We start from the raw sequence: 69695 nt of genomic DNA on the forward strand, positions 1-69695 counted from the left end.
CTGGTGATATACAAGTGTTCCAGTTTCTTCACATCCTCACCAACTTTTATTTTCTTTCTTTTTTATTTTAGTCATCCTGGTGGCTATGAAGTGATATTTTATTTTAATTTGCATTTCTCTAATGAGTAATGATGTTGAGCATCTTTTCATAGTGACCATTCATATATCATTTTTGGAGAAATGTCTATTCAAAAAGTTGGGTTATTTGTCATTTTATTGTTTAGTTGCAAGAGTTCTTTACACATTCTGGATATAAGTCCCATATCAGATATATGAGCTGCAAATATTTTCTCCCATTTTGTGGGTAGTATTTTTTGTTTTTTAGAATTAAAATGAGTTCATACATATACTGTTCTATAACTTGCTCTTTTTCTTCAACAGTATATCATGGGTATCTTTCAATGACAAGAGAAAGCCACCTTATTTTTTTTCCTTCCTCATTTTTTTAATTAAGGTATCATTGATACACACTCTTACAAAGGTTTCACAAGAAAAACAATGTGGTTATTACATTCACCCTTATTATCGAGTCCCTCCCCATACCCCATTGCATCACTGTCCATCAGTGTAGTAAGATGACACACAGTCCCTATTTGTCTTCTCTGAGCTACCCTGTATTCCCCATGACCCCATGCACACCATGTTTACCAATCATTATACCCCACAATCCCCTTCTCCCTCCCTCCCCACCCACCCTTCCCCACCCCTCCCCTTTGGTAACCACTAGTCCCTTCTTGGAGTCTGTGAGTCTGCTGCTATTTTGTTCCTTCAGTTTGACTTTGTTGTTATACTCCACAAATGAGGGAAATCATTTGTTATTTGTCTTTCTCTGTCTGACTTATTTCACTGAGCTCCATCCATGTTGTTGCAAATGGTAGGATTTGTTTCTTTCTTATAGCTGAATAATATTCCATTGTGTATATGTACCACCTCTTCTTTATCCATTCAGCTACTGATGGGCAAACTTAGGTTGCTTCCATATCTTGGCTATTGTAAATAGTGCTGCGATAAACATAGGGGTGCATATGTCTTTTTCAAACTGGGCTCCTGCATTCTTAGGGTAAATTCCTAGGGGTGGAATTCCTGGGTCAAATGGTATTTCTATTTTAAGTTTTTTGAGGAACCTCCATATTGCTTTCCACAATGGTTGAACTGCTTTCTGCAATAGTTTACATTCCCACCAGCAGTGTAGGAGGGTTCGTTGCCCTTTCTCCACATCCTCACCAGCATTTGTTGTTCCTAGTCTTTTCTATGTTGGCCATCCTAACTGGTGTGAGGTGATATCTCATTGTGGTTTTAATTTGCATTTTTCTGATAATTAGCGACGTGGAGCATCTTTTCATGTGCCTGTGGGCTATCTGATTTTCTTCTCTGGAAAAGTGTCTGTTCATATCCACCGCCCATTTTTTAATAGGGTTATTTGATTTTTGGGTGTTGAGGCCTGTGAGTTCTTTATAAATTTTGAATGTTAACCCCTTGTCAAATATGTCATTTACAAATATATTCTCCCATACTGTAGGATGCCTTTTTGTTCTGCTGATGGTGTCCTTTGCTGCTTCCTCATTCTTTTTTGTGTCTTCCATTCCATTATGGGTGTACTGTAGTCTATCTGACCAGTCCTCTGCTGAGCTTTAAAGAATCAAGTTCATGTGTTGGTGAAAGACTATGATGCAGCAGCTCTTGGGCAGGAGAAGCAGTCATCTACTTACTGTGCTTTGTGCTCCTGGATGATGTGAAAATGCAAGCAGGCACAGGAAATGTCTAACCTGCTTATACTTCCTCTCAACCCATGCGGTTTCACAACCCCTATAGGCACAGCCCCCTTTTTACCCCACCCGGTGTCACCATCCTGACGCCTCTGTGAGAAAGTTCCACTGCAGGAGGCCCTGGGGCATTGTCATTTCCCTCTTTCACCCTGTCTAGGTTGTCAGCAAATCCCAAGGGCCCTCTGAGACTGAACCTGGGTCAGGCCCCTCCAGCTGTTTAAACATGAACACCTGCATCATCGTAATGAGGCTGCTGCTGTCTGGGCCTTTTCTCTTTGGTAGGCAAGGGAGAAGGGGAGGGGAGGGGACCTGTGTCTGTGCCCGGGGAAACTGCCTGGCTTTGTGGAACAGCAGTAAATTAGCAGCTGCTCTAGGGGTGGAATTGGCAATAGGTAATGTGGGGCCCAGGAGTCCTGGAGGAAGAAGAGGGAAAAGAAAGTCAGAGTCCAAAATTTAGGCAAGGCATGGAGGAAAAGACAAAGAAGGGAGACAAAGGTGGCAATAATGGGGGATAGGGGAGATGACCCTTAAAAAATGCAGATGGTTTATGGTTACCTAGAGCTGGACTGGGGTCTGGTTCTACACATGGTACTACCTCTCCAGATGTCTTAGGTAAGTCTTTTTCCTTTTCTGGGCCTAAGTCTCCTCATCTGAGAAAATGGCAGGGCTGCCATCTCTGACATCCTTGGATGCTGTGAAATAAGCCTGATGCCTGAAAGGAAAGCAGGGCCAGAAAGGACAGTTTGGGGCTTGCAGATGGTGACTAGGCTGCCTGAGGTGCAGGAGAGAATGGGGGAATCTGAGCTCCAATGGTTAAGGAAACAACTGGTTCATGGTGGGGTGGCGACTGTGGGAGCCAAGACAAGAGAGGAGGCAGCTGCAGAGGGGGGAATGGGGGATCTTGAAACCCTGAGTCTGTAGGAGGAAGCCTGAGGCTAATTATCTGACTTGTCAGGGCGCCTGGGCCCCAGGCCCAAGGGAGAAGAGAAGTGGGTGTGTGGGGAGATGCACCCTGCCTTGGGGCATCCGCATCGCTGAGGGGGCCTCTTTGGTCTGCTCCTCTCTCACGGACCTTCGCCTTCCAGGCCACCCTTTGCTGAAAGGCCAAATGGGAAGTTGTGCCCTTCAGGCCCTGGCGCTGCCAGAGTTCTGGGTAGCAGGGAGTAGCTGCTCCAGATTTCCTGGGAGCTGGGTCCTCAAGGGGGAAGTCCAAGCGGGCAGGCTCCAGCTCCGCCTTGGGTGGGGGCGGCCTGGGGAGGAAGGAACCTGGGCCTTGGGATGGGCCACCCGCGGGAGGCTTGCGGTTGGGAGGATGCCTCCAGGGCAGCAGTCGATCAGTTCTTGCGGCCCTGGGGGCACCTGCGGGGGTCCCTGGCCGGAAGTGGCTGAACCCCTTGTCTCCCTCAGCCCCGGCCTCAAGCTACAACCTGGAAGTACGGCATGTGCAAAACTTCTCCTTCCCACAAGCCGGGAGGCATTTCGGGTATCGTGTCCTGCAGGTGGGAGACAGGTGAGCTGCTGCCCCAAGCCCTCCCTGCCCTGCAGAGCCAGCCCACTCGTGGGCGGACGGACGCCAGTCCTGTGGTTGGCCGGACTGTGATATGGACAGGTCGTGAGGGCCTCCCCGTCTGGAGGAGTCTGTGGTGGGAGTTCTTGGAAACCGGAACGAGGTCACCTGATAGTAGGATGAGGACAAGCCATTGCCAAAGTGCCACAGAAGTGCCTAACAGAAGGGAGAATGTATCAGCCCCCCGAAAGGCTTTACAAACACCTCCTTGATTCTGACTCTCTCCCTGACTAGACAGCAAGCTCCTTAAAGGCAGGGATTTTGTTCTTCTCTTTTAGCCCCTCATCCCTATAACATATCCCAGCCTATTATATAGTAGGTATGCTGTAAAGGACGTCTGAATTGGTGACTGATTGAATGAACTCATAATGTGACATTCTGGAAGATCATTCTCTGGACTTTGGTTTTTCTATACTATAAAAGGAAAAGATCCTTAACTTTGTAGAATTCTGGCATATTGACTTATTTATCTGGGATTCAATAAGGAAGAGGTAGGGGTTCAGGAGCTTCCCTGAAAGGAAGTGGCTGCATTACTTTGAGATACCTTGTGGAGGGTCTGAGTCCCCTTAATGGGTGGGAGTGGGAGGGTAAAGACCTGGGCAACTCCATCTCACAGGCAAGATTTCTCATCAGGGTTGTTGTGGGAGCTCCAGGTGAGGGGAACAGCTCAGGAAACCTCTATCAGTGCCAGCCAGGCACTGGACACTGCTCACCAGTCAGCCTGAGTGGTGAGTAAACTGGTGAGGGAGCTGGGAGGAATGGTGTCTCAGGGAAACTGAGGCCAGCCCCACCACACCTGGATCACCTTAGTTCCTCCAGACCTATCTTCTGGTGCCTACAGGTTCTAACTATACCTCCAAGTACTTAGGAATGACCTTGGCGACGGACCCCACAAGTGGAAGACTTTTGGTAAGAATTTTGTACAGTGTGATATCAGAGCCTGTGAAGTTTGATGTTAGGAAAGAAAGACTGAAAAGAAGGAAGAAAAAATGGATTAAAGATTCTACAGAAGATTAAAGGCATTGTAGAGATTCAGATTCAATCAGTGTTGGTTGAGAACCAACTACGAGGCAGCTATTTTTTTTTTTTGAGGCAGCTATTTTTTAGGACTAACTTACCTCAGGTTTTTTCCAAATATGAAATATCTATGATGATTGATATTCAAGATGATTTTTGGTGGCATAAAATATTTTAATATTATTTAATAGCTTCTTAGAAAAAATATACAATAAGCACATCAAATTCAAAACTTCTTGGATTGCATTGCTTAGGATGGGGCTAAGTTGTTTTTTTTTTTAAGTAAATTTAAAGTAAATAAAATATTAAGTAATAAAAAATATATATATATTAAGTAGTAACACTATGGATGATATGCCCATATGGCAGGAATTATGAAATGGCCCACAAACACCTAAATTTGGGGAAACAATGCTTTGTGTCTTTTAACTGTCATGACATTCAGGTAAGACAGGGATTAGTACACCCATTTACACAGAGGAGCAGGACCAAAGGAGTTAAGAGACTTGGCCAAGGTCACATGGTTTTAAAGAGGTAGAGCCAGGATTTTAATCAAATTCTCATTTAAATTTAAATAAAATTCCAAGCAATTGCTCTTTACAATTCATCCCAACAGCATCCTTCTGATGTAGGTGTATGAGCGAGAGAAGGGCAACTGAGTGAAATATTACTGGAGCTTGTTTACTTAGCTGCTATTACATGCCAGGCATTGTGCTAGGTTCTGATGGGAGCAGAATGAGATATGTAGATGACCATGACATGAGACCTGACTTTCAAGAAATTACTTTCTGGCAGGAAAGATAGTCATAAATGAGAGAAATAGTGCTGCATATTTTAGGAATAGTGAGTAATTAGATTTGTGATTGGGAATGGGAAGGGTGGGTCTGTACACATAGGGTAGTGCCTGACTAGAAACAATATGAATGCCAAGCTAAGGAGTTTAGACTTTGTCCTATGAGCATTGAGCATCCATAGGCATATAGCATTGGTAGTAGGAGTGGAGAGATCTATATAAGAGACCCAGAGGCCAAATTACTTTGCCTTGATAACCAGCTGGATGCAGCGAGTGAAGTCTGGGACAATGACTGTAGAGGTTCTTGTTCTTGGCTGGTGATACCCAAAAGACGTGCAGCAAGAAGCAGCCCCAAACTTTTTTTTTAACCTTTGCTTCCTCCAGGCCTGTGACCCTGGGCTGTCTCGGACATGTGACCAGAATATCTATCTAAGTGGACTGTGTTACCTCTTCCACCAGAATTTGAAGGGTCCTGTGCATCAGGGGCACCCTGGTTATCAGGGTAAGGAACTGGGGAGCCAGTAAAAATACTTCCAAGTGGCTGCCCATACATGGGAACCAGCATGGGCAGGCCAACCACTGGAAACACTTCACCAAGTCCCTTTGTGTCTGGCCTCTGCAGAATGTATAAAGGGCAACGTAGACTTGGTATTTCTGTTTGATGGCTCAATGAGCTTGCAGAAAGATGAATTTCAGAAAATTGTGGACTTCATGAAGGATGTGATGAGAAAACTGAGCAACTCTTCCTACCAGGTAAATATATTAGGATTCCAGGTTGTAGACAACAGATACCCACTTGAGCTGGCTTAAGACATAAAAGGAAAATTTAGTATGAGGTGTCTCCAAAACCTAAGTGCAGGGCTGCAACTGGAAGAGACAAGAACCAGGAAGTAGAAAGTTTCTAGGATCCTCTCTGGTTCTTACTTCTGTTTCTTTTGGCTTTTGCTTCCCTCTTCTCTTTCTCTTTCTCTGTAGACTGGCTCCCTCAGCTCCTTGAATCACATGGGCCCGTGGAAAGCTCCTAAGTTCACGTGTTAAAGTTTCAGGAGGGTTTTTTTAGTCTTCCTCTCAACTAGCCCCTCCTTCTTCAAATTCCAAATTCTCAGAGAAGAGATTTTGACTGGCTTAGCATTAGTCAAATGGCCTTCTTTGGCCCAGCCAACTATATCCACTTTAGCAGGGTCACTCAGCAGAAATGTGGCTACTGGGAATGATTCTGATTGGTGAAGTAGGCAGACCCAGAGAACAGGAACTCAGCAGAAGCACTACATAAGGGAGCAGAGTTTTATTTAATTTTATTTCTGTATTTGTTTATATATTGCCTCACTTTTAGAAGAGTGATATGAGGCAGGTATATGGAGTTGGGTTGCCCAGCTCTTGATAGGAAGTAGAGATTGGAGTAGACAAGTGGGAAAGGACATGTAATGACATTTCATTTCTTTCTTGTTTTTTTAGTTTGCTGCTGTTCAGTTTTCCACAGCCTACAAAACAGAATTTAATTTCCTGGATTATGTTAAGATGAAGGACCCTGATATTCTGCTGGCCAATGTAAACCACATGCTCCTGTTGACCAATACCTTTGGTGCTATCAACTATGTGGCGTGAGTTCCCTGTTATAGGGGAGAACTCCCATCATTTGTTATGTATGCCCCAACTTCTTCAAGTTGCAAGGTGTAGGAACTCAACAGGTGGGTTCAGCAAGGGGTAATTAATGAAATAATTCAAGTGGAGTTGTTTGAGTCTAGGTCCTTTTGATTGTAAGTAACAGAAATCTAGTTTATGCTACTAAATCCCAAAGGGAAATTCTTGGGAGATGCAGGTTTATCTCATGAACCTTTGGAACAGGTTCATGAAGGACCAGAACCAGGACTTGGAAAGTGATTGTGAACCAGGCAGACACAGTAGAGTCATAGCTTAGAGGAGGATCAGCTTTTGAAGTCAGGGTATGAACAAAAATCTCAAATAGTCAAAATTATCCTTGATGAATTCCTTGAGTTGTTCATAAAATTCAATGTATTCAAGTCCCATATTGGAAATTAGCATATCCTGATTTCCTAAATCTGCTACAGAAATATTTTCCCCCAGAGTTGGATCAGACTCCTGCGTTTAAATTGAGGCCTAGATGAACATAGCTGGATTTTGTTGAAGGGCCATATTGTATATTTTTAAAATACCTGTCCTTAAACATTAGAGTGACCATGGAAACTGATACCCATTTGTGGAATAAGAGATTTACATCTCCCATCTCATGCTCCCCCTGGACATGCACTCAAATCGAGTGAAAAACCAGGAAGGACCTCCTGTACTATTTTCTCATTTTAATTTCTTTGCCAAGCCGATATAATTGAATTTGCATTAGTTAAACATGGATGTGATGCATCTTCTCAAGACTCTGACTGTTTTCAGCTCTTTTCTCCTGGGGTTCATTTGATCTGTCATGTCCACTTCATTCTTCTCTCTCTTTAGACATCTTTGATGGGTCAAGGCATGGCCACTGGAAACATGGCAGCCTCAGTTCCTCAGTTCAGATGAACAACCTGAATTCCAGCTTACAGTAGAGAAAATCTGATTGGCTAAGCCTGGGTTAGGTGTCCATGGGGCCACCCAGCTATGGCCTGAGTCTACTTTTATGGTGTAGAGTCACATGGCACAAGCATGGATTCTGGAGTCCCACCTCCGTGGGAAGGGGGCAGTTCTTTGAGAAAGGGGTCACCATAGGATGGGAAGATACCCCAAAAAGTGTCAACTGTGGGAGCAAAAAAGAGTGGTCAGAGACATGTTTTTCATAAATACTTCTTGCCCATCCAGCAATGGCCATCCAGGCAGTGTGCTAGGGCAGGTGTGGACAATTTTTTTCTGTGAATGGCCAGATAGTAAATATTTGAGGCTTTTCAGGCCTCATTTGTATCTGTTGGATATTCTTCTCCTGTTTTTGCAACTCTTTAAAAACAAAATATAAAAACATCTTTTAGCTCATGGACCATACAAACACAAGCTGCAGGCTTGTTTTGTTCTACAGGCTGTTGTTTGCCATGTTCTAGGTGCTGGGAACATAGCAGTAAGTGAAACAAAGAACCTCTCTGCCTTCCCGGAACTTAACATTCTAGCAAGGATGAGAAATGCAAAAAACATGACAAATAAGTAAACTAGATAATATACTAGAAAATGTAAGTTTTATAAAAAATAAAATAAGGCAATATTTGATACAAAGAACAGGGAAGGTTACATTTGAGCAAAGACTTGTCAGAGGTGAGGAAGCAAGCTGTTTGGGGAAGACCATTCCAGGCAGAGGGAAGAGCAAAGACCCTGAGATGAGAACATTCTTGGAATATTCAAAGAACCAGGACATTAGTGTGGCTGAAAAGAAGTGAGAGATGAAAGCAGTAGGGGATGAAGTCAGAGGGATCATGGGAGTCCGGATGAGTCAGGGACTCCAAGACCATAGCAAGGGCTTTGACTTTTCCTCTGAGGAAGATGAGAAGTCATTGGCAGTTTTGAGCAAAGGAGTGGTAATCTGATTTTTGTTTTTAAAAGGATCCCTAGCTGCAGAGTTGATATTAGACTGTGGAGGGGGCAAGGGTGGGAGCAGGAAGCCAGTTAGAAGGCTACCAGAAAATCCAGGTGAGAGATGATGATGGGTTAAACCTGCGTGGAAATCCACGAACAGAACCCATGAGAGGCCATGTCAGTGTGGGTGGAAGCTGAGGAAACATTTTGTCTCCAAGGGAGAACTAGAGGTCTTGACAGCAGGTGTTTTTGGCCCTGCCGAGCACAGCTTCTCTCTTTGGCAGTTTCCACGTAGCTTTCCCACCCTCCTCCACCTCCTGCTGTGGCGTTTCCCTGCAACTTTTGGCTTCTGCTTCCAAAGCAGGTCAAGTCATAAGTCAGGTGTTGTGAGTTGGCTGCTCTTACATTAACTGTCCATCTCTGGTTAGCTGTAGGGTGGGGAGGGAAGGATTGGATTGTTCAAATTGAGCTCCTTCCCAGCAAAAGCTCTGGGCAGCCCATCTTGCTTCAGAAGAAATCTGTTGACGGGACAGGAATTTGGAGCCTTGGCCTGTCCTGTTTTCAGTCCTCCTCCTTTCTTTTCTTTTTTTTTTTTTTGATTGAAGTATCACCGATATACAATCTTACGAAGGTTTCACATGAACAACATTGTGGTTTCAACATTCAACCATATTGTCAAGTCCTCATCCCCCCATTGTAGTCACTGTTCATCAGTGTAGTAAGATGCCACAGAGTCACTACTTGTCTTCTCCGTGCTGTACTGCCTTCCCCGTGACCTACCTGTATTGTGTGTGCTAATTATAGTGTCCCTTAATCCCCTTCACCCTCCCTTCCCACCCACCCTCCAAACGCTTCCCTTTGGTAACCACTAGTCCCTTCTTGGAGTCTGTGAGTCTGCTGCTGTTTTGTTCCTTCTGTTTTGCTTTGCTGTTATACTCCACAAATGAGGGAAGTCATTTGTCTGTCTCTGCCTGACTTATTTCACCAGCATAATACCCTCTAGCTCCATACATGCTGTTGCAAATGTATGTTTTGTTTTCTTTTTATGGCTGAATACTATTCCACTGTGTATATGTACCACATCTTCTTTATCCATTCATCTTATGAACACTTGAGTCCTCCTTTCTTTTATGTCACATGAAGTGAGCACCTACTCTCTGTCGGGAGCCAGAGATACAGCAGCAAATCAAACATGGTCCTTTCTTTGAGGATAAGACTCATGGTTTGGTGGAAGACTGACATGGAAACAAGTCATTTGAATTACCTAGGAGACTTGCTGTAGCCGAGATCTGGAGGCAGGCTGGAGCTGGCAGGGGAGGCCGAGGAGGTGCTGTATGAGCTGCTCTGGAAGAGTGACTTTCCAATTTTCTCCAGTTGTGGGACCCATTTTCCCCACTGAAATCATACCTAGATCACCAGCATATCTAACTGATGAAAGGGTAGCTGTCATATGGTTGGATAGTAAAAATTCCAAGTCTTCCATCCAAATCTTCTCCCTCACTGCGCATGGTCTCTAGGACAACCTCCTGGCTACCCAGACTCAGATGAAGATCACCAATCTGGAAGAGAGATGTGGCAATGAGGGCTAGGTAGGAGGTTCAGAAGGCTGGGGACTATGAGACGGGCCTTTGCATAATCAGCAGGGCACTGACTTAATAAGCAGGGTGAGGGAGTGGGGGAGACCTCAGAAGATCTGTGGGGGAGTCTCTTAATCTCCCCCTTCCTAAACACAGGACAGAGGTGTTCCGGCAAGACCGGGGGGCCCGGCCAGATGCCACCAAAGTGCTTATCATCATCACTGATGGGGAAGCCACTGACAGTGGCAACATTGAGGTGGCCAAGGATATCATCCGCTACATCATTGGGGTATGAGCCCCTGGCTCCTTCTTGTGTCCCATTTTCCCTCTGCTATTTCTGAGTCCTATGCCTGTTTCTTCTTGGGGCCAACGTCTTGTGAAAATAATAGGAAATTGATCTGTGATCCTGGGGATGTCAGCTCTTCACTCCCTTACAGATTGGAAAGCATTTTAAGACCAAGGAAAATCAGGAGACACTCCACAAATTTGCCTCAAAACCCACGAAGGAGTTTGTAAAGATTCTGGATACTTTTGAGAAGCTTAAAGATCTATTCACTGAGCTGCAAAAGAAGATCTATGCCATTGAGGGTGAGTGGCAGACACTGGGAAAGGGAGTTCGGGAGGTTGTATACAGATGCTCATCTGGGACATTAGATTAGAGACACACTGAATGATGGTAATGAGCACTTTCAGAGGATCTGACCCTGTGCTAAGAGCTCTCCTGAAAGAAGACCTCGGGTAGGAATTTAGGGGAGGGTGACCTAGGAGCAGCAGCCTCCATTTTGCTCTGAAATTCCATCCTCCTCTTGAAGCTCAGCTTGATCCAGGGTGGAGCCCAGAACTTGCTATAATACATATCTTGCTAATGTTAACTGAGCCCTGTGGAATGATTATAATTCCCTCCCTCCCATTACTCAGCTCCTTCATTTTTACTGATCCTCAAATTACTTAAGATGGGCAAGCAGGCAGGGGGCTGAGTGCAAGGAGCCCACAGGTCTTCTTCCTTGGTCCGGAATAAAAGAAGATTTTGTTTGTAGTTGCCAGATGGAAGACTGGCTGTGGGAGAGTATTTCCCCAGGAAGCCTGCTGAAATGTACATGAGTTCCTATGGGGAGGCCCCTTTGCTAGGAAAGCCTTGGTATTCAGTTGAAGAAGTGAAGTGGTTTATAATGGGACCAGGAAGACCTGCTTAAGAATCCACACTGCCTGTGCTATGTGGCCTCAGCCAGGTCACTTTTCTCTCTGACGCTGATTGTTCTCTGATAAATGGGGATAATAATAACAGTCTCACAGAGTTGTAAGATTTAACTATTGTGTTAGTTTTCTAGGACCACTATAACAAAATACCGAATGCTAGGTGTCTTAAAGCAACAGCAGGGTATTATCTTGCACTTCTGGACGCAGGAAGTCAGAAATTAAGGATTCAGCAGGGCCATATTCCCTCTGATGGTTTTAGGAGAGAATCCTTCCTTGTCTCTTCTATCTGCTGATGTTTGCCCACAATCCCTGGCATTCCTTGACTTGTAACCACATCACTCTAGTCATCTGGCATCGTCTCCCTATCTTCATGTCTTCGTCTGTGTCCAAATGAAGTCCTTTCTATAAGGACACCTGTCATATTGTAGGAGGGCCCACTCTAATGACCTCATTTTAACGTGATTTCCTCTGTAAAGACTCTATTGCAAATAAGGTCACATACTGAAGCACTAGGGGTTAGGATTTCAACCAGTCTTTTTTACAGACACAATTCAAGCCCTAACAGCTGCTTAGCAAAGTGCTTGGTACCTTGTAGGCTCTCTGTAATTGTAACTCTTATTATCTCTAGCCTTGGTCCTCTATCCTGCCCTGCCCTTACTCATCCTTCAGATCAACACTTCCTCTGATAAGTTCTTGCTGATCCCCAAGTATGGGTTAAGTGCTTTCTCCTGTGTGCTTTTGTAGCTGCTGTATGTTCCCTATCACAGCTCCAGACACTGTATTATCACCATCTATTTGCTGTGTCTTCCACACTAAACTCGGAGGTGTGTCATGGTAAGCATTGTGTCTACCTTTTCACCAATGTACCCTGGCACCAATTATTTAGTTACTCTAAATATTTATTCAGCAAATGAACAAATCTTAATGATTGTTCTGCTTCTTGAAGGCTTACAGGTAACAGGCACTTTATCTGTATTATTTAATTCATCCCTCTCAGCGTTCTTGCAAGGTTGGTGGTATTATCTTCATTTTATGAATTCATGTTTGCAACAGCCATATAGCAGGCACAATGAACAAGACACCCAGGGATATTGCAAATGTGGAGCTCATATTCAGACTGGATAAAGAAAGACAATAAACAAGTAACAAACAGAATAATGGCAGATTGTGATAAGTGCTATAAAGAAAATGAAAAAAGTGATGAGACAGATTTAATGGCAGGAAGTCACTTTAGCAGGCTTTTCAAGGAAGACCTTTCTGAGCTGCCTTTTTCAAAATGAGATAAAATTCACTCTGAAACGACTTCTGAGCTAAAACATGAAAGATGAGAATTAAACAGACATATGTGAAATGGTGGGCAGAGAGAAGAGCCATGCCAGTGCCCAGGGAAGGCTGGGCACACTGGAAGAAAGGCTAGTGTGACAGGGTGTGGTGAGTGAAGGAGAGAAGACTGGAACGGTGGGCAGGGACCTTCCAGCCCTTTGTAAGAACTTCAAATTTTAGTCTAAAAAGCAATAAGAAGCAATGAAGGGTTTTTAAAAAAGAGAAAGATGCAGTCTGACATACATTTTTAAGAAGCTTACTCTAGCGTGCTCTGTGGAAAAAGGCATAGAAAGAGGAACAGAGTCAGAGAGGCCAAATTAGTGAGTTACTACATTACTCGGGCAAGAGAGGAGATGGCTCAGAGTAGTGCAGTAGCAGTACAGACTATTCCAAGAAAGGGCAGATGCACCTCCATGGTAGCACCATCATGATTCAGTGATGTGGTAGAGGTAGAACAGGGAAAAGGGGAGAATCCAGATTGACTCCTGGGTTTTGAGCATGATTCACTCAGTGGGTGGGGGTGCCATTCACTGAAGTAGGGACGCCTGAGAAGGAACATAAATCCAGTACTGCATCTTAGACATGCTGAGCTGGAGCAACTGGATATCCACACCTGGAGCTTATAGGGTTTACATGAGACTCATGTAAGTCATTTCCCAGACATGACACTAGAGTTCATGCTCTCTCCACCTGGCCTAAGGTAAAGGATGGGCTTCTCTCTCAGTCCTTTCTTGAGTGTCACTGTTTCTACTGCTCCTTGGATCTCAGCCCATTCTCCTCTGCCATGTCCCTCAGGCACAAGCAAACAGGACCTGATGTCCTTCAACATGGAGCTGTCCTCCAGTGGGATCAGTGCTGACCTCAGCAGGGTGAGTAGCAGCCTGAAGCAATGGGCCGAGGGATGTAGTACGAATGACACTGATCCTGCCCTCTTCATCCCTGGGCAGGGCCACAGTGTCGTGGGGGCGGTTGGAGCCAAGGACTGGGCTGGGGGCTTTCTAGACCTGAAGGCAGACCTGCAGGATGATAGATTTGTTGGGAATGAGCCACTGACACCGGAAGCGAGAGCTGGATATTTGGGTGAGTACTCCTCTTTTTGCTGGGCTCCTGTGGTTTTAGGGGCCAGAGAGTCACTCAGACTGACTTTCAAAATAATAATGAAAATAATCAAACAACTCACATGAACAAACCCAGTTTAACTATGACTATCACATTCTTAATTTTCCCTTTAATAACCCCTCGCCTGTATATTAATCACATTGTTATTTTCCATATTTTATGATGCTCTGGCATCTTGAAGCCTTGCTAATCCTAGAGAGACTGCCACTCTCAGTGCCAGTTAAGTCCTACAGATGGTAAACAACATGCCTGTGAGCAGACCTCCCACATACCAACCAGCCAATGCAGAGCCCATCTCCCCAACCACTTCCTTTATCTAACTCACACACCAACCCAATATTCCCGCTGACCTAAATCACCCCAGGGCTGGGTACTAGACAACTGAAGACCGCCCCCGTAGCCCAGAGCCTGCCAACATCATTCAGAGTGCCCAATCCTCAACTTGCTCAAGCTAGCCTACCCTGCCTCACTCATTCCTTCCCACCAAAACCACATAAGGTCTCCGGGCCATTCTCTCCTCTCCTCCTGTTCCTTCCTCACTGACTCTGGTGCTTCCCCCTTGTGACCCTGCCTGGCCTCCACCTTAGCCGGGCTCCGAGTACTACACTTCTTTCAATGGTGGTGACCTGTCTGTGTTCACTCAGTCGTACCTATAAATTAAATTCTGGGTATTTTAGAACAACCTGCTTCATCAGTGGGGACAAGCAACTTTTCCTTGAGGCTTCCTCCTCTTGGATTATCCAGCAACTCCATGGTTGACTCAGTCTCAAAAGTTCTTCAGATGCCAAGCACGGAAGACATAAGTCTGGCGAATCCACAGTTGCTATTGCTTCTCTGCCTCATTGTATCATGGTTGCAGTCTTGTCCTGCACAGCTCTGTGGATGCAGGCACCCAAGGCCATGCCAGCCTCAGGCTGCAGAGGGCCCTTACCCTTGTTCTCAAAGGTTACAGCTCTTCCAGTTCACATTTCTGGTGGAGTCAGCCAAGGCACAAACTGATCCCAGGATCCTGGGATAAGACTACACCCAGGTTCTACTTCTCATAGATCTAGAACCACCACCCTGCACCCTGCCTCAGCCATGACCTACCTCCTAAAGGTGGCCTACTCCTTTATTAAACTCACAGAACACAAAGATCTTACTAAATACTTTCCTCCAGTAAATTAACACCATTCACCTTACCTCTACCCTTCTAAGGGAGACTGCCCTCAGTGATTTTTCTTTTTTCTTTTTTCTTTTCTAAAATCTTTTGATGTTCTTTACTGGGTATTATGTGTCATGCAGTGTTCTAAGTCTATGACATATATTAACATTTTATCTTATTTAATCTCATTTTATCTTCACAGCAACCCTGTGAGTAGGTATTTTTATTATTTCTATTTTACAGATGAAGAAACTGAGCCCAGGAGAGTTTAAATAACTGGCTCAGGGTCACAAAACTAGTAGGTGGAGCCCAGGTGGCCCAGGCCTGAAGTTTGCACTGTCAACCTCATTAATGCTGCTGGGGCTACAGTACTGCCTTTAAGGTGGTCATCTCTTCTCCAGTATGCTGCAAAAGAGCCAGCAACACTGCTCACTAAGGGAAGAAATAGTGGCCAAGTTTAATCTCATTTGGCATCCACCCCATGATACACACACATATATATACACACAGCATGTGACTGCTTTTTGCTGGGCATGTGTGTTGTCTACAGTTTGAGAAATGCAGCCTTAGACCAAGATGGCCAGATGTGTCCTGCTTGGAGCACATGGCCGCCCTTCTCAGGAGATTTTTCTAGCTGTTTCAGTGTGTCTTTGCTACTGTTACAGTTTCTCAGGGCCTCTGCCCCCTTTGTCCCTAGGTTTACGTTCTTCCAGCCACCACTGCATATCTAACTCTAACTCCACCACCCCAGGTTACACAGTGACCTGGCTGCCCTCCCAAGGGTCCATATTGCTGCTGGCAGCTGGAGCCCCCCGATATCAGCATGTGGGGCAGGTGCTGCTGTTCCAAGAGCCAAACCACAGAGGGCACTGGAGCCTGGTCCAGAAAATAAAGGGATCCCAGGTGAGCATGACCCCAGGGATGTGTGTGGCTCTGGGGCTGGTGTGACACTAGTTATGACCCCTGCTGGCATCTGAGCATTCTTCTGCTGTGTGGCAGACCCCATGTCAAGCACTGCCACATTTGTTCCTCACAAAGCCCTCTGACGTAGCTTTGTCATCTCCATGTGCCAGTTTAAGAAGCTGAACCTCAGAGAGCACAATTTGTCCCTAAACCCTCATTTGAGGGATTGGAGTGAGGTGGGTGTGGTGCAGCTGAGTGGTGCAGCCCTGATCACAGGCTCTGCCTCAAATGTCTTTGTCTTCCTGCAGATTGGCTCTTATTTTGGTGGTGAGCTGTGTAGCATTGACGTGGACCAAGATGGGAAGACAGTGCTGCTGCTGATTGGAGCCCCTCTGTTCTATGGGGAGCAGAGAGGAGGCCGGGTGTTTATCTACCAGAGAAAACAGGTGGGGACCAAGATGTTGAGCTTAGGGGAGGGGCTGAGAGAAACAGCTTCCTGGGCCTCCTTAGGTCCCAATTATTCTGAAAGCCTTTCCATGTCTGATCATATGTTAATCAGACCTTTAGAGTGACTGACAAACAATAGTTAATACTCAGTCGCAGATTGTGTGCAAGGCCCAGTGCCAACGCTTTTTTATAGATGAGACCTTATTTGAGTATTACAAGCATCTTCTCAGATACTGTGAGCTTTTTCTTTACAAATGGAGCTCTGTAAAAGCCTCACAGTCCCACTGAGAGCAAGAGGTGGAGCTGGGCCCTGAGCCCAGGTTAGTCAGATGGCACCATTCCAATGCTGTGAGGGACCACATCAGACCTTTCTTCAGCATTGTTCACATACACAGGGCCACACCCTGTGAAAACTCGCTGAGTGACTGAGGTGGGACCTTTACCTTGCTCCTTCCCAGCTGGGGTTTGAAGTGGTCTCAGAACTGCAGGGGGATCCTGGCTACCCGCTTGGGAGATTTGGAGCAGCTATCACTGCCCTGGCTGACATCAATGGGGATAGGCTGATGGATGTGGCTGTGGGAGCCCCTCTGGAGGAACAGGGGGCTGTGTACATCTTCAATGGGCAGCATGGTGGTCTGAGCTCCCGGCCAAGTCAGGTGAGGCTCCCTCCCTGTCAATCAAAACCCATTCCCAGGCACCCAGAAGCCTGTAAGTCCAGACCTCACTCCCCAGCCTAAATCTTCCTGCCCCCCAGCCTGTCTTCTCCTGAGCTTAGAATGAATTTCTCTTTGCCTCAGAGGATAGAAGGGACCCAGATGTTCTCAGGAATTCAATGGTTTGGATGCTCCATCCACGGGGTGAAGGACCTCGGAGGGGATGGCCTGGCAGATGTGGCTGTGGGGGCTCAGGGTCAGGTGATTGTACTGAGGTAAGACAGGACTCCTGAGTCCCACCTAATAATTTCCTTTCTCATCCTTTTAACAATTACTATGTATCAGTCATATTGTTAATGTTTATAGGCATTAGCTCCTTTGGTCTTTCCCCCAACCCTGTGAGATAGGTTATCTTTTTATACAGGTGTTGTGCCTGACTCCAGTTTAAATAGCTTCTGTTCAGTGGCAGATTGGGATTTAAACACAGTCCAATATGACATCAAAACCTCCTAGAGAAGCGACAGCATGGGTTTAGAACCTGGTGACTTGAATTCAAGTCAGAGCTCTCCCGTTTACTTCTTGGGTAAACTTACACTGGTCACATAGCTCCTGAGGACATCAGTGTCCTCATCTTTGAAATGGTAATGACGTTTCCTGCCTTACCCGTTTATTAAAGTTATTGGAAGCAACACCATAGGGTAAATAGGTATTTACAGAGCATCTACTCTGTCGTAAATACTGAACCAGGTGTTGGTACAGAGTGTATGCATGGGGAAACACATAATAAAAAATCAAACAAATAAATCGGTGATTTATTGTGATGAGAGCTATGAGGGAAACGAACAGGGCACCGTGAGAGGGAAGAGCAGGGGAGACCTACTCTGGATTGGATGGCCAAGAAAGACCTCTGAGGAGGTGATATTTGAGCTGGGACTTGAAAGACGGGAAAGAGGCAGGCTTGCAGAAATCTGGAGTAAGAGCTTCCTGTGTATCCTTCCTCCTTCCCTCCCTCCCTCCCTCCCTCCCTTCCTTCCTCCCTCCCTCCCTTCCTTCCTTCCTTCCTTCCTTCCTCCCTCCCTCCTTCCTCCCTCCCTCCTTCCTTCCTTCCTTTCTTTCTATTAAGGTATTTGATATACACTCTTATGAAGGTTTCACATGGAAAACAATGTGGTTACTACATTCACCCATACTATCGAGTACCCCCCATGCCCTATTGCAGTCACTGTCCATCAGTGTAGTAAGATGCCACAGAGTCACTACTTGCCTTCTCTGTGCTGCGCTGTCTTCCCCATGATCCACCCCACACCATGTGCACTTATCATGATGCCCCACAGTCCCCTTCTCCCTCCCTCCCCTTTGGTAACCACCGGTCCCTTCTTGGAGTCTGTGAGTCTGTTGCTGTTTTGTTCCTTCAGTTTTGCTTTGTTGTTATACTCCACAAATTAGGGAAATCATTTGGTATTCATCTTTCTCAGATAGAGATAATTTTAATGTTAACAAAATATATAATCTTGTCATAATATATTGTTCCTAATGATAATAAACCATGCATTTACTATTAAAAAAAAAAGAGCTTCCTGTGTAGAAATCCCAGGTTGTGCTGAGGCCAAAAAAGAGGCAAAAGTTTGACGTAGCTGGAACACAATCAGCAAGGGAGACAATGGTTAGAGATAAGACTGGAGAGGCAGACAGGCAGTGTGGTGTGGAGAGTAAAAGGTTTGGACTTTGTTGGTAAGCTTATGTGGCAAGAGTGGAAGGTTATAGGCATGGAGGTAGCGCAATATAATTTCTCTTTTTAAAAGCTTACTCTTCTGTATGGAAAATGGGTCAGAAGCCCACTAGAATGGATGGGGCTCCCTAATGAATTATCATCCCTACCACTGTAGTGAGGAGATAGTGACATTGAGGCCTGCTTTAGGGAAGGAGAGTCCTCTGGACTCTGGTAGATGGAGTCCTAGGTCTGACTGGTGATTGCCACTGAGACCAAGGGAGAGAGCTGGTGGTTTTCTGCCCTGCAGTTCCCGGCCTGTGGTAGATGTCATCACTCTGATGTCCTTCTCCCCGGCCGAGATCCCAGTGCATGAAGTGGAGTGCTCCTATTCAGCAAGTAACAAGAGGAAGGAAGGGGTTAACATCACAGTCTGCTTCCAGATCAAGCCTCTCACTCCCCAGTTCCAAGGTCGGTTCTGTCCTGCTCTCTAGAGCAGCTCTCACCCCAGATCCAGGCTTATGGCCCCAGGGTCTGCCACCGTTCAACTCCTTCCTTTTCACCTGCCCAGGGAGCCTGGCTGCCAACCTCACTTACACTCTGCAGCTGGATGGCCATCGGACCAGAAGCCGGGGGTTGTTCCCAGGAGGGAGACATGAACTCAGTGGGAACACAGCTGTCACCCTAGCCAAGTCCTGCCTTGAGTACTGGTTCCATTTCCCGGTAAGGGAGCCAGCAAAGCTGCTCTGGGAAGTGAAGGGAGATGAGCTGACCACAGGGAGAGGCGGATGCAGGCTCAGCTCTTTCGTAGTCCAGCTTGGTCATAAGTCACTGTGCTCTCCCTACACTACCCTTTCCTCTACTGTGTGTGGTGCTAAGAATACCTTTAGCATATGTTTTTCTAATCCTTCATCTATGTACATAGACATTTTTAACATGATTATGATTATAAAGGACTTACCATTCTTTTCCTATCCTTTACCATTATATGTTAATGTTGCTGCCCAGCTTACAAAATTATTTTTAATTGCTACAGAATATTCAGTCATGGTGGTGTGCCAGTATTTGTCAGGTACACATGGCCATTCATTATTAACATCTATCCCAGAAAAAGGTTTTCTTAATATTAAACCACTGCTAAAATACCCAAATCCAGTTTGCTTGTAAGAGTCTTGTATAAAATAGGGTTGAGATGAAATTATTCTGCCTCTTACATAGTTCATAAGAAATGAGCATATGATTGGTGTGTAAGATTTTGGAAGTTTGTTTTACACTTTCTGTTATGGGAAATTTCAAACATACAACAGTAGAAAAAGTAGCTTAATGAGGCCCGAAATACCCATCACCCAGTTTCAACAGTTATCAACTCATAATCTTGCTTCATTCACAATTCAACTCAGGGCCCCCTGCCTCCTTGACCACTCCCTCCCACACACCTCCTGCAACAACATTACAAGATTTGGAAATTTTAAACATATGTTTGCCAGAGAAGAGGCACCATGTCATGACAGAAAGACTTTAGACTTGGGAACTGGACAGATTTGGGGTTACTTCCTAGTTCTAAGTCCTTGGGAAACTTTTGTCACGTTTTTAGACCTCCTTCCTCATCTCTTATGTGGAGATAATAATGCCTACCTTTTTGGGATGGTAGGAACTTTAGCTGAATATGATTTGAATGCCTACAAAGTACCAGTGTCAGGTACTGGTTATAACATAAAAGATGAAGACCCACTCCTGGTCTCAAGAAACTAGGGTAGTCTAGTTACTCTAGAATATTCTTGTGTAAATTTTGATAATGGCTGCCTAGAGCAGTTTGGCAGAGATTCAGGGTCTTCCACTGGGACGCGATGGGAAAAGGTGTTGTGGTTGATTAGCGATGTCTGCCATAGAATTGGGGCTGAGAAGCAACCGTGGGCATTATACTCAGTCTCAGACAATTAGCTACTAGAATTTCATCATTTATGGTCAAGGTGTGTGTTTAACCTGGAGATTGAACTCATGACTTAGGTTGTATTCCTATAACCCTCAGATGTGCATCCAAGACCTCATCTCTCCCATCAGTGTTTCCCTAAATTTCTCTCTCTTGGAGGAAGGAGGGACACCGAGGGACCACAGGATGGTAAGAAGAGATCAGCTGGGAAAATTGATAGGAAATAGGGGAGAACAGAAATTCAGTTTAGCAAGACTGTATTATATAGAAGTCTGGTTTAAAGCAATAGAAACCAAATATGGCTTACTGAAGCAGGAAAGGAATTTATGAAAGTTTGTAATAAAAGAAATGTGGAAAAGCAAGATTGGAAAAAAGAGGAGCCAGGGTGGTGCCTCTGGGCATTCTTGAGGGGAAGGGATAGTAGATGGACTCCTCAGGGCACGGCCCCTTCAGTGATTCTTCTCTGAGTCCCTGTTGTGCTTCAGCTTTGGACCTCATTAGGCTCCTAACACTGCTCAAATGCAGATTCCTGGGAGAGGACATCAGAAGGCTAGAACCATCCCTTATTTGTGGAAGGACAGAGTCCATGCTTGGCCTTCTCACCCAGGTGTAGTCAGTTGAGGGCAGGTAGTTCCCTCAAAACCAAATTGGGTGTCATTACTATGTAAATGAAGGGGAAAACAAAATCTCTCTGGTCTACCTGACCACACACTCCCACCTGGTACCAAAAGCCTGATTTTCTCTTCTGAAATTCTTTATATTCAGTGGCTGGTTTAGCTTCGGTTGGAAGGCAGCAGGGGCTGGTGGAAAGAACCTGGGCCTGGAAACCTGAAGGTGTGGATTTTTTTTCCTGCACAGGCGAAGGTTCTGTCCCTCTCTGGGACTGTTTGCCATCTATAAAATGAGCCCCAACATTGTGCAGCCCTTGCAGAGCTGAAGCACAGTGACTGCTAAGCACACTCTCTTGTGGCTTTTGTCAGCATGCAATGAGTGAGCTCCCCACACACATGCGCACTCTCCTGGGCTTTGAAGACAATGATGGTGGGTGTGCTTACTGAAAATTAAAGCCCCACCCACCAGATGCTCACCATACATTTAAGGAAAGTTGACTGAGCACCTACCCCAGGCTCAGCCCTGTTCTGGGCACTGGCTCCACTGAGTTAATAACATGTGGTCCCTATCTCTGAGGGGTTCACGGTCTGCTCTGGAGGTCAAACAAGTCAATAGACCAGTCAGTATTACAACCTGTTGTGATAAGGCTGTGGGAGAGTTAGAATCAGTGTGGCAGTACAGTCTTAGGTCACATTTGGGTGATAAGGAAAGCCTTCCCACAGAGGTGACCTTTAAAGTGCCCAGGTAGAAAAGGTGAGGAGGGCATTCAGAAAGAACGCATAGTGTGAACAGAGGCATAAAGATGCCAGAGGTTGTGGAGTGATGGCAGCACAAAGCAGAAGAGAAGATGAAAGAGAGCACGCCTTTCCCTTTAAGGATATGTCCTGAAAATCTACATGATTCTTTCACTCATATCTCATTGGTCAGAACTTAGTCACATGGTCACACCTAACTACAAGAGAACTTGAGAAGCACAGTCTCCTGGCCAAGTAGCCATGTGGCCAGATAAAAAGTGGAAGCTCTATTTTTAAGACAGAAGGTGAGGAAGGATGTATGGGGCCAACCGGCAGTCTCTGCCATCGGCACTAATTTTTAAAAACCTAACTACAGAATAGGAACTCAGGGTGAAAAAGAGACCTGAGCTCACAGTTGTCAGCTTTCTGGGGGAAGTATCATCCGTGCTGGATCTTGCAGAAGGAGAAGACTTCGGGTAGGTGGAGAGACAAGGAGCAAAGGGAACAGCATGAGGAAAAGTATGGAAGTCAGCCTGAGGGGAGGGGGTTCAGCTTTTGATAGAAGGACAACTGAGCAAGACAGAGGCCCTGGATGCCCATCTGGATACTGGCTGTAGTCCAGCGTATGAATGTTGAGAGTAGGTGCAAGCAGTCAGGAGAGGCCACCAAAAACCCCACCCCTTAAGGAAGAGTCTAGAGGCTGTTTGGCAGGTGGCCTCGAAGCAGAGAAGGCTGGAGTCTTTCTAGGACATACAACTAATAACCCATAATATACCTCTATGACCCCATTAGGCTTAGGATAAAGCCTCAACTCCCTAACATGGCTTGCAAGGTCCAGGGAAATATGAACCCTGCTATTCTCTCCTGCCCCCTGCCCCATGGCAGTCCAGCTAGTCTAAGCACCTTCCTGCTGCTGGAACAGACACAGTCTGTCTTGCCTGGGCCTTTGTGTACACTGTTTGTTCTTCGTCCCTCTCCATTTTGTATATCTGGCTCCCTCCTGCTAATCCATTAGATTCCAGTTGAGATGCCATTCCTTCAGGAAACTTCCTTGGTCCCCAAGTGTGGGATTTCTATTCTTTCTACATACTCAATATCCCTGTATTTGTCCTGCCAAACACTAGAAGATGATGGGTCATTTCACCCACGAGACTGGGAGGGCAGAGGGTGTGTCTGTTTTGTTCTCTGGTGTATACCCTGTACCCAGCATGGGGCCTGGGCCACAGCAGAAGCTCTGGAAATGTTGAAAAACTGGCCTTGGTCCAATAATGGAGATAGAGAACTGTTCTGGGGGTAAATAGGTTTCACAGAGGAAAACCACAGTAAGAGCCAGTCACAGACAGGATAGTCCAGATGCTGTGTAGCAGGGCATTCCCGCCAGGGGAGGAGATGGGCCAGGAGGGACTATGGAGTTGTTTCATCAGGGTCCAAATCTCCTGTCCAAGAGAGGGAATGGGCTCCCAAAGCCCCGGCCTCCCTCAGGGAGCTGCCACCAGAGGAGAGCTGCACAGATGGCCCAGGACTGAGTTGGGAGGGTGGGGCCTGCCCTGGGAAGGCATTGGCTCCTGGGAGGGGTGGACCACAGCCGGCTCAGCTGAGCCCAGCCCAGAGCCCTTCAGCTCCCCTCCTTAAGTTCTGCTGTCTCAATTAACCTTCCCTGTCTCCCCCTCCTCCCCCTCCTCTTGCTCAACAGGGTAAGGACATGCAGCCCATTCTGAGACCCTCACTGCATTTGGAGACCAAGGAGGTAAGAAGGGAAGACAGGCAGATAGAGAGGCCAGGTCAGGCCTTCCTGAGGTCTGACCCTCCCAGTCTTTTCTTTTTGGTCTTTCAGATCCCCTTTGAGAAGAACTGTGGAGAGGACAAGAAATGTGAGGCCAGCCTGGAGCTCTCCTTCTCCCCTGTAAGGTCTGTAAGGCATCCAGCCCCCCACCCAGTCCTGCCTGTTTCACCTGGCGTTTCCCGAGGCAGCTCCTGTGTGCCAGGAAGAGCATGGACTTCAGCTCAGAAGCCCTCCATCTGCACTCATCAGGTGCACTCATCTGGGCCTTAGTTTTCTTCTCTGAGAAATGCAATCCCCTTCTGGCACCTGTCAGGATTAGAGAAGATCACAAAACGTAAAGCCTGTGTACAGGAGCTAACTACTGTGTATTTATTTTTTCTGGCCTGTCAGATCCCCTCATTCTGAAAGGGTCCCCCTCTAATCCTGCTTCCTCCAGTTTGGCCCCCATAACTTTTCCCTGATCCTTCCCCCAGATCCACAGCCCTGCATCTGACCCCTTCTGCCAGCCTCTCCGTGGAGCTGATACTGAGTAACTTGGGGGAAGATGCCTACGGGGTTCATCTCCAACTCAGCTTCCCATGGGGTCTCTCCTTCCGCAAAGTGGAGATGCTCAAGGTGAGCAAGATGAGGGCTTGCCCGTGTGCACACTTGTCCCTGCAGCTTCTGCTTCCCCGGGAGCCTCAGGCAGCCAGGACATGCAGCTGGCATGCAGAGGTCTTAGGGTTCTCAGCCTGATGGCTGCCCCTGAGCCATGTGACCTGAGATAGAAGGTTCACCCTCTGTGGGCCTCAGACTCCTCAACCAAAAAGTGAGGCTGGGGACCCACAGAGTTAGAGAGAAGGACACATGAACTGCAGAGTAAGAGATCAAGAAGATGTGTACAGTTGTAGGGAGACTGAGCCATCTCCCTCCCAAAGGTGATCAACATTTTTGAAGGATGACGTGGGGTGTTTTAAATGCAACGTTTATTTTTTTTAATTACTGTTGCAAAAGTAAGACAAAAACTCAGAAATTACAAAGATGTTTTCAGAAGAACACAGCCTTCTTCTACAGCCCAGCAGTTAGTACTTCTAATAGTTTGCTTCTTATCTCTCTGTGTATCTATACTTATTTGTACAAATTACATTGCATGTTTATTTATTCTATATTCATTTTAAATAATTGGTATTTCCTCTCCATATAATTATTTTTCTCCATGTTTAAAAAAATTTATTGTGGTAAAATATATGTAATATAAAATTTGCCATTTGAACCATTTTTAAGCATACAGTTCAGTGGCATTAAGTACAGTCACAATATTGTGCACCCATCACCACTATTTGCAGAACTTTTTCATCATCTCAAACAGAAGCTCTGTACCTATTAAGCAATAACTCCCTGTTCCTCACCCTCTGCCCCTGATAACCTCTAATCTACTTTCTGTCTCTATGAAGTTTGCTGTTCTAAAAATTTCATATAAGCAGAGTCATAAAATATTTGTCCTGTTTTTGTCTGTCTTCAGTTAGAATAATGTTTTTGAGGTTCATACATGTGAGACCATGTATGCATTTCATTCCCTTTTTAAGGCTGAGTAGTACTTCATTTGTCTCATATATCACATCTTGTTCATCTGTTGATGAATGCTTAATTATTCTTATACAGAAACATTAAATGCTTCCCTAAGGGGCATCTAGTAGACTGATTAAGAACTTGAGATCTGGAGTCAAACACACCCATATTCATGTTCCTACCAGATCCCTGCCAGATTACCCAGTTGTGAGATCTTGGGAAAGCCACTTCCCTGGCCCTCTTATTTCCTCATCTAATGCCCTCCCCACTCTGAGGCTGAAATCTGTCCCTCACAGATTGTGATGAAGATGAATGGTTTTATACTGCTTACTCCAAAATCCAGCTCAAAATGGTGCTGCCTGCATAGCTGTAACTGCATTTTAATGGTGTCATGATATCCTTGCCTGTGACTGTGTCACACTTTACTGAACCATTCCTATCTCTGCACTATTTGATCACTTCCAGTTTTTCACTATTATAAATAGTGTTGCAGTGAACATCTCTGTATGAAACCCTCTGGCTGTGCCTCTGATTCCTGGCTCCACCTCTCTTAGAATGTGCCCTGGGAGGAACAGAGATGGAGGAGGTAGGCCCTGAGGGTTGGTGGCCTCTGGGGAACTTTAGCCCTGCCCACCAAGAAGCTTGTTTTCTCTCTTGCCATGCCCAGCCCCACAGCCAGATACCTGTGAGCTGCGAGGAGCTTCCTGAGGTGTCTAGGCTGCTGACCAGGACCCTTTCTTGCAATGTGAGCTCCCCCATCTTCAAAGCAGGCAGCTTGGTGAGTGCTTCTAGCCCCTGGAACCAAGCAGCCAAGGGGCTCTGAGCTCAGGAGGGGCGGGACCCTGGTTCTGGGGAAGGTGCAGGTGATTGGTAAAGAAGGGCTTACCCTGAACGTGCACAGAGCTGTTTTGTGTCATGTTTGAGAGCCTGGACTTTGGAATCTGAAAAATCTGGGGTTGGGTTACTCATTTTATGACCTTACACATGTTATTTAACCACTTGGAAAATTGGTATCTTCATCTGTGTAATCAGTATAAAACACCCAGTCCAGTTCTTCAGAGTAGTGAGTTGTAAACACCATAAGTGGACACTTTCATCATGGCAGTTGGCCGTGGCAGCTGTGAGGTGCTAAGGATGCCCCTGGAGGCCTAGCTCTTTCCCCCTTCATGTCCTCTCCTACCTTGCCAGGTTGTTATTCAGGTGATGTTCCATACAGTGCTGAACAGCTCCTGGGGGGACTTCGTCCAGCTGCATGCCAAAGTGAGCTGGTAAGAAGACCCTGCCAGCATCCCTGCCCTGGTCTCAGCCTTCCATGCAGTCACGGCCAAGCCCTTTTCCTAACACTGCTCTCTACCTTGCCTCAATGCAGTGACAATGAGGACTCGGGCCTCCTGGAGGACAACTTGGCCATCACCAGCATCCCAGTCCTGTACCCCATCAACATCCTCACCAAAGAGTGAGTCCTGAACAGCATCCAGCCCTAGCCTTCTACCTCAGCCTCCAACTCAGGGCACCAGCCTTGCCTCCCAGGACTCTTCCTCAAACTCCCCTCCCTTTCCTACAGCCCCTCAGGGGTGATTAGAAGTGATTCCAGCCGTGTCCTCAACACTCAGAAGATTGAAGTCCCTTTAAGAGCTCTGAGTCAGATCAGTGTTTATTGGTGGAAGAAAAAGCATACCGAATGCTGACTTCATATCAGACTCCACGCCAGCTGCAGTGCACAGCTGATGTCTTTCCCCAGAGCACTCAACACCTGGTGAGGCAGCTGTGCCTCTCTCCATTTTACTGATGAGCAAACTGAGGCTAAGAGAAGGGAGCAAATTGCCCAGAGTCATACAGCTAGGGACACTGTCTCCAGGACCTGACCTTGAGTCAGTCTGACTCCAAGACCCCAGCCAAGCTCTTTACAGTTGTCAGCCACCCCCTCCATTCCTGGGGGCCAGCCATGCTGGAAGAGACGGAGCAAAGTTTCTCCCTTGTCCACAGAGAGCTTATTGTCAGGTAGCAGAGACCAGACTCATGCACATATAGAATTAGTGGGCCTCAGAATATTGTAGCAGGAAGATGCATGGGGATCACTAGCTGGGTTCTCTCATTTACAGAAAAGGGGATTAAGTAAGAAAAGTGGAGTGGCTTTTTTAAGTTGCCTTAGTGAGATAAGAACAGGGCCAGTGTCTGAGCTGGGGTTTCTGGTGCTTTTGAACACGAATGCTAAACAGAATGATACTGTTTGAAGTGTGATATGAAATTAGAACTAGGAAAGAGGATGTGGGTTAGAGGAGAGATGAAGGGTTCATGGAGAAATAGGGGTTTTGAACTGGGGTCTGGAGGACAAGGGAGTTTGGATAAGGGCTAGGAAGGAGGGAGGACATTCTCAGAGAGAATACCCAAAGTAAAGGCATGGAGGCAGCAAACAATTGGGCAGATCTGGGGAAAAGGGTGTAGGCAGGCTCAAGAGATGGCAGGTATGTGTGGGGAGCAGTGGCAGAATGACACTGCAGGGAATGGGCAGATCTGGACATGCGGGGCTTTGGACCTGACCCATGTGGACAGCCAGTGATGGATTCTGAGTAGCTGAGTGGTGGGACCAGAGAATGATGTTGAGAAGGTCATTGGAAGAACGGGATGTGACAGGGGCCAGAAGCTATGCAGTTACCTAGGAGGTGAGCAGTGGGGCCCAGAAAACCGTGGAGCCCCTGATGAGGTGGGGTGTAGTAGGGAGAACACAGCTCCAAAGGCACATCCACCTGGGTTCCAGCACGGGTCCTCCACTGCAGGACTTCGGGCAAAAGAAGACCCCTTGCATGAGCCTTAGCTCCCAGAGGGAAGTAGCAGAGCACTGTGCAGATGAGATCATGCCTGCAGGGCCCTGGCACAGCGGCTGGCAACTTAGAGGTTTCCCCTGGCCCAGGCCCCCTGCCCTCCTAGAGATGGGGTTGCTGTCTTCTCCACCTTCTTCCTCTGCTCTTCTCTCTCCACAGCCAGGAAAACTCCACACTCTATATCAGTTTCACCCCCAAGGGTCCCAAGGTCCAGCATGTCAAGCACATCTACCAGGTATGAACCTCCATGCAAAACAGTTCCCATAAGTCACACATTCCTTCAGCCCCTTCCTGAGGACTGAGGATGCAGAGACCCACTGGATGCAGTCTCAATCTGCAAGTCTCCAGCCCCCACCTGGACGGTTCTCTGGTCTTTTCTGTCCAGCTTCCCAGCCTCCAGTGAAATGCTTCCAGCAGCAGCTACTCCCCAATGACTTTCCTCCACTGGATAGACTATTCTTAGACTCACAGAACTTGAGAGCCAGAAGGGCTCTGAGAAAGAACCTAGTTTCTCATTCATACATTTAATGAACTGCTTTTCTAGTTTGGGTACTTCAAAGTGCTGGGGCAGCAATGAAACAGGGTCCCTGACCACTCACCAAACCCGGGGGGGCTTTATGTCCACAGCCCCCTATAATTTTCACACCAGCCTGTGAGAGCCCTAAAAGATAGGCATTATGAAGTCTGCGGCATAGACAGGTCGAGTAACTTGTGCAGATTACAGGTTACAGCCAGTAAGGGGGAAAGGTCAGGCTCAAGCACTTACCTGAGCACCAGAACCCATGTGTGTAACCTCCAAGTTAAGGAGCTGTCATTCCTCCTGCAGTATCCTCGGTGCCGGAATACAGTCTTTATCATGGGAACTCAGAAGTGGGAGGCCAGCTCCTGAGTCCAAAGCTTGAGGAGCCTACAGCTTTCTTAGAGGTGCCCTCTGAGAGAGGGTAGGCACTGACTGACCAAGTCGAGAGCATTTTCACTTTCTGTGGAGGGACCTGAGCCCAAAGAGGAGCAGTCTCACCCCTGGCTGCAGTGGACTTAGGGCAGACTGGGAAAGGCCCCTCAGAACGGAGGCAGGAGCCATCTCACCTTGCTACTGCAATGGGGAAGACTGGAAGATGACAAAGATGCCCATTTGCATTGAAATAGAATGTTCTGGATAGCTAGTTGAGTTGGCTTCTAGTGCTGTTCTCTGGGATGGCTCTGGATTCCCTAGCAGGTTGGTTGGCAGGGCCAGTCCATTTACCACCAGAGTAGTGGGGAAAAGCTGTACCCTGCCCAGATGCTGGGGCCAGGGACTTACCTATCCATGCCTCAGTTCCCACCATGACACATGGTGTTTGGGGTAAGAACTTCCCAGATGAACATGAGGTTTCCATGGGTTACTTACTCCCTGCACAGTGGAGGTTGTGGGGGAGGTGACTGTTATACTATAGCCCTGGGATTCCCAGCTGCTTGGAAGCCTCCTTACATTCTTGCCTCACTCAGCCTGGAACCAGCTCAAAGTCCTTGGGCTCCCCCACTTCTCTCTCAGGATAGTCAGCAAGGCTAGGTGCCTCCGTCCATCTCTCCACCTGTCAGCATGTTAAGCCATGTGCTTGGCTCCCCCTGGCCTAGCCCACCAGCAGCCACTCTTGCTAAAGGCTTAATGGTCTCTGTGGGCCATTAGATAACCCAAAACGTCATAGGGCATGGGTGATCCATTCCTTCTTTACTGAAGCTGTCCCATTAAGCCCTTTTAATGAGTCAGCCACAAGGAGGTCAGCACTAATAACTAAGGATTATGTCAAACTAGTCAGGCATGGACACCTGGTGAGAGCTGGACAGCTGGACCACAGAATCTCTTCCTTAGGGGTTCCTGCTTACCTGGCTGATCAAGAGCATAGTCTTCAGCCAGACCTGAACTTTTTTTGAAGCTCTGCTGTTTAAAGCTGTGTGACCTAAGGCAGTTTACATACTTTCTCTGAGCCTCAGTTTTTCCATCTGTAAAATGGGGATGATAAAAGCACCTCCCTTATGGGGTTGTTATGAGGAGCAAATGAGAAAATCCGTAGCATAGTACTTGACACACAAGAGACCAGTCAACACTGGCTGTTTTTAGCATGGCTGTTACCACGATCATCCAAGGAAGGTGATCAGGCCTAGTGGTTCCTGGTTCTGGAGTCACAGCCTAGGTTAAAATGCTGGCTCTACTATTGATAGTTCAGACAAATTAGCTCCCCGTGAGCCTCAGTTCTCTAATGTGTAAGACGGGAACGATAGTACTGCCCACCACATAGGACTGTTGGAAGAACTAAATGAGATCATGCATTTCCTGAGAATCAGGTGAAGCCTAGCATGTGAGGTGTTCCACAAATGGCGATGGTCCCTGCATGCGTGCTCCAACCTTCTGTCACCATTACTGTCTTGCCCAGCAGGCACGTGCCTCTGGGTGTGTGCCCCTGGCTACTCTGCGTTGGTTTCCACTGGGTATGTCTCACTTCCCGCAGTGTCGGCATCCCCCTTCCAGCTGACAGCTCTGGATTTTGTCCCTCCTGCTCCTCCAGTGCACCTGGCCCTGCAGCTTGTCACTGATGTCTGTGGGAATGGCTTCCTAGCACCATGTTTTGTCTTTTAACAGCTTAATTGAGACAAAATTCACATACCATACAATTTACCCACTTAAAAGGTACAATTCAATGGCTTTTAGTATATTCAAAAAGTTGTACAAACATCACCATAATCTAATTTTACAACATTTTCCTCCCTGTACCTATTTGCAGTCACTCTTCCCACCCCCAGCCCCTGGCAAACACTACTTTTCTGTATCTCTACTCTACAGATTTGCCTATTCCAGATATTACACATAAAAGAAGTCACACAAGAGGTCTTTTGTTCCTGGCTTCTTTCACTTAGCATAGCAGTGTCAAGGCACATCCATGTTGTAGTATGTGTCAGTGTTTCATTCATTTTTATTGCCAAATAATGTTCCAATGTAAAACATTTGATGTATTCATTCATCAGCTGATGGACATTTGGGTTGTTTCCACCTGTTGGCTATTATGGATAATGCTGCCTGAACATTTCTGTACAAGGTTTCCACAGAAAACCTGGTGCTACTCCTGTGTCACCTTTGTAGACATTTCTGGGCCTTCCAGCCCTAGCACAGATAGCTCTTTTGTATAAAAAAGGTACTCAGGAAATGTTTCTTAAATTACTTCAAAGCACCTGCCAAATTAGTCTTTCCCAGCCTGCATTGTGCAAATAATTTTTGCATCCATCCTTGTTAAGTGTCATTCGTTCTTTCACTCACTCAAAAAAACTTTTTTTGAGGCCTGTTATACACTAGGCAGTGTGTCAAGCAGTAGGAACTGCAGGGGAAATGAGCTCCTGCCCTCATGAGACTCACAGTCTAGTGGAGATACAGACACACACGCAGCTACTCTGCCACCCTGCTGGGGATCCTGTGGGGACTCACGAGGGGGAGGCTGCCCTACCCTTGGGGAGTCAGTCAGTCCTTTAGAAATGTTCCTGGAGCAGTACTTTGTAGCATGTGCAAGGGTTTGCCACGAGGAAGAAGCAGCAAACTGCCTGCAGCCCACACCGTAAGGCTCTGGGGCCAGGGGCCAGGCATTTTTGGTCATTGTTCACTGGTCATCAGTGGGCCCTCAAGCTTCAGCTAGTGAGGACTGGATCTCAGGTGGTGCTTAGAGTAGCTGGCATTCAGGGCTCTGCTGTCCTTTGTCCTCTGTAACAGGTGAGGATTCAGCCTTCTGTATATGACCACAATGTGCCCACCCTGGATGCCCTGGTTTGGGTACCACAGCCTCACAGAGAGGGGCCCATCACGCACCAGTGGAGTGTGCAGACGGTGAGTGCTGCCCTCCTAGGGCTGTGGGTGAGCTCTTAAAGGGGTATGGATACATGGGAAGGGCATGAAGATGGATGGATGGATGAATCCTGTTGGACTCAGTGATTTCTGAATCTGCAGAGGGCCCATGGGGGAGAAGTGGGATGCCAGGGCCGTATCTGGGGAGTGCGGGGGAATGCCACGTTCTGGCCTTAAGGGCCCATATCCCTCATGGCTCTGGGCTAACTGAAGACCCCACCTCATCATTCCTAGGAGCCTCCTGTCCACTGCAACTCTTGGGATCTGAAGAGGCCAGCCAGTATGACTGAGGTATGGCTTGTGAGCTAAGAAACTGGGGTAGGGTCTGGCAGTGTGCAGGGGCAAGGCAGAAGAAGCCTTCCTATTCCCTTTAGCCTTGTTCCCCTTCCCTCCTGCCCTCCTACTCCTTTTAGCCTTGTTCGCCTGGGGCCAAGTTCCACTGCCCTGTTGCCATCAAGGAGATCCTCTTCCAAGTGACGGGGACTGTGGAGCTGGTGCAGGAGATTGAGGTAATGCCTGCTGGTAACAGATGCAGTAGTTGTGGGGACCTCAAGGGGTGGGGGGTGGGCTTCCCCACCATATTGTCTTCCTGAATTCATCCTTGCTATCTTGAAAAAAAAATCTCTTCAAGATGTGGATGAAAGAGAACCTGACTTGTTTGAAATTTTCAGGGCTGTTTCCATGGGCCTAAGGAGAATTCTTGTATGTGCTCCATAGGAGACATTTCCTTCCCACAGTGAGGGCGGCACATGAGAACACTGCCCTAGAGAACTGAGCAGAGGCGATGCACCCACTAGGACCTGTTCTCACCTGTCCGCACTGAGCTGAGGTGGGCAGATGTCAGTGGGCTCTTGGTCCTGCCCTCCCTGGCCCTGACACCTCCCTCTCTCCCCCACAGGCCTCCTCCATGCTCAGCCTCTGCAGCTCTGTCTTCATCTCCTTCAACAGCAGCAAGCATTTCCACCTCTATGGCAGCAATGCTTCCCTGGCTCAGGTATCTCTCTACTTCCTCAGGAGACCCAGGAACAGAGATCAGCAGAGGGATCTGAGGAAGCCTGGGGCAGAGCTGGAAGCAGGAGAGCCATGTGGGAGGTTAGCACAGAGAAGAGCTTCCCTGCAGTCAGAGGCATTAGCTTTGGCGACAGCTTCTGTGGGAGCCCCAAGCTGCCCTGCCACTGGTGGGCAAGCAGACCACAAGGTCACCGGTCTGAGATGTGTCAGGTAAAGATCAATTTTATGTCAGCTCAGCAAAGGGGTATGCCCCCTATGCCTGCTTGGAGTGTGAAGGGAAATAACTCTAAGCAGAAAGAGTGGCAAGAGCAGGCCCAGGGCCAAGAGAGCAGAGAGCAGCTGAGGCAGGTTTAAGAAGAGCAAGAAGCTCAGAGCAGGAAAAGGAATGTTGCAGCTAAAAAGCTAAGCATAGCCAGATTCGGGAAGGCTTTGCATGCTGAGCTCAGATCCTGGGACCAAGGGAAGCCATTTAGAGCTTAAAGTGAGGCCATGACACATGTCTGCCAGTCACCCCAGTGGCTGTGCTGAGGGGTATACTGGAGAGGGTCGAGGCCAGAGCCCAGTGGTGTCAGGACATTTCTGGTGATCAGAAATGCCAACACCTAGAGACTGAGGCCAGATTCACAGGAAGTGTTAGGGAGAAAGGCTCTCTTGCCTCTGCTCCTCTGTGTCCTCCCCCAGGTCATCATGAAGGTGGACATCGTGTATGAGAAGGAGATGCTCTACCTCTACGTGCTGAGCAGCATCGGCGGGCTGTTGCTGCTGATGTTGATTTTTGTGGTACTTTACAAGGTGGGAGCTTCTGGGGAAACAGGCATGGCTGAAACTGCCAGGCTGGGGAAAGGGTATTTGACAAGAGTCAGCATAGCAGGATTGTGGGAGTTAAAGTTAGAGGGGCCTCAGCCAACTCCCTCCTCCTATAGATAGTGCTCCTGAGTCCCAAAGAGCAGGAGAGACTTCTCCCCAACAACTCCCGCAAGCACAGTGGAGCTGGGACTGAGCACTGAGGGAGAGGGAAAGGAAGGACTCCCCTGCACATCAAGGGGCAGGTGCTGGGATACAGAGGCACACACCATGAATGTGTTCCCCACCCTTGTGGAGCTCAGTCTAATGGGACAGACAGACAGGAACATGCATGATGAGGGCTCCACAAGGGTCCATGTGCTCTGGGGCCTATAACAGAGGAACATAAGAGGCTCGGGCAGTCCAGGAAGGCTTCTCAGGAGAGGTGGCATTTGAATTGGGATTCAAAGGTTTAGTAGAAGTTAGCTAGAAGAGCACTGGAGAGCAGATGTTCCATGTGAAAAATTCAAATGTTCCAGAAAAAACAACATAGAAAATCAAAGTTTCTTCTATTGTACCCCCAGAGGGTTGTCATTAACAACCAGTTTGTTTCTATTCTTGTAGGTTCTAATTTTGTTGTTAAAATATGTATGTATGTGTGAGCATGAGAAAAAGAGAAAAGTCCATGTATATAAATATACATAGAAAATGTAAATGGAGTAATACGATACATACAGCTTGGGATCTTGTATTTCCCCCGGATGTTACAGCCTAATGTCTTTCCATGTAGACACAATCAGACCTACTTTTGTCTTTTTAACCTGGGTGACTTCTTGCAGTCTGGATGCCCCACCTTCTATTTACCAAGGTCCTGTTGATGAGCGTTTAGATTGTAATTTATGTCTATTTCAAACAGCATGACACAAAAGGCTCTTGTTACCCATATCTTTGCCCACTTGTCCAAATATTCTTTATAATAATTCCTAGACCTGGAATTGCTGAGCCAAAGAATATATATGCTTTCAGCTTTCAACAGAGAGTGCATGGCACATACTAAGCACTCTGTAAGTGCAGGCTCTTGCTATTAGTATTACTAGATACTGTCAAATCGCCCACCTAAAATTTTGGTACATGACATATTGATCATATAGATGAGCCTAAAGAATGAACTATTAAATGTACAGCTTTTTAACATACTGCCAAGAACCATGCGTGGCAAATGCCCTGGCCCCATTACTGGAGCAATCACAGCATGTCTGTGGCATGTATGGCTTTTTAACATAAAGGCTGTTTTCATGTTTTGCTGAGGCTGACTGGTCCAAAGTGTTCGGTGGACTTTTTGCTCACTCGATTTTTGTCTTTCTATAGGTTGGCTTCTTCAAACGGAACCTGAAGAAGAAAATGGAGGCTACTGTAGATGCCTCAAATGAAATCCCTAGAGAAGACTCTGGGCCTCCTGAATCTGGGGAAGAGGCCATGGATCTGGGCTGCCTGGAGCCCCTCCACAGGGACGAGGCCCAGGATGAAGGTGGAGAAGACTGAGTCCTGGGCCTGATGTAGGTGCTCAGGACTGGATTGGGATGCCTGGTGCCAGCTGCCTCTACTCTGTGTCTTTGGGCAAGTCACCACCCCTTCCTAAGCCTCAGTTTCCCTATCTTGAACACGGAGTTCTTGCCTGTCTCCTTTGTAGGCTCACAGGGTATCTCCACTGAGGGGTGGGCTAGGAAGGTGATAAAGGTGAAGCCTTGTAATGATCAGACGGCCTTGGCTTCCCCCAGCCCTTCTTAGTTTCCTTCTCTGGGAGAGAATGTCTGATTCCAATTTGGAGGAACTGTGGTCTCAAGACCTAGTGGCACTCCTGGCCCACACACTCACCTGCCCTTGGATGTCCACAGAGGCCTAGGACTCCTGGAGCTTTGCCCCACACCCTCGCCTGCCTGGCATCCAGTCATCTTTCCACTCTGCCACCGGACAACAAATCTATGTCACTACATGGCTGCTAAAAACCCCTTGCTCTTTGGCTAAAGACCAAATCCCTCATATGCCTTCCACAATCTGCAAAATAACCTTAACATGTCAATGCAAAATTGGGCCCCTGTTGCCTCCCTGGCCTCCTCTAGAGAAGTCCCACCTCCCTTTCTAAGCTCCAGTTACACCAGCCTTTCTCACTTGCCAAACTCCTTCCTTTCTCTCTGCCTTCACCCAGACTTCTCTGTCTGTCTGAAACATTCTTCCCCTTCCTTTTTCTGGCTTAGCCTAAAAATATCAGCTCACACACAACTTCCTCAGGGCAGCCCCCAGCCCCGACTCTGGTGGGCTCCATTATACATACACGTCTGCACTTGCTCTCATAGCATGGATCATATTTGTTTACTTTTAATATTTACTTAATATCTGTCTCTCAGATTAAACTGAACTCCATGAAGGTAGGAACCTTACCTGTCTTATTCACCTTGGGATCCCTGGTGATATCACAGAGCCAGACACAGAGCAGGTGCCTGACACAATTTCACTGAATTAGTGGGGGGTGCCTGTGGGAAGATACAGAAAAGAGTTTGGGTGGGCCCATGGCACCCCATCCTCAAAGGTCAACTACCTCTGGCTCCACAGCCCCCACCTGGACCCCATCACGCCCACTATGAGACTGTGAGCTCAAGGGTGTCCATTCACGTGGCTTCCAGTACCAAGTTCAGTACCTGCATATATTTACCCAATAAATATGAAACTCTGTCCAATTTTGTAATGGTTTATCCCACCATGGTTTAATTAAATGAACATTTCCTTTTCAACCCTTTGTTAAGTGGAACCAAAACAGCTTTTCTTTTTCTTTTCTTCCTTTTCTTTTTGCCATCATGTCCCTCAGAGGCTGACCTGCCCCCAACACTGTAGGTTAATTTGAAAGAGAAGGAGGGAGAGAGACACAGAAAAGGAGAAAAGGTTAGGGAGGCCTTCTTGACAATTCATTAAGATGTGAGAATAGACTTTCCCTGTCCTCTTGTTTTTAAAGCCATGTTTGGAGGCGCCTGACCCTGAGCCCTCCCGTTTAGACAGGACGGAGCAGGAGGGTGAGGGGGGGCTACTTGCTGCTGCCCTCTTGTGGTCAATAAGAACCCCCGGAGAATATTGCGTAAATAAAGCCAACTCTGGGTTAGGCACTGGGAAGTGAAAAGCAGCAACATTTGGTCCCCTAAGCAATGACCTTTGATGGCTCTCTTCTGCCTCCAAGGGAGTAAGTGAAACACTCCCAGCACATAACGCCCAGAACACTCCTTCAGTGCCTGCCAGCCTCTTCAACCTTATCAACTGTGTTCTGATCCAGCTGCCAAGAAAACATGGGGCTGGCTCATAAGCAAGGCATCAGGAAGAAGAAGTGAGGCCCATTTTCCCAGAGAAGGGAAAAGATGTTTAAACTGTTAGGAATATCACAGAACTGCTAAAAGTACAGATTATCTGTAGGTCTCATGAAGCATAAATCAGGTTCTATTTCTTTAGTGCTTTGCATCAGGCCCTGTTCTGTTCTCTGAGGACATGGTGATAACTGACAGACAAGTGCCTGCCCTCAGGAAGCTTCACTCCAGTGGGAAAACAGAGTAAAAAAGTAGAAATGTTATTTTAGTTAGTGATAGGGCCATGAAGACAATACAGGTTAGAGGGTGATGGAGAGGGACCTTTTACATAGCCAGCCAGGAAAGCCTCTCTAAGGAGATGATACTCTGACATAAAAATAGAAAAGTGAATATTTTCATCAAGGTTGGAAGCAAAAAGTATAGAAAATCTGGAAGGTTCACTTCAGGAACAGATGTGCCATCATCATGCCCAAGAATCTTAATCTACTTACTTCCCAGCACCAGTCCTTAGCTATCTACATGTCCTTTCCTGCCTCTGTACCTTTGCACATGCTGTTCCCCTTGCCAGCCTGTCCAGTTCCACCTCTTTTCTATCCTTTAAAATCTTTCTACCTCAAATAATTTTTTTAGAAAGTGTGCTTTAATTAAATACACATCATACAAGTGATGCTGGCAAGGTTGAAAAGTTAATTCTAAGTTGATAACTATAAAAACTAGTTTGTGCATGACAACATGATGAGAGAAAAGGCAATCCCTTTGAAATAAAATTTAAAAGTTAAAATCTATGTTCACAGTGGTTTGTATCAACAGCATGCATTTTATGACAATAACATGTACAGATTGATCACCCTAGGGCTCTTTTTATATCCTAAAGAATACGAGCATTTACATTATTCATGGGTTGAGCTGAATTTAAAAAGATCGATTGTACACTTACCCCTTAGACAGCATAAACTGTCCCTGGGTGTACAGCTTTAACGCCATCATTAAAGTTGTTTGCAAAGGGAATAGAGAATTAAAAAACAAAACATTTTTTTCTTGGGAGTAGAGAGTCTTTCATTTGCTGTTATAACCAGCAAATACCATTCATCCAGTCAAAAATGGAAAGGGCCCCACAAACACACTATTTGAGCAAGCTGACCAATACACATTACAGCTTTAAAAATGAAGGTTATATACTATATGTTACAAGTCCCAACGAGGCAATGTCAAAATGACATCTATTTCTTTGCTTGCTTTGTGATCATACCCCTTAGAGGTGTTACAGGTCTCGTGGCATTCAACTTCTTTTTCTCTGCAGGCTTTACAATCTGAAAAGAATATATGAGAGTTTCATCCACACAAATCATGGCACCTGCATTGTCAAACTCTCCACAAAATTGGGTGCAGAAAACAGAGTGACCAACTGCCTTTTTTGCAAAAAATTCGTATCCATCTTTAACCACCTGATGCGCTCTACATAAAGATCCAAATCATGTTTATGGAGAAATTTTGCAACTACTTCTGCACCAAATGTGAAGGACACTCCTCTGTCATTTTCACCCCAGCCTAAGACATCTTTATTGGGGTCAGACCACAAAAGACCACAAAGAAGACCTTGATCTGGTACATCAGTTGGTCACATAATTTGCCAAATCTGCTCCATAGATTGAAGATCTGGTGATAAACCTCCATGACAGCAGAATATTTTCTCATTTACGATGGCTGCTATCGGTAAACAGTTAAAGCAGTCTGTGAAAGTTTTCCATAGTTCAATGTTGTATCTTCTTTTACATTCATCATAAAATCCATAAATTCTATTGATGCTGGCACATTCATGGTTTCCTCTGAGAAGATTTTGTAAGCCAGTAAGAGGCAGATGGTCTCCAATGACTGTTTCACCCTGTCCACATAGTCGCCAAGAAACAGGTAGTTGCTTTCTGGTGGGAGACCACCATACTCAAAAAGTCGAAGTAAATTATAGTATTGCCCATGGATATCACCACATATTTTGAGTGGTGCTTCAAGTTCTAGTAGGTTAGGCTGACTGAGAAAGATCTCTCGGGACTTTAAGCATAGTCCTCTGATTTCATTCTCCTATAGCTGGACATTCTTACCAGGCTTGGACTCTCTCACTTCCAGCAGCCGTTGGCTGATGCTGTCGATGTTGAGTTTATCTATATCCGACATCGCCTTCCCACCGCCGACCCTCCCGCAGTGGCACCACCGCCGGCTCGCTCCCGGGATTCACACCTCCCTTCCCACGCCACGAGCAGTGGCGGTGGTGGTGGTGGCAGTAGCCGCGGCAGGTACCCCCACAACCGTGCCGCTCCTTGCTTCCTCCTTCTCTCCCCACTGGAACCACCTACTTCAAAGCATTTTGAAGCCTTTCTCATCCCCTTGGGTCCTGGACAAAATATTCCATCATATCACCACTTTATTTATACCTCACTGGGGCACATGATGCTGACTGTTGGGGCTTCTCTTTCAAGACTAGGAGGTTCTGGAAGGCAGGATGCAGCCCACACATGTGTTACCAATGCCAACCCCTCAGCAGGGCTGGCACAAAGGAGATATTCAATAAATGCTTAATAGAGTGGCCCTCAAATGTTTTGGTCTTAGGATCCCATTTGATACTCTTCAAAATTGAGGATCCCAAAGAGTTTTATTTATGTGGGTTGTAGCTATTGGTATTTATCCAATTAGGAATTAAAATGGGGAAAATTTTTAAAAATAAGAATACCCAAGCCCACATTCCATGCAAGCCATCAGAGTGATGACATATGTCATCATGTGTCGTTTAGCCTCTAGAAAACACCACACTTGTGGGAGAAAGACACTGAAAAAGTAACATCTTAGTATTGTTAGAAAAATAGTCAAAGTCTATTCATTCCAGGTTCTGCTTCTTCCTAGCTATAATATGGGGCAAAAATTACTTACCCTCTTTGGGAATCATTTTTTCATCTATAGAATGGGAATAACAACAATATACTTCAGAACAGTTAGAGCATGAAATAACACCTGTAAACTCTTTAGCACTGGTCCCAGCACCTGAATGCTTGATAATAGTGATGCATAGGAATGGTTGTTTAGTTATGACAGTGTGGTAGAAGTACTATGCTGGACTGTGAGTCAAGGGACCTGGTATTGGAGTCCCAGAATCGCCCAGACTCACTCATGGCACTAGCTCTTCCACTGTGATCTTGGGGAAGACATGTGCCCTTCCTGGGTTTGTTCTGACCCACCTGGGATCTGGAGGTACCTCAGGAGCTGTTATGGAAGAGGGGTGGAGGCTGAGCAACTGATTCCCCACCCTCATTTGATCTTTTATATACTAAGGTTCTGTGCATAAGGTTACTTTATCGATTAAGCACCACAGGCACTGTGCCCAGGGCCTCCCAGCTTTCAGGGGCCTACAAACATGTTTGGGAGCTGGAAAAAAAAAATCAAATTATGAAAACTAAGTTGTATAATTGAAATGTTGAAATGTCTACAAATGTAATTATCACATTAGGTATTCAAATGCAGTTCTATTCAACATAGTTACATATATGAACTATATTAATTTTGGGAGTTGGAGTATTTTAATATTTGAGATTATATGTGATAGGCTGTCTTACAAAAATGTGCATGAAGTTTACAAAGGTCTTTGAAAGACTGAGATTTCATTTGAAAAATAATGTTCTACTTCCAAAAATAATTAAAACTGAAAGCCACTGAACACAACTGCACTGTATTGGACTACCTGATCTCTAAGGCCCTGTCCAGAGCTTACAGATCATGAGAGGCTGGATTGAAATGTGCTTAGGGAAGTTATTTGTTCTTGACAAGTTATAAGGCCCTGAGGGTGGGTGTGGGGCGGGGGTGATGTAGGATTCTAAGGCCCAAGACACCCTAGAGCCAAGGCTCTCCACCTGCCTGTATGGCCAAGCTGCTGCAGACAGGTGGGGCCAGGCATACATCATCTGAATGTCTCATCAGCCTCTTAGCCACGGAGTGACTTTGAGCAGGTCACTTAGGGCTGTGAGATCTATGTTCCGTATCTGTGAAATACAAGGAAAAAACCTTGACAGGGCAGTCAGGGCTACTAAGAATAGGCATTCATCTCAAGACATACCTGCAGCTGGGTGATTCCTCAAGGTGTGGCCTGTTCTCCTCAGCTAAAGTCATGACAGGCTACACCCCAGAATCACCCAGACTCACTGATGGCACCAATCCCCCATCTTTTCCTGAGGGGCCAAGTGTTAGAAGCACTGAGGTTCAGATGGGAAAGGAAAGTGGGATAAAGGTGGGGTGGTAGCAGGGTGGTCCCAAGAGGTACAGGGGTACTAAAAAGGAGGCAGAGCTGTGGTCCAAAATGTGCCCCCTGTTGTGGGTTGGAATTGCAGAGGCTCCAGCTGGGAAGGGAGCAAAGGATGACTCAGCCGGGTGCTGGAGCCAGGGAGAGATAGAACACAGACTCTATGCCTGGACAAGAATAGTCTGTTTTCTGGCCCAAGGACAGACCCCGTGTCTGGGAAAATGGGTATCCACAAAGTCAAGGGCTTTCTCACATCTCCCACATTGGGCCCCCCATTTGTACAGCATTCAAAGCGTGGGACTTGAACTTGGGCAGATACAAGCTCAGATATGTCTTCTGAGCCTCAGATGATAAGATTCCAGTGAAACATTGACTATAAAAGCACTTCCCAGACAAAGCCCTGACTTCACTGGCTGTTTGCAGATCTAGTGTCTCCCACTGCCTATGCAAACATTTTAAGGACAAGTTTCTTTTACGACATTAAGGTTTTTATTGAACTGAAATTCAGGGGCTCCAAAGCCTGAGGAAGACAAGGGAGGATGGGGTCTGCACTCAGAGGCCCAGGCTTCACCCCAGGACCCTCACTCCCACCCCACCTACCCCTTCTTGACTCAACAGGGGTCTCAGTGGCTACCAACCTAAGCTACCCCACTCTAATTAACCCGATCCCTCCCCACCCACCACCCATCTAGTACTTTGCCAAGCCAGGCACCCACCAAGGGGCATGCTGCTGCTGAGTCCAGCTCTCTGCTTGACTTCTTTCTGGATCTCTTCCAGAGCCTCCCACTGCCTGTCTGGCCTCTCTCCAACCCCTCTTGATAGCCTAGTTCCTATAAGTCTCCAGGGAATGCAACTTCCTCCACCCTGGTCCCCTCTCCTCCAGGAATCCTCAACTCTTCCATTCTTCTCCAGCCTTTCCATCATCTTCTCTTAAAGTTTCTCTAACTCTCTGCCCCCTTCTCTTCTGCCCACCGCCTTCCCAACCAACAGAGCCCCAGGTCAACGCCGGCCGGCTGCATGGGTCCGCTGGTGGCGGATGAGGTCAGAGCTCTGTGAGAAGGCCTTTCCACAGTTATCGCACTTGTAGGGCCGCTCCCCGCTGTGGACCCGGTGGTGCTGCAGCAACGTTGAAGAGCGGCAGAAGCCCTTGCCGCACACAGCACACCTGTAGGGCCGCTCCCCTGTGTGGGAGCGCTGGTGCTGAATCAGCGTGGACGAACGATTGAAGGTCTTGCCACAGTCGGGGCAGCTGTAGGTGCGGCCTGGCAGGTGCGTGCGGGCATGGATGGCCAGCACAGAGCTCTGGCCAAAGCGTTTGCCGCACTCAGGGCACTTGAAAGGCTTCTCACGGGCATGGCTGCGGGCATGGGGAATAAGTGCCGACCGCTGGGAGAAGCTCTTGCCACAGATGCCACAGCTGAAGGGCCTTTGCCCGGTGTGCACCCTCTGGTGACTACGCAGGGATGAGTTCTGGCTGTAGCACTTGCCACACTCGGGGCAGCTGTAGGGCCGCTCGTGGCTGTGTGTACGCTGGTGCCGAAGGAGGTAGGAGCTGTCGCCGAAGGCCTTGCCACAGTGCGGGCACTTGTAGGGCTTCTGACCAGAGTGGGTGCGCTGGTGGCGAAGCAGGTAAGAGCTGTCAGCAAAGGCCTTGCCACAACGGGGACATTTGTAGGGCCGCTCACCCGTGTGGGTGCGCTGGTGTTTGATGAGGTCAGAGCTCTGGGAGAAGGCCTTGCCGCAGACCTCACACTTATAGGGCTTCTCACCGGTGTGGATGCGCTGGTGCTGGATCAGGGTAGAGCCCCGCCCAAAGCTCTTCCCGCAAATGCCGCAGATATTAGGCCGAGGGCCCTGCCCACCCCTAGCTCGGCTGCCCCGCCGGCCTGGACCCCGAAGGGCCCCTGTCAGGCCCAGGGGATTCTGGAGCATCTCAAACTGCGGTGTAGCTAGCAGGGTTCCTGTGGGAATCTCAAAAGGTGGTCCTAGGGGCAGGCCCCCTGTGGGCTGCTCCCCAAAGCCCTGAGTGAAGGAGTCCAAGGGGTGGGTTCCCAAGGGGATGCTCAGGGGATTCTTTTCCTCGGGATTCAGAAGCATCTCCGCACCTTCCTGGAATTTGGAACCTTGAGGTTCAAATTCAAGGCTTTGGGTTTTGAACTCAGGGTTCTGGGGCTCATAACCCAGGCTCTGGGATTCATATCCAGGGCTCTGGGGTCCATATCCAGGGCTTTGGGGCTCATACATAGGGCTCTGGGGTTCCAACTCAGGGCTCTGAGAATCTGATTCAGGGCTTCTGAGTGCAAATTCAGGGCTTGGGGGCACAAACCCAGGGCTTCGGGACTCAAAACCTGGGCTTTCAGGCTCAAACCCAGGGCTTTGGGGTTCAAACCCAGGGCTCTGGGGTTCAAGCCCAAAAGGTATCTCTTCCACTTCATAGTCCCCAGTGCCTTCTTGCTGAGAAATTTCCTCTTCCTCATTCTCACTCATGTTGCCTGCAGGATCAGAGAATTACGGAAAACCCGGATTGCGTGGGGCCTGAACGGTCATTTGGTTACTACCACAAACCTCTCCCTCCACCTCAAACAGGGTCGCTGGCCCTTGGGCAGGTGCTGAAACTCCCACCTCCCCTCAGCCAACCCAGGACACCTAGTCCCCGCCCCTACCACTTCCAAGTCCCAGGTGTCCAAGCCCCCGGCTCTTCCCCTCCCACGGCCCACAGCCCATTCTCCCGCTCCCAAGCACGCTCCTCGGAGGGGCACTCACTCCCTCACCTTTGAGAGACCCTTCCGGGCTCCCCATTTTGTCAGGACTTTGCACATCCCGGGACTCGAAGCCCCACGGCGACGCCTCCCGTTCCATCCCCGCCGGCTCCCAGTGCGGCGGCGGCGGCGAAGGTGGATGATCCTGCGACCCGACCTGAGTGCCCTGAAACCCGGGCCCGCCAAGGGCCTGCTCAGTGCTGCCCACGGGACCCGGCTACCAGTCCCGGCCCCCGAGGCCGGACGTCTTGACCCTGGGCCTCTCCGGCCCGCCTTGCCCCTCCCCTACCCGCGGCCTCGCCCCCACCCGCAAAGTCTCGGCTTGCCCGGGGGCCCTCGCAGGCCCCCACGCCTCGTAGCCTCGGAGATGGGAGGCTTCACGGCTTGCCCTGCGCTCCTGGATACCGCTCCCGCCCAAGACCCCGCCGCCTGGCTCCCAAGACCCTGGCTGGGCTGCGGCTATTCGACCCCCTCCCCCGCCGCACAGGAAGTGTCCGTCCGCGGCCAGTTTCCCCCGCTGGCTCCGCAGTGGCCTCTCTAGGAGCGGCTGGAGGTGGAAACTCGTTGGCATTAACCCTGGGCTGGAGGGCCTCGGTGTTGAGGTGAGGAATGATGGGCCGCCCTGGAGCCGGAGGGAGAGGCTAGGTCAGTTTGTGTGCCTATGTCCTAGGTCTTCGTCCGCCCGGGAGCCTATCTGTCTGCCTCCCGAACCCTACATCCTTCAGTGCCTATGGCCAAGGGCGAGGCAACAAGCGAGACCAAGGTCAGCGAGAAGGAGCGACGCTTCCCGGAGCCAGCGGGGACGGTGTCTGTTTCCCCTCCCCTCCAGGGCCATGGGGTCATCTCCGGTGGCGCCTCGGGAACTTGGATGGATGGCCCCCCACCCTGGGCCCATGAGGCTTCCGAATCTGGGTCCCCATACTCGAACTCCACTCACCCACACAGGCGCACCCACCCCAACTATTCCGGGCCCCCTCCCTTCTTTGCTCTTCTTAATAGCCAACCTTCCTCCCTCCGAAGGGCCACATTGGTTGCCAAGGAAGCAGCCCCACCTCAGGTTTCCAGGGGCACCGCCCCCACCTCCTAGGGAGCTCAGCGATTGGCCGGTGAAGCTTGGGCTCTCACCGTCCCGCCGCCTCCTACTATGCCAACGGCTAGGCGCTAATGGTCGCCAGGGAACGGCAGGCCCCATTCTGATTGGTGAGAGGGTGCGCGGGCCCTCCCTTGTCATCCAGAAGGGCCTGCGGGAAGAGTGGGAGGAAGGTCTCTGGCGTCTCCTTGCTGGGCGATTCTGTGCTTTCAGAATTTTTTCCCGCCTCCGTTTACCCTTTATTATGTTTTATCCTTCTGAAGAAGCCAAGGAATCTCAAGACAGACACCTTCCAGCACCGGTCTCCCCTACACTCCCTTTCCCAGCATTTTCCTTCTCATTGGTTCCAGGTGCTGAAGGGACAGTCAGGGGATCCTCCCACAGAGAGGAGGCTGCTTTCTTTTACCCTGTCTCACGCCATCTTCCCCTAATAGAGTTTAACTCAGTCCCTAGGAGCCTGAGTCGCTGGTATCTGAATTTTCTTCCCAGGAAGGCAGGGATCCTATGGAAATTCCTTCCAGGTGAGGGTGGGAGAGTTCAGGAGGAAAGTGGACTGAGAGAACCGGCTGACCTTTAAGGCAGCTAAGAACTCTCCAATCCTGTCTGACTTGAAAGAAGCTTGCAGAGGAAGGGGCCTGAGAACACTGCCCTCAGTGCAGCTTTGAATCAAGGAAAAAGACAATTCAGTAAGATCCAATTCTTGTCCCTTTTCTACCCTTGCTGCTGAAACTAGTTTGGTAGCATTCTTGACAATGAATGAGCCAAATTCTCCCTGTGTCATGCAGAAGCCATGGATTGTGTTTTCCTATTGCCTTCCCAAGACAAATATAGGAAAGAAATTGATTAGGAGGAAAGATGGCATCTTCATTCGCCTGAAAAGAGGTGAGAATGAGAATTTGGAGAATTTCAAGTGAAGAGAGTAGAGTTTACAAATAGAATCACAGACAATATCTTCCTACAAATAAAGTGAGAGTACTTTTCTGCCCTCCAGTGGAACAGTTTCCAGCTCCATGCCTCTCTTCCATTCCAGTGTCCATATGTCCTAACACCTTTGTGAAGAATGGCTCACATAGTGCAACAGTAAGGGGCACAAACAGTCAAAAGACCCTACAACTGCACTGGTTATGAGAAGAGCTGGGCCGGGATACCCCCCACCCTCCATTGCTCCCATCATTCCCAAAGCACTTACACAAATGAGAGACAGTATCTCCTTCCTGAGACACTTTCCTCTGACCTCCAACCTGCTTACCCACCAGGCAGTCCACACAGGAAAGCAGCAGTCCCGTGAAGTGTATGGCAAGGCCCCCATCCACAGCTCTGACATGGCCCATTGCCTGCACTCTTCACAGCATGGGCCACAAGCTCCAGGTGTAGCAAAAATTGAGCCAGGGCTTCAAGCTTCTCTGGCCCCAGAGTTTGTGCAAGTGAAACTCAGTCTCACTAGTGCCTAGAGTAAAATAGTAGCTGACTTCCAGGCAGCCTCCTCCACCAGTCCTATCTATACAATGGACCTTCAAGAGGCAGCCAGCCTCTGCCTAACACATACCCACAGCAGTGAGAAGCTCTAAGCACAGGGAAGCCTCTCATGAGGGTTCCAAATTGACCTAGCACCAACTACTCCAAGGCAGGAGTCTAATGACCTTATTCTGCCCTGACTTGGTGAGGAGGAGCCCTGTGTGTGCTCCAAGTTGGGTGGCCACTTTGTCCACATCCCTGGTGAGCAGCAGCCTTGGGGCAGAGCTACTCAATGTGCAGCCAAGGCTATGGTCCAGCTAACTTGGCCCACATTTCTGGGCCTGCACTCAAGAGCCCTGACAAAGGTTGTCAGCATGAGAGGGGCCCCTGCATGAACCACTCCCTTCCTGCATGCAAAGGACAAGTCCTTTAAGAGGGCTTCTGTAGATACAAGAGATACCCCTCTATATTCAAGGTCTGAGATACCCAGGAAGAGAACAGCATGCATAAGCCCCCTTGGGAAGAACAAAGGAAATGTGAGTCTGTGTGTGTATGTCTAGGTCATCCCTCAGCATGACACAGTTCTGAGATCAACCCCTACCTTTGCAAAACTAAGAGTAGTTAGAAAGTAACATTTTGCTCAGAGCCATGGTTCCTTCCAGTTTTAACAGGCAAAGATTCCATCCCTGGTGATTCTGATTCAATAGGCTAGGGACAGGGCCCAGGGAGCTAGCTACATTTTAAAGATATACTGCATGTGATTCTGTGGCAGAAAAGCCTTACTTTAAAAAATACTGGCCTACAGCAGATTTTAGCCTCTTTGGGTCATAAACATCTTTGCACATTCTGTTCCTAGAAAGACGTACGTAAATATTCCAAAAAATGTCTAGGGATCTTTGGAGCAAAGTAATACTTAACCTTACTTACACAGCTTGGACAAAATAGTGATGGGCCATGTGGTCACAGCCTTGACCTCTCAATCTCACCATGTGTATGGGTCTCATTCTGTCCAGTGTAGCAAGCATTTCTTTCCATACACCAATGAAGCCCTAGGAAAACCCTTTTCCTGCCTTTAAATTGTTTCAGGGTCTGAGCCTCAAAGACCTGTGACAGCAGATAAAAGGGAGCCCTACCTTTAGTGGAAGCCAGGAAATGAGGAGCTAAGAGTGGGGTGAGGCTGAGGCTTAAGCATTTCATGACATTTAGTAATTGATTACCTGGTAGAAAATTGGGTCACAAGGGCAGGAAGCAGACTTGGGTCTGGTTTGGGGGCCTTAAGTAAGCCTTGCAAACTTCAAAGCACTCAGAGAAAGTAGTAATTATGGTACCTTTAATTGACAAACTGAGGGCTGGGTCCAAATCCAGCTTTGAGTCTGAGCTAACTGGATTTACAGGCCAGGCTTTCCCAGCACTGAGGGTTAGGGGAGGGAATGGATTGTACCCTGGCTTCTCTAGGGAATTAAAAGCTACCAAGTTAGCTCCTACTGCCAGGGTGCCTCTTCTTACCCCACAACCCCTTTGTGACACAGTGGCACATAAGCCAGTCCTCCCAGTAAGGTTTAGGATAAAAGAGGTCTTGCTGAGGTTAGATTTGAAGATAAGGTTGGAATCAAGTCAGTGCATTACCTCACCTGAATGGTATCTCTTCCCTAAAATTTCTCTCTCTTCCTTTTGAAGTTTCTCCAGGTTAACATATCTGATTTTTCCCTAAGGTAGGCCAGACAAGGGGCTGAGCTGAGTGAAAACAAGTGCACACAGATTAGAAGAGGGCATATGCCTGTGCTTCTACTCCTTGAGGTGAAGGGTATCCTATCAGAGGCAGGAAGCAGTCTGCCGAAAATCTAAAATCAGCCCATGGCTGACTGATTCCATCACCTGGACAAGGCTGGACTCTGACTACAAAGGAATTCATTATAGACAGACAATGGAGTCACAAGGCAACAGGGGAGGGATTCCGTGCAGAGCTTGGGAATGTAGATGAGTTCAGCTCCCTCTGGCACTAACCCTAAGAACTAGCCCCCATTTGTGCATGATGGCAGGTCCAAAAGAAAGTAGATAACAAACTTCGCTATTGTTCACCCTGGAATTCTCATCTAAGGCTGGTTTCTTCCTTGCTTTGGTTGGCTGTGCAGCTGTATGTGTCACTCATCTTATACCTGGGCTTCACTGACACTGGGCTGCTGTCCCTAGTCCAGGTCAGTGCCTGGGTGCCATCACAGGGAGTGGGCAGATGCCTTTAGAACCCTGGCTGAGACACTGGCAAGGATCTTGGGAGTGGTGTGGTAAAGACAGCAGTAAACCCAGAACTCTGGAGTCTCACTGCATATGGCCTTGGACAAGTTGCTTAGCTTTCCCCAGTCTCAGTGCAAGATCAGCTGCAAAAGATCTCTTCCAGTTCAAAAGTATGATGAGGCCCTCCTGGCTGGGTCTAGGGTAGCTAAGGCCTGAGCCATAAGGTTCTCCCAGAGAGGCCCAAGGAGGAGAGGCAGGTGCTCTCAGGGCCTTCCCCTTCAAAACCAGGACTGCTGGTCAGCTGAGAGTGGTGCTGTGGTATGGCAGATATCAGCTGGTTTGGGGCAGAAGATCCAGTCCTGATCACCGCTTCCTGACTGGGCTGTCCTCTCCAAGCAAGATGCTTCTTCCCTTAGGGAGTAAGAAGCATGAAATGAGTTGATGGACAGATAGCACTCTTATAAACCATGGAATGCAATACACAAGAAGATCTAAAATAAAGCCTGCTTTTACTTCTGCCACCCTTTCACATATATGCGCTCTACCTGACTCCCTGATTCAGGAATATTTGAATGCCATCAACTACAGTTTACAAATGCAAATGAAAACAGAACCCCAACAGGTCATGTACATGAGTGGAAAATGCCAGATGTGGAGGGTCTGCTTTGCCAGAGACATGCACAAGCTATGACAAGTGCCAGCTGATGCTGGTCAGGAGCAGGTAAGGAGTGGCAGGCATGCTAAACTGTAGAGCATGGCTCCAGCTCCATCCAAAAGGGGCTCCCACACTTTGTGGTTTTGTGGGATCTCAGGTCAAGTTGCCAAATCTTTGGATTCAGCAAGATAGGCCGGAAACCTGGATTTATGTGTGAAATATCTGAACTTGTAAATCTTAACCAATATTTCATAACACTTTTAAATGCTGGCCAATATTTCGTAACACTTTTAAATGCTGGCTGAGCAAAAAAGAAAAGGCTGTTGTAGGTCAGATTCAGCACACGGCCACCCATTTTTAACTTCTGCAGTAAAAAGACAATGGGTAAAACAAAGTTCTTCTCTATCTCAATCCTCCTAATACTTCTGAAAAATACCCTTTTCTTCCCCACAGTGGAGGTTTAATGGGGGTTCTAACTTCAGCCCTAACTCAGCAAAGGGGGCTTCTAGAGTCTGTGACAATAGGAAGCAAGTAACAGCAGATCAAGCTGGTAAGAGCCTAAGATAAGACAGTCCCCATCCCCCAGGCCCACTTCTTGCCAGGAATTCTGTGACCTTCCTGGAGCTGCCAAAGAGGTTCAGGCCCCTAGGCCCAGGTTGGGCCTCAGGCAATGTCTAGATCTTCAGCCTTTGCCTTGTCATATCTGAGACCATCACCCACACTCCTGGAATATCTCTGGGTAGTGCTGGAAGCCCACCGGTGGGTCCAGGTCCCCTTGGCCAGGAGCCAGGGGCACAGGCAACACACTGGCACCTCGACCCCTATGGCCCCCAGGCTCAGGCCTATGCACCCACTGGTGCTTGGCCATAGCTGACTTCTGGCCGAAGCACCTGCCACACTGAGGACAGGGGTAGGGGCGTTCACCACTGTGGGTGCGCCGGTGTGCAGCCATTTCGGAGCTCTGGCGGAAGCAGCGCCCACAGTCTGGACACGGGTAGGGCTTCTCGCCCGTATGGGTGCGCACATGGCGCCGTAGGTCTGAGGCATGGGCAAAGGCACGGCCACAGTCCAGGCATGGGAAGGGGGTCTCGCCACTGTGGACCCGCTGGTGCTGGTGGAGGGCAGAGCTCTGGCTGAAGCAGCGGCCACAGTCAGCACAGCAGTAGGGCTTCTCGCCTGTGTGTACCCGTAGGTGGGTGGTGAGGGAAGAGCGCTGGGTGAAGGCCCGGCCACAGTCTGGGCAGCAGTGAGGTCGCTCCCCACGATGGATGGCCCGGTGCTTGCTCAGAGAGGAGGCCTGGCTGAAGCCCTTACCACAGTCAGGGCAACAGAAGGGCCTCTCACCTGTGTGGGTGTATAGGTGCTCGACCAGGGTAGAGCGCCAGGCAAAACTCTTCCCACACACATAGCAACCGTGACGTTGGTCTGCCCTTGGAACAGGGGGATGGGCACAGAGTGGGGGGCGACCCCGGCGAGGCACCCTACGCGGCTGCTCCAAACCATAAAGGAGCCCAGCAGAAGAGGGTTTGAGAGCCTTCAGTCCAGGAGGCCGAGAATCCACAGAGAGGATCTCCTCCAGGGCCTCAGTCCCTTCTCTTTGTTCTTTCTCTTCCTTGTTTCTGGAATCTGCTGCCAGATAAAGAGAGAGGTCAGAACCTGGCTCATCCTGGTCCTTGAATCCCACACCCCATATGGTGACAGAGAAGCTTCTTCAATATGGCCACCTATGGAGCCACTGCTGCCTCTGGAACTCAGCTTGGTATGGGAAGCGGAGGCTAGGAGTGACACCTTTCCTCACATGCAGAGACAGAGAGAGAAGGAACAGAGAAACAGTAATTTCTAAACTTAGAGCTGGGGACATGGGGGAGGGTAGCTTGTGCTGGACCATGGGGATGAATGTTTGCTTAAGGATGCTCCAGACAGCAGGAAAATCACAAAGAGAGGCATAACCGTGGCTGGCACTGACAAGAGCAGAAGGGCTGGGCACTGTTGACAGCATGAACTGGAGAAGTAACAATGGAAGTCAAGATAAAGGAGGCTGCTACAGAACGCCTAACAGAAACTAACATACAGGAGGTGGCAGAGAAACTACAGTGTAGAAAAACAGCAGGAGGGATGATGTGCCACTCAACAGCATACAGGCCAACTAGATGTGCCGGTACTCAGATTCCCCAGAGCTGGGAACGGAGGGGCAGGAATGCCAGGGCTCCACACCCCAGCAGAGGTGCCCCTTTCTAGTCTGTATCCATAAGCTAGGCAAAGGCCAGGCATAACAGACTTCCTGGGGAAGCAACTCAAAGAAGAAACTGATGAGCTGCTAAGGAGCTAGCCGGTTACAGGATGGGTCAGGCCCAGAGGATGTCAGGTGACACGGAGTCCTGACTACTTCACCTGTGTCTGCTTCTGTCAGACACTCTCCCACCTCTGGATCCCGTGCGTCCGGACCCCACAGTTCGGCCTCTTCCTCCACCCAGGAGATGAGGGCTGGCTTGGTACTTCTGAAACCTGGGAAAGAAGAACCAAACCCTACACTGCTGGGAGACTGCCTCCACGCAGTCCCGAGTCCCCGGACCATGGGCCTCCCACTTATGTGCAGGCCCCGGAGTTTGGGCGGTGGGGACGGGAAGGAGGGCCCCGGCGCGCAGGGACGGCTCTCACCGAGCGTGCCAAGGAGGCCGTAGGTCTCCCGCATCACGTCCCGGTACAGGGCCCTCTGCGTGGGCCGCAGACACCCCCACTCCTCCCGGGAGAAGTACACGGCCACGTCCGCGAAGCTCACGGGTTCAGGTTTCCTCCCCTTGCGCCCGGCCAAGTCTGGTTCCCGCGTGGGGAGCGGAGCCACAGGTGACGCCATGGGAAGTGCCAGCCCGGGATACAGGCCAGCGCGGCCCCTCGCCGGCCCGGAGCCGCGGAGCCTCCCGTGGAGAAACCGCCCCACCTGGGCCAGGGGTCGGGGAGCAGTCAGAGGCGGAGAGAGCAGGGGCTCAACAGGAATTGCTGGTGATAGACGTACACCGATGACCCGACCTGGAAAACGCCTCCCTAAGAGACGGCAGCAACGCGGCCTCACGAACTTCACTCCCGCGCAGTGAGGCCCGCAGAGACCAGCCCCGTGTTTCCAGGTTGCTTTGTCTCGGGCCCTCAATCAAAATGGCCGCGACAGCTACAAGCGCGGCGCCCGGCGCCCCCTCACCTGGAAGCCGCCGCCTCCACTGGCTCGGCGGGCGCGCAGTCCCGAAAAGACAGCGGGCCAGGCCCCCCGGGCCAAGCCCCGCACCCGCCGCGCCGGGAGGCGCAGCCCCAGCCCCGCCCCGCTTGGGAGGAAGGACTAGCGCGGCGGAAGGTCAGTCCCGGGAGACTGCAGGTCCAGCTTCGAGCTGCCTGCTCTGCCTCAGTGAATTCGGACGTTAGTTTTCGTAGCCGCGAACAAGAACCCTAGCAGCAAAACTACATATGCGTTCATTTAATGAAAACATATTGGGCACTTACTGTGTCCAGGCATTCTTCCAGATGTTCTAGGTGTTGGAGACATTGGTGAACCAAAATAAGGTTCCTGCTCTGTAAGTTTACACTAAGCTCTAAATTTACACTAAGGGAGAGAGATACCAGGTCTTAAGATGAGCTCCTAAGGCAAAGGTACCAAGACCTTCAGAAAGATTGTGCTCAATGTAAGATAAATTCTAGCCAAAATAAGCAGGCTAAGAGAGGCAACAAAGGGCTAGGTAGTTTATTTGAACGCAAATTCCCAGGTGATGTTCCACGCTATCACAGGCTGGGGAAGTCACACTCAGCAGGGCAGGCAGTGACTTTCTAAAGAAGGTAGGGGGAGGCAGAGCTTAGATTTACAGCGGTGCGAGGATTGGCTAGTTTAAGGCACATTTTTCAGGTCAGGAGGGGGCAGCAGCTGGGGACTTTGGCATGTCATCAGTGTCTGACGTGCTCACCCCTCCCCCCAGTGCCTTCAACCTTACATTCCAGCCTTTTGGTCATAATGGGTGATGACTTGATCTGGCAACTTTGGGCTGACAAGGGGCATCGTGCGGCGGGGTGGTGGGGGTTCGTAGCATGTAGTTACATTGCTCTGACTGCAAATATCTTGCCTTGCTTTCTCCAGAGCTCTCACTTTATTCTGTCTAAGCTTATGGTCTCTGTCTCATTTTCTCCTCTACAGATAGAGACTCTAGCCGCTGCCAGGGAAAAGGGGCGCTGACTGCTCTGGCTGCTTCATGCTGAGAGGGGGCGCAGTAAAGGGTGCAGCCAGGTTTTTATGACTGGTCAGTTGAGAGGGCCTTGGAAGGTTGGTGCTTCAATTCAGGAAGGACAAACTTGATGAGATTAAGTATGCATGGCTGAATATGAGAACTAGAAATATGAAGAGTCTAATTGAGAATCATAGCCAGGTATCATGGGGAAACTAGAATGCTGGATCAAGTTTACATCTCAATGACTAGTATTGGGATTTAGTATAGATAAGACTGCATTACTGAAACAATACTTTTCTCTAAAATCACCCTCATTTTTATTAGAAGTAACCAAGTTAAGAAAATAATTAACACTTGGCTTAATTATTTGCATAAGTGCAGCAAGAAGAGCAATTGATTACATAGGCTCTTTTAAATGTGCTTTGCTGGAACTTTTTGTAAGGAATTTCAGATTGAACTTTTAAAGGCCTCTTGAGACCAGACAGCCAAGCCAGACTTACCATCAGGTTTTGCCTGCAGTACCTGTAGATCTGGGTGAATTCCTCTCTCCTTGAGGTCTCCAAGACATCCTGAGGTTCCTGCACCTGCCAGGAAGTGTTACTGACCTTCCTTACTCACCTGGTAAGGCTGCTGTGAACCTTGTAAGCAAGGTACCGGGCCAGTTCTTCTAAGGGGCTTTGTTGGCTTTATAAAGTCAACCTTAGTTCCTTAAAGCTGATCATATCTGAGTTTATGCACATGTTTCTCAGGTATGATGTTCCCGTTAAAGCTTCGGTAATATAACTAGTGTTTCTAATTGGTCTTCTTACAAGGAAAGTAGATTCTTATTGAACTTGTGAAAATGAACATACTGCCATGAAATATAAAAATAGTCACTGAGAGTTTTTTTTAAATTCTGGAGGGATCAGGTAGAGAGAAAGATAAAGTTTCAATTCTGCTTATAAAGGCAGTAATTTACTGAACTGTTTTCAGCTTAAGAGAAAAAGCTTAAAACACTTTATCAGCAACATTTGAAACAAAAAGCCACAAAATCATCTTCTTTAGTTTACTTAATCTTATGTAACTAATACCTGTTCTGCTGAAATCTAGTTTTTTGCTAGTTTAGGAGTAATAAAACAGTGACTATAAATGACAAAAGAATTACAAATGACAATGGTTAAAGATCTGATGAGAGCTTACTGTAAGACAGTTGACATAAGGAAATTCTGATATTTCTGTAATACAAAACATTCAGTAACAAAGTTTAGCATTATTCTTTTTTTGACAGTGCTTTCTAGGTAATAGCTTATATATCAGATAAGTAAGCTAAATTAGCTAAATGCTTTCTCCAATGAGAAAAAGTTCCTCTGACATGTTCTAGGGGCCCTCTGGAAAATATCAGAGTTAAGTAGAGGTAAAAGTACTTTTTTGAATTTGATTTTGGGAAGCTGTTAAGAGTTTTAAGGCACTTGCTTAAATAAGATTATAGGTTGCTATGAAGCAATACTTATCTATTTAACCAGAATGACAAAATACCTCAAAGGCAAATAAAGAAGGTTATACAGTTGTTAGCAAACTTTAGCTTTTAGTTCTTTTAATATTAAGATCTCATTTTCTTAAATATTCCAACAACTCATTGAGACTGTAAGCATGAGAAATTGCTTTGATAAAACAATTATAGAACTTTTTGTAATTTTTCAATATTAAGAGCAGACTAATAGTTAAGAAAACTTTCTTTTTAACTGAAAACAAAATTCTAATTTTGCTGTGTACTTGATACCAAGACTCATTTGCTTTAATTTTATATAGCATGACTATATTAAATTCTTCTACAAACTTTCTACAACCTTTTTACATTTAGATTGCTCTCTCTAAATAAACAGCTATACTTTAGAACAAAGTTATTTTCTTTTATCAAAAGACACATTCTTTAGCATGCAGAAATGTTTTCTTTATTACTTTAAGTAGTTTTAATTAGAACTTACAACTATTAGGTACCTTAATTTTTAGTGAATACTGAGAAGTAGGCTATTATAAACTGTTACACTAGCATTCTTTGGATTGACAAATTTATGAACATTTTATAATTTCTGTTAACTATGAGCTTTACAACACAATCTCTCACTAAGCACAAAGTATCTTTTTAACTCAGCAAAATTTTAAGGTTTCAGGTTACTATAAAGATTTCTAGGCTGTAGATAGGTATACACACTGTAACACACAATTAAAAAGGTGTTCACTTGCCACACTTATTTAGTTCACTCATTCCTAACAACTATGCTAGATTACTTAGAAGACCTTTACTGAATATTAGACAAAGCCAAGCCTTTAAGCATTTTATTCTTAAAAGATTTAGCAGATAGCATCAACTTAAATGACCTTAGGTAAACTTTGGCAGCTGATAACTACAAGGACATGCCTGCCTCAGCCAAACTCAAATTAGCATTAACGCTTAACATTTTTTATCAGATTTTCTGGAAGTTTTAGAATGCCTAAGTTTCACAAGCGCTTGTTTTTAAATCAATTTTTATTAATACCATCTGGAGGTAGGAAAATATTTTTCATCCATATGCCTAGACACACAAACATGCAAACTGAGATACAACTACTACAGTCAGCAACACTCCCCACACAAAAACATATACACAGACAGACAAACCGATACAAAGACTTGAGTCACTGATATCTAATTGCTTTCCCTCTCCTCGGCTTCCTGTCCGTGGCTTCTGGAACTAGAGGGTGGGAGGAGCGTGTTCCGGTGGGGGAAGAGGGTGGTGAAGGCAGAAGGAGAGGGGAAGGGGGTGGTGCAGCCGCTGGAAGAGGAGAGCAGGACAACAGCATGGTTGAGAATGTAGGACTTTAAGATGGTGGCAACACGTGTGAAGACAAAGGACTTAAAGATGGTGGTGGAGAGAGGGGGAGGGGATTGCGAGCTGAGGGAGGTGGGCGACTGAGGTCTTCTGGTGGATCTGAAAAGGAAGAAGGACTGGGAAGAGTAAGAGGCTGACAATCTTTAACTGGAGATTGGGCTAGGAGAACCTGAGTCATTGAACAGTTAACATAAAGGTCTGGGCAGAAGCGCAAAGTTTAAAAAGCCTGCACATATGGGATTTCACTCTACTCTCCGCTCCAGTGGCAATAATTAAGTCAGTGAGGAGGCCAAAATTGAAAGTTCCCTCAGGGGGCCAGCAAGATTGATTGTCCAAGGGATACTGAGGCCCAGCCTGCCTTGGCGCAAAGAAAAACTAGCTTCTATTTGAGAACTTCCTGGAACAAATATAGAGTCACCAAATTAGAAATGAGACACCGCAGTGGGGTCTGACCCTCTGCTTTTGAGGGCTGGTTCCCCACGTCTGCGCCACTTCCCAACTAATCCCGCTGAGAGGAGTGCCCAGCGTCTCAAGCGCACCAAGTCAGGGGAGATGTCCTGGGAGCCTGGGTGAGGGATGTCTCCCCCACGGCAGGGCCAGGGGCAGGCCGGATGCCCACAGTGGATGGGCTGGATTCCCAAACCTGGACGTATATACAATTTCAGACAGACCAGGTGAAACGGAGTTAGGAAGGGAAACAGACCGTGGGAAACTGAGGGACTCACCAGAAAATAGTCCACACAGCAGAGAGCAGGCTAAGGTCCCGGGTCGGGGAAGGAGGGGGCGGGGCCACCGGTGGCCGGTCAGGGCCCCGCACTCACGCTCTTTCCCGGGTTCGGCACCAAATGTAAGATAAAATTCTAGCCGAAATAAGCAGGCAAAGAGCAGCAACAAAGGGCCAGGTAGTTTATTTGAACGCAAATTCCCAGGTGATGTTCCGTGGTCTGGCTGTCACAGGCTGGGGAAGTCACACTCAGCAGGGCTGGCAGTGACTTTTTAAAGAAGGTAGGGGGAGGCAGAGCTTAGATTTACAGTGATGCGAGGATTGGCTAGCTTAAGGCACATTTTTCAGGTTGGGAGGGGGCAGCAGCTGGGGACTTTGGCATGTCATCAGTGTCTGACGTGCTCACCCCTCCCCCCAGTGCCTTCAACCTTACACTCAAAGCTATAGACATAGACACAAAATCATAGTTGAGAGACTTCCAGCATGGGACAGAAGACCTCCATTTCTTGGAGACCACATTTGAGAGGGGCACTGAAGTTTGTTAGTTACAGAGGTGTCATGTATACAGAGTAGAATAGCAAGAGAAAAGCACAAAGGCTCACTAAGGTAGAGGCATGTCCAGAAAAAAAAGATATGCTTTAGCCAATGGGGTCTCTCGCCTATGGGGATAGACCTTGTATGAACTGGAGGGGGTTAGCATGCTGCAGGCCTTTAACTTTGTGGCACAGGTTCTGAACTTTTAGGAAGAAGTCCTCGGGAGCCACTGAAGAAATCTGGACAGGGAGGCTGTTAGGAATTTCAGTTAGACTGCTCTGTTGGGGGTCACAAGAAATGGGAGTGGCCCTGGGACAGGAGTAGATGTGAGTCAGGCACCCGGCCTTACCATCTGTGGGGAAGTTGGGGGGTTCCTATGGCCAGGATCCTCACTGAACTTAAACCACCTGAGGATGTAACTGGCCTGTTCCTAGGCCACACTTCCACACCTTTAGGCAATAAGCTATTATTGCACTACATAGAAAGCTTGGCCCAGTGCTCTGGGTGGAGGCAGAGATGCTAGTGCTCCACCTACTGCTGGGAGAACAAGCCAGGTAATAAACCCTTTCACCCCAAAGAACATTTTGCTGTCAAATTCTTTGGTCATATTGAATCCATAGTGAACTTGCCTGCGGCTGAAACCCACTGGCAACACAACTGGCATAGTTGGCAAGATTCATTGTTGAACAAAGAAAAAGACAGGCTGCCCTTATGGAAGGGGTGCTTCATTGGGCTGCCCCTGTGAATGGGGAGACAGTGGATTGTCCCGCAATCGGTATGTGGCCTGAGGTGGCTTGCCTCCTAGAGGACTGGGCCCCACCCCAGGACTGGAGGCAAGTGGTGGTGACACCTGAGGCTGTAGGGGTGGCCCTTGGTGTAGTAAGTAGGTCTTTTGAGAGACAGAGTGCCCATGAGGCAGCAAGGACTGTGGGTTGGCTGCTTCACACAGTATTAAACAAGTCTACAGAAGAGAAGGATACACTCCTAAAAAAGACCCAAGAAATGTCGGCACTAGAATGTGACCTGAAAACTTCTGTGGATTCCCTGAAGAAGGACATGGGATTGATGTGAGAGGAGGCAGCACGAGAGCACTGGCAGCAAGGTGCCATTGGAGATGTGAACAATTCCTTACAGACAAGATGGCAGCACTGCCAGGTGCTCTGAAGTAGGAAAAGGCCATCAAGGAAGAAGACAAACTCCTGAGGGAAGCACAGGCAGAGATGGCATGAGAATATCAGCTGCGAAGCATTGAGCTGAAGGTAAGAGACCTTCTGAAGGCAGAGGTAGCATTGCTGCGAGGCACAGTAGAAAAGGTAACGGTTGTAGCAGAGGAGACACTCGGCGGAGGGGAGAGAAAGGTGCCATCAGCCCCAGAAATGGAGGAACTGGGGAAGGATGAAGGGGTGGTGCTAGAGGAACTGGCCCCTCCTGTATTGAAAGGACACCCAGTGGTTGTAAAGAAAATAAAGACCCAGCAGCTGAAAGTTCCCCAAGGAGAAGAACAGCCCCCTCCTCAGGTCGTGGAGCACTCTATGGTCCACCCCTATACTCAGGCTGAGCTGGTGGATTTGAGCTCCTGGTTTAGGCAGAAGCCATAGGAGTCAATATCAGCTTGGCTCCTGCATCTGTGGGACTTAGGGGTGGATGGAATTGTTCTGTTGGGATCGGAGATGGGAAAGCTGGCTTCCCTGACAGTGCAGCCCACATTGATGCAGTGATTACAAAATGCATAACAGACCCCAGGGAGTCACTCCCTCCTCTATTGGCTTATGGCTGCACTTTGTGCTGTGTGGCCCAATCTGGGTGATCCACCATCCTCTCCATTTAGATGGCAGACATATGCTGAGCTCCAACAGGTGCTACAAGAGCTAGGCATAAGAAATGCCATCTATAGTCCAGAGAATTATGGCCCAGACGGAGATTTTTACTTCTAGGATGAGAAACATTGTGCTTCAAACAGCTCCCACATCCTTCTTTGGGTCTCTAGTGGCCATTATCTCCCCTCACTTAGGGCATCCCATAAACGAGGTGACAAGTACAGTAGCAGACTTAGGAGAGGCTGAAGCAATGAGAACCCAGAAAGAAATCTGACTACAAAACCCATCACTGGAATGGCCCCGATAAAGGTAATAACCACCTATCCCATCTCGGGGTAGGTACGAGACTGGACCTAAAAGCCAAGGAGTGGTGTGGCACAAACACCCACACTAGCCAAGTAGGGTGGTTACCTACAGCAGCATAGTGCCCTCTCTATTGGGGACAGTGACATATACTATGAAAAGCAGGAAGACCTTGCTTTTGAACCATTAGTAGCAGAGAGTCCCAATCGGGAGGAAAGAGCCTCTATACCCGAAGATGCATGGTATACAGATGACTCCAGCCATGGGCAGCCCCCAAAATGGAGGACCACAGCTTTCCATCCTAAGATTGAGACAATATGGATGGAAGATGGTGAGGGGAAAAGCAGCCAATGGGCAGAGTTGCTGGTTGTGTGACTTGTGATCAGCCAGGAGCCCTCCCCTACAGTTGTCTGCACTGACAGCTGGGCTATCAGGGCTTCACTCTGTGGCTACCAACCTGGTACCATGACAACTGGATGGTTGGTTACCGACCCCTTTGGGGGCAAGAATTGTGGCAAAACTTATGGGCCTGTGGTCAGACCAAAATAATTACAGTATACCATGTGACTGGTCATTTGCCACTGGCATCCCCAGGAAATGACGAAGCAGATAAATTGGCCCAGATATGTTGGTTAGAAGGAAAGCCTGCTTCTGATGTAGCCCAGTGGTTACATCAGCATTTGTTCCCTGTGGGGCAAAAGACAATGTGGGCTGTAGCCCATCAGTGGGGCTTGCCTTTGACCTTCGAAGAAGTTGGTAGAGCCCAGCAGAAGTGTGTTGTGTGCTCCAAAAGGGGCTTATACTGAGTTCCATAGCAAAATGGGACATTAGCTATGGGGCCTACACCCCTCGTCAGGTGGCAGATAGACTATATTGGGCCTCTACCTGTGTCAGAAGGGTATCGGTATGCAATGACTAGTGTGGACACAGCTAATGGACTTCTAGTTGCTTTTCCTACCTGTTGTGCACACCAGCAAATGACCAAAAGAGGCCTGGGGCATCTCTTTGCTGCCTGTGGCCAACCACAGGTAATTGAGAGTGATCAGGGCACGCATTTTACTGGACATACACTGCAAGAATGGGTGTGACAGCTGGGAATCAAATGGAAGTTTCATGTGCCATACAATCCTACCACTGCAGGCACGATAGAGAGGCACAATGGCTTGTTAAAATCCAGACTAAAGTCAGATACCAGTAGTCTGCAGGGATGGTTAGTTGGCTTATGGACTGTGCTATGGTGTTTGAACGAGAGACCCCGAAAGGGAGCCCTGAGCCCCATAGACATGTTAACTCATATGGCTGCCTCCCTATACAACTGCAAGTACAAACCAAGGAAGAATCACTGAAGCCGAGGTTCAGCCACCAGAATAATATCTCGCTGCCAACACCAACTGCACTGAACCCTGGAGACTCCATTGAGTGGCCGTGGCCATGGACCTTTCAACACATGGACCAATGATGGCTGGCTGTCCTGGCACCTTGGGGACAAGGCCTGCAAGCTGGCCTCCTGTGTATTCCTGGAATAACTGCAGAGTGGCCCCCAAAGGTCACAGTAGTAAATCCTGAACAGCCAGAAGGTAGGAGCATCTTACTGAGGAGTTTTGTTTTATCATTATGGCCAGTGCATGCACCTCCAGTAGCACTATATATAGATCCTTCAGTAATCCCCACGGGGAAAGGAGTAAAAGTATGGTATACTAGACCTGGAAGGGACCCCCTTCCTGCTACAGCCCTATCACAGGACCACTCTCTTGCATGCATCCTACCTGAGGGACAAGATTTGTCTATGTTGGTGTCATTAAAACATGTGTCTTATTGCCCCTAAAGTCTTTGTGGATTGGAAAATTCCTCTGGCTTGAGGATTATTATATATTTTGTTACCTGTATCAAAATCTTGTTGTATCTTAATTTGTGTTATTATCTCTAAGTTGTTGTTATCCTCTATTGCTACTATGGAATCTGGTTACAGTGCTCCAGTTTTCTCGCACAGGGACCATTGCAGAAAATTGAAAGCATGTAGACTGTAAGGTGAGTTCCACAGCCTGAAGGATGGAGTGTGGAGAAGTTGGGGTTCTATAGCCAGGATCCTCACTGAATTTAAACCACCTGAGGATGTAACTGGCCTGTTGCTATGCTACCGCTTCCACACCTTTAGGCAATAAGCTATTATTGCACTATATAGAGTGTCAGCCTCCTCCCCGTCTCCGGCCTGTAGATCGAGGAGGCGACGCGATGAGATATCCAAGACCTGAGTAGGCCAGCCAGGGAACTCAAGGCATACCAGCTCAAGAATGGTGCTGGAAAGGCACCTCTCATATTTATTGATCAGGCATCACATTCTTGAGTGGGTTAACAAGTTTCTAGACACAATGATTAAAATGCTTTACTACAGGAGTGTAACTGCCTCCAGGTCGCCGGGGCAAGTCGTCCCTGGTGCCAGGCAATGAGGGGGTAGAGATAACAAGAAACAGATCTTGGATTAGATTTAGTGAGCTGTGGCATGCACCACAGATAACAAGGCAAGCAATTCCCATAGAAACAGAATCATCTATGAATGGCAACCCACATTTCCCCCATTTTTAAATTAAAAAAGGAAGAGAAGTCTGTTATTCCACCGCAGCTTGGTAAAGAAAATGGGCGACAAGAAATGCCTTGTCGGGGGGTGGGGGCGAGGTGCTAAGCCATGCCTCAGTTGACCCCCCTCATCTCCCGACCTGTTGTCCCCCCACGACTGTGCCTGTCTTAGGTTGTTCCTCCCCTGAGGAATCTTACCTATCTCTGGCTAGCCAGCCATCTCTTGGGGCCGTACAGGGAGTAAATGCGACAGAGCAAAGAGGCATACAAAAGATTTATGCAAACACTTCGTCATCCCCTTAATTGCTGTGGAATTTTAAAATATGCAGTGATCTGTCACATGGACTCTCAAGAAAATAACATGCAATTATTAATTTTTTGCCATGACTTCTTGAAATATAGCATATGTGTGAATTGCTTTATTAAGCCAGCAATCAGATGGCACACCCATGTTACTAAAATGGGAAGGCAAATGCATAAAAGAAGTAGGCCTACAAGTATTGGCTATAGCCAGTGAAACCAACAGAACTGATCAGGTAATCCAGGTAATTGTGAAAACTTATCAATAATATGGTGAATATCATCCAGTTGGTTTTGAATTGTCTGTGAAAAATAAGATATATTAAAACAACACATTCTAGGAAATTGTTCACAGCCCAAATGTTCTTTCAGCAACAAATAGTCTATGGTAGCACAATTCTGGAGCACTGCCACTCAAACTTCTCCAAGTTCCTGATTAAGTTCTGACAGTATGGAAGCAGTCAGATTTGTAGTTTTGCTGTAGGCACAGGCCAGCTTAAGTATTTCCTTCTGCATTCTTACAACGAGTCCTGGTACAGGCAATACAAATGCAGCTGCGACTGCAATGGCAACAGGGTCCAACAATTTCAACTTGTCATCACAATCTGGAGGCAGGGCTCGGGTCACTCTTCGGTATTTAAATCCAGGATGATTTATAAGGGCTGGGAGAATACATCCTATACCACAGATGTCTTGATAATGTGAGGAAAAGGTTTGATAGGTTTTGTTATCACACAAAAACACCCAGCCATTTGGGAGTCTATATCCATATGGCCATTTTACATGAATAGTAGAATTACAGTAAGAAGGTATATTAGTACAATTGATACATATACAACTAGAAACTATAGTAGTGCTAACTGGTAAATTCAATTGAATTTCTCGAATAAGAATCTTGGGAGCTAAAATAGTATTTATTCCAGAAATATTAGTAAACACTGAAAAGGGGAGTCCTATGCCTATCAAATTCTTCCTTAAGATTCCACTAATAGAGGAATCACCTGCTACACAAAAAGATGTCCTGTTAAGCCCTTGATTAGCCAATTGCAACCACATATTGGGTGAAGAATACTCATTCTCTGCAGTTAGTGAAATATCCAAATAAACATAACTACTTTTACATATTTGATCAGGGCTTCCCTTCTGGAATTTTTCACAAGAATAATTGCCAATATCATTCCAGGTTAAAACTGTTTTATAAATATCATAGCGGGTATTGTCTCTTTTAGACTGATCAGTAGCATTATCCCAACCAAGTTTTCCTCTATCTTTCTGTCTATATATTTCATTACCATCTTTTTTCCAAATCACCAGGCCTACAGGAGTTGAACAAGTGGAGATACAATGAAGTACTACTCCCCGGCCAAAGTACAGAGGACTGCTAATACTAGCAGTAATAGTAGAGGCCTGAGTTATGTATATGTGTATAGAGATTAGAATCAAAAACATCAAAAACTTCACTATCATGTAGGGATCCTCACTCCAGTGATGGAACCGGTTGAAGGACATCGCCTGGGACAGCCATCTCAGATGGCAATGTTGCTGGGAGTTCTTCTTTATAGCATATCTTGATCCGCTTTCTAGGCAGCCAGATCAGCGTTGGTCCTCTACAATAACACAAACAAACCCTTTGCCCTACACCTTAATATTACCTTTATGCCATTGTTAAGAACTTATTGGAGACCACCATACAGGAACTGCTGTTGTTTTAGAAAAAGAAATATTGTCAGAAAAATGCACTTCCATAGCTGATTGTCTGTCACCCTTTAAAAGACCAAAATTAAGGATATGTAAAGCATGTATTACTCGTTGATTTGCAGTTAATTTTATCATATTGGGCAGTAATTCCCCTTTTTGTTTTAATAAATAATACTTAAGAGTAGGATGGCGATGTTCAATTAGAGCTTGGCCTGTAGAATTGTATGAAATATCTGTTTTTTTGTTCTTGTTGTTTTTCTGTTTTTGTTTTTTTAATTCTCAACAGTCTCCAATCTTCTAAAGTATAATGAACAAGTTCTTACATGGTGAACAAATTCTTACATAGTGAATAAGTTCTTACATGGTGAACAGTGCAAGGGCAGTCATCACAGAAACTTTCAGTTTTCATCACGCATTATGAACCATAAACAATCAGGTCAAATATGAATATTCGTTTGATTTTTATACTTGATTTATATGCAGATCCCACATTTCTCCCTTATTATTATTATTATTATTTCTAATAAAATGCTGAAGTGGTAGGTAGATACAAGATAGAGGTAGAAAACTTAGTTTAGTGTTGTAGGAGAGCAAATGTAGATGATCAGGTGTGTGCCTGTAGACTATGTGTTAATCCAAGCTAGACACGGGCAATAAAACATCCACGGATACAGAAGATTTCTCTCAAAACAGGGGCAGAGGTTCTAAGCCTCACCTCTGTTGATCCCCAATTTCTCACCTGATGGCCCCCCTGGGACTGTGCCTGTCTTAGGTTGTTCCTCCCTTGAGGAATCTTACCCATCTCTGGCTAACCAGTCACCTTCCGGGGCCATACAGGGAGATGTAAAGTTGGTAAGTGAGAGAGAAGCCATATTGTTTGAAAAGGTTAGCTTTTTACTTCTTTGCAGATTTATGCCCTGTGGCTTCTATGCCCACCATTTGTCTCGAGGTATCTTTAGCACTTGGAGGAATTATGATACTCGGTAAATTCGATATGAGGCATGAATTCTATTTAAGGGTTGTAATTAGGAAGGAAGAAGAAAAGCTATAGAAGTAGCAGACAGAAGAAAACATGGTAAGATTGATTATTTCTTTGACATATCTTCTTGTAGAGTAATTTAAGCATGTATAGGTTTTAAACTACTAATTAAATTGCACACACACATTAACATAATAGGAATACAGTTACATAACCAAAGCAGATCTATAATTACAAGCCATCTCCAGTGAGGCCAAGAAAACCAGTTAGGCACCCTAGGCATTTGTGAAAATTTGTCTATGATATGATGGATATTGTCCAACTGTACTTGAACAGTCTGAGAGAAATCAGACAAATTAAAACAGCCCATTTCTGGGAACTGTTCACATCCCATATGTTCTTTTAACAGTAGATAGTCTGTAGTTATAAGATTTTGGAGTGCTACAACTTGCACTTCTCCTAATTCTTGGTTGAGTTCCAACAATGTAGATCCAGTCAATTTTGTTGTTTTACTGTATGCACAGGCCAGCTTAGATATCTCCTTCTTCATTCCCATGGCAAGTCCAGGAACCAGTGGGATGAATGCAGCTACAACTGCAGCATCGCCTGGATCTTTGTTGAGGTTTTTTGATGATCATCTTCTGGTATGACTCTTCCGGAGAGTGCTGATGTTGGAAGTTCTTCTTCATATCGTATCTTAGTTCATTTTCTGGGTAGTGAAATTAGGCTTTGATCCTCTGTATAAACACAAACAGACCCTTTGCCCACACTTTGATCTGCCCTTTATACCATTGTGTAGAACTCATTGGAGGTCACCACACAGGAACTGCTTTTTTTTGTTGTTGTTGTTATCTTTAATCTACACTTACATGAAGAATATTATGTTTACTAGGCTCTCCCCTATACCAGGTCCCCGCTATAAACCCCTTTACAGTCACTGTCCATCAGCATAGCTAAATGTTGTAGAATCACTAATTGTCTTCTTTGTGTTGTACAGACCTCCCCTTTCTCCCACCCCCCTATGCATGCTGATATTAATACCCCCCTTCTTCCTCCCCCCTTATCCCTCCCTACCCACCCATCCTCCCCAGTCCCTTTCCCTTTGGTACCTGTTAGTCCATTCTTGGGTTCTGTGATTCTGCTGCTGTTTTGTTCCTTCAGTTTTTCCTTTGTTCTTTTACTCCACAGATGAGTGAAATCATTTGGTATTTCTCTTTCTCCACTTGGCTTATTTCACTGAGCATAATACCCTGCAGCTCCATCCATGTTGCTGCAAATGGTAGGATTTGCCCTCTTCTTATGGTTGAGTAGTATTCCATTGTGTATATGTACCACATCTTCTTTATCCATTCATCTACCGATGGACATTTAGGTTGTTTCCAATTCTTGGCTATTGTAAATAGTGCTGTGATAAACATAGGGGTGCATTGGTCTTTCTCAAACTTGATTGCTGCGTTCTTAGGGTAAATTCCTAGGAGTGGAATTCCTGGGTCAAATGGCAAGTCTGTTTTGAGCATTTTGATTAACCTCCATACTGATTTCCACAATGGTTGAACTAGTTTACATTCCCACCAGCAGTGTAGGAGGGTTCCCCTTTCTCCACAGCCTCACCAACATTTGTTGTTGTCTGTCTTTTGGATGGCAGCCATCCTTACTGGTGTGAGGTGATACCTCATTGTAGTTTTAATTTGCATTTCTCTGATAATTAGCGATGTGGAGCATCTTTTCATGTGTCTGTTGGCCACCTGTATTTCTTTTTTGGAGAACTGTCTGTTCAGTTCCTCTGCCCATTTTTTAATTGGATTATTTGATTTTTGTTTGTTGAGGCATGTGAGCTCTTTATATATTTTGGACATCAAGCCTTTATCGGATCTGTCATTTACAAATATATTCTCCCATACTGTAGGGTTCCTTTTTGTTCTATTGATGGTGTCTTTTGCTGTACAGAAGCTTTTCTGCTTAATATAATCCCACTTGTTCATTTTTGTTCTTGTTTTCCTTGCCCGGGGAGATATGTTCAAGAAGAGGTCGCTCATGTTCATGTCTATGAGGTTTTTGACTATGTTTTTTTCCATGAGTTTAATGGTTTCATGGCTTACATTCAGGTCTTTGATCCATTTTGAATTTACTTCTGTATATGGGGTTAGACAATGGTCCAGTTTCATTCTCCTACATGTAGCTGTCCAGTTTTGCCAGCACCATCTGTTGAAGAGACTGTCATTTCGCCATTGTATGTCCATGCCTCCTTTATCAAATATTAATTGACCATATATGTTTGGGTTAATGTCTGGAGTCTCTAGTCCGTTCCACCGGTCTGTGGCTCTGTTCTTGTGCCAGTACCAAATTGTCTTCATTACTATGGCTTTATAGTAGAGCTTGAAATTGGGGAGTGAGATCCCCTCTACTTTATTCTTCTTTCTCAGGATTGCTTTGGCTATTCGGGGTCTTTGGTGTTTCCATATGAATTTTTGAACTATTTGGTCCAGTTCATTGAAGAATGCCATTGGTAATTTGATAGGGATTGCATCAAATCTGTATATTTCTTTGGGCAGGATGGCCATTTTGACGATATTAATTCTTCCTAGCCACGAGCATGGGATGAGTTTCCATTTGTTAGTGTCCCCTTTAATTTCTCTTAAGAGTGACTTGTAGTTTTCAGAGTATAGGTCATTCACTTCTTTGGTTAGATTTATGCCTAGGTATTTTATTCTTTTTGATGCAATTGTGAATGGAATTGTTTTCCTGATTTCTCTTTCTATTGGTTCATTGTTAGTGTATAGGAAAGCTACAGATTTCTGTGTGTTAATTTTGTATCCTGCAACTTTGCTGTATTCTGATATCAGTTCTAGTAGTTTTGGGGTGGAGTCTTTGGGGTTTTTTATGTACAATATCATGTCATCTGCAAATAGTGACAGTTTAACTTCTTCTTTACCAATATGGATTCCTTGTATTTCTTTGTTTTGTCTGATTGCCATGGCTAGGACCCCCAGGACTATGTTAAATAGCAGTGGGGAGAGTGGGCATCCCTGTCTAGTTCCCGATCTCAGAGGAAAAGCTTTCAGCTTCTCGCTGTTCAGTATAATGTTGGCTGTGGGTTTATCATAGATGGCCTTTATTATGTTGAGGTACTTGCCCTCTATTCCCATTTTGCTGAGAGTTTTTATCATGAATGGATGTTGAATTTTGTCAAATGCTTTTTCAGCATCTATGGAGATGATCAAGTGGTTTTTGTCTTTCTTTTTGTTGATGTGGTGGATGATGTTGATGGATTTTCGAATGTTGTACCATCCTTGCATCCCTGGGATGAATCCCACTTGGTCATGGTGTATGATCCTTTTGATATACTTTTGTATTCGGTTTGCTAATATTTTATTAAGTATTTTTGCATGTACATTCATCAGGGATATTGGTCTGTAATTTTCTTTTTTGGCGGGGTCTTTGTCTGGTTTTGGTATTAGGGTGATGTTGGCTTCATAGAATGAGTTTGGGAGTATTCCCTCCTCTTCTATTTTTTGGAAAACTTTAAGGAGAATGGGTATTATGTCTTCTCTGTGTGTTTGATAAAATTCCGAGGTAAATCCGTCTGGCCCGGGTGTTTTGTTCTTGGGTAGTTTTTTGATTACCGTTTCAATTTCTTTGCTCGTAATTGGTTTTTTTAACTTTTGTGTTTCTTCCTTGGTCAGTCTTGGAAGGTTGTATTTTTCTAGGAAGTTGTCCATTTCTTCTAGGTTTTCCAGCTTGTTGGCATATAGGTTTTCATAGTAGTCTTTAATAATTCTTTGTATTGCTGTGGAGTCTGTCGTGATTTTTCCGTTCTCATTTGTGATTCTGTTGATTTGTGTTGATTCTCTTTTTCTCTTAATAAGTTTGGCTAGAGGCTTATCTATTTTGTTTATTTTCTCAAAGAACCAGCTCTTGGTTTCATTGATTTTTGCTATTGTTTTTTTCTTCTCAATTTTGTTTATTTCTTCTCTGACCTTTATTATGTCCCTCCTTCTGCTGACTTTAGGCCTCATTTGTTCTTCTTTTTCCAATTTCGATAATTGTGATGTTAGACTATTCATTTGGGATTGTTCTTGTTTCTTCAAG

General features: G+C 46.9%; 3 protein-coding genes and 1 pseudogene across 8 annotated transcripts; 1 reads left to right on the forward strand and 3 right to left on the reverse strand.

Moving 5' to 3' along the window:
- The first annotated feature begins 1871 nt into the window (after positions 1-1871).
- On the forward strand, positions 1872-38955 carry ITGAL (integrin subunit alpha L). Of its 3 annotated transcripts, none has more exons than XR_008992172.1 (31): positions 1872-2044; positions 3174-3276; positions 3967-4061; positions 4175-4242; positions 5528-5645; positions 5766-5896; positions 6599-6744; positions 10384-10516; positions 10665-10815; positions 13543-13616; positions 13695-13827; positions 15762-15913; positions 16222-16359; positions 16819-17016; positions 17158-17288; positions 19032-19192; positions 19293-19444; positions 20751-20840; positions 23691-23744; positions 23832-23905; positions 24254-24395; positions 25996-26106; positions 26517-26596; positions 26698-26784; positions 28310-28385; positions 31884-31997; positions 32250-32306; positions 32429-32524; positions 32733-32844; positions 33030-33236; positions 33708-33824. XR_008992172.1 is itself a non-coding variant. In XM_036917663.2 (31 exons), exons 1-31 carry the CDS (start codon positions 1990-1992, stop codon positions 35349-35351), a joined length of 3501 nt encoding a protein of 1166 aa, XP_036773558.2. In that variant the 5' UTR covers positions 1873-1989; the 3' UTR covers positions 35352-38955. The 3 variants fall into 3 exon arrangements, 2 of the variants coding, with proteins under 2 accessions (XP_057343129.1, XP_036773558.2); XM_036917663.2 differs by lacking the exons at positions 32733-32844; positions 33030-33236 and adding exons at positions 32914-33009; positions 35178-38955 and having other exon boundaries at positions 1873-2044; positions 33708-33818; XM_057487146.1 differs by lacking the exons at positions 33030-33236; positions 33708-33824 and having other exon boundaries at positions 32733-32902.
- On the reverse strand, positions 38377-39325 carry LOC118928438 (serine/threonine-protein phosphatase PP1-gamma catalytic subunit-like; annotated as a pseudogene).
- A 3046-nt stretch (positions 39326-42371) lies between these two features.
- On the reverse strand, positions 42372-47886 carry ZNF768 (zinc finger protein 768). The gene is made up of 2 exons (XM_036917656.2): positions 44207-47886; positions 42372-43927 (listed from the first exon to the last, which is right to left on the reverse strand). Exons 1-2 carry the CDS (start codon positions 44292-44294, stop codon positions 42435-42437), a joined length of 1581 nt encoding a protein of 526 aa, XP_036773551.2. The 5' UTR covers positions 44295-47886; the 3' UTR covers positions 42372-42434.
- Positions 47887-49463: 1577 nt separating this feature from the next.
- LOC118928433 (zinc finger protein 764-like) lies at positions 49464-53061 on the reverse strand. 4 transcript variants are annotated; one of them, XM_036917657.2, is made up of 3 exons: positions 52285-53060; positions 52018-52131; positions 49464-51255 (listed from the first exon to the last, which is right to left on the reverse strand). In XM_036917657.2, the coding sequence occupies exons 1-3, from the start codon at positions 52478-52480 to the stop codon at positions 50339-50341; spliced, it is 1227 nt and encodes a 408-aa protein (XP_036773552.1). In that variant the 5' UTR covers positions 52481-53060; the 3' UTR covers positions 49464-50338. The 4 variants fall into 4 exon arrangements, with proteins under 4 accessions (XP_036773552.1, XP_036773553.1, XP_057343130.1 ...); XM_036917658.2 differs by having other exon boundaries at positions 49464-51252; positions 52285-53059; XM_057487147.1 differs by having other exon boundaries at positions 52018-53061.
- Between the last annotated feature and the right edge of the window lie 16634 nt (positions 53062-69695).

The sequence above is a fragment of the Manis pentadactyla genome, chromosome 10 (assembly GCF_030020395.1).
Source record: "Manis pentadactyla isolate mManPen7 chromosome 10, mManPen7.hap1, whole genome shotgun sequence".
NCBI lineage: Eukaryota > Metazoa > Chordata > Mammalia > Pholidota > Manidae > Manis > Manis pentadactyla.

Excerpts from the sequence above, each read along its gene's own strand:
- ITGAL (XM_036917663.2), top strand. The coding sequence starts at position 1,990 with ATGAACACCTGCATCATCGTAATGAGGCTGCTGCTGTCTGGGCCTTTT. Across the intron at positions 13,617-13,694 it reads TCAGTGCTGACCTCAGCAGG|GGCCACAGTGTCGTGGGGGC; the intron begins GTGAGTAGCAGC and ends ATCCCTGGGCAG. Across the intron at positions 17,289-19,031 it reads GGTCAGGTGATTGTACTGAG|TTCCCGGCCTGTGGTAGATG; the intron begins GTAAGACAGGAC and ends TCTGCCCTGCAG.
- ZNF768 (XM_036917656.2), bottom strand. The coding sequence starts at position 44,294 with ATGGAACGGGAGGCGTCGCCGTGGGGCTTCGAGTCCCGGGATGTGCAA. Across the intron at positions 43,928-44,206 it reads CCCGGAAGGGTCTCTCAAAG|GCAACATGAGTGAGAATGAG; the intron begins GTGAGGGAGTGA and ends CTGATCCTGCAG.
- LOC118928433 (XM_057487147.1), bottom strand. The coding sequence starts at position 52,480 with ATGGCGTCACCTGTGGCTCCGCTCCCCACGCGGGAACCAGACTTGGCC. Across the intron at positions 51,256-52,017 it reads TCTGACAGAAGCAGACACAG|CAGATTCCAGAAACAAGGAA; the intron begins GTGAAGTAGTCA and ends TTTATCTGGCAG.